Genomic DNA, 71,226 nt, shown 5'->3' with positions numbered 1-71,226 from the left:
ATGGAGGGCTCGCATGGAGGCTTTGCTAGGGTAGGACGTGCAAGAAGACAGCCCAACTATGGTACATCTAGCCACGTATTTGATTGCTCTAGATGAGCAATATAACCGATAGGCCTCGGAGCTGAGGAAGTGCCTCCACTGAGCTGAGGAAGCGGAGATCTTCTCCAGGATGCTCGAAGCGCAACTTGCTGAGGCGCACGCCAATGTGGCAGCCGCAGGAAGTCATGAGACTACCATGGCAGAAGCCCTGAAGGAGGCTAAAGATCAGCACACCCAGCACCTGGAGGATGCTTATCTGGTCATAAGGGCCAAGCGTAGACGCTTGACACAGAAAGGCAGGAACCCTTGGTCTTGGAGGGAATCCATGTCCACCCACCAAAAAGGAGGATCAGTGTTGTAGTACCACCAGCACCTCCACCCTCAGAGGTATCAAAAGTAGAGTCCTTGCTTCCCCTCATTTAGCCACCACCATGAGAGGAGGCAGATCCTTAGCCAGTGCAGAAGAACCAACCGAGCCTGGGAATGAAGCTGTTTGGTCCAACGAAGTAGATGAGTTGTCCTAGGGAACATGTACCCGTAGTTAGTAGTGCTTTTCATCGCCGTTGTCTAGTATTGTAATCTTTCCATTGTATTTCATTCGTAGATGTTAAGAATCATCGGGTCGTAGGAGGCAAACGATGTGTCGAGACTGGGAGAGTGAGTGCCTGTAGGTTGTACTCGTATAAGGGCATTTGGGACGTGCTTTTTTCTTTATCCGTTGTGTTTGTCATGTCGATTTACCCTTAGACCTCGTTAGACTTACTTAGGGTTCTCGAGGCAAAAATCAAGCGGGTTACAAGAAAAGCAACCATTTAGATGCAAGCAGGCCAGCTATGATTGGATGACATAGAACATTGTATCAACTAATTATGGGTGTCCCAACAGAACACTTGGATTTCCTTAAAAATTAAATCTCTTGTGGGATTTGATTTCCTAGCCCCTTGCCATGAAAGGAACCCTTGTTGTCTGAATCTTCCCCTGCAATCCACCCCTGGTTCCATGGTCAGTGACCCCACTACTTTCATTGCGTGTAAGTTGGTAAAGTTGCCTGGTTAAATGCTTATGGTGCCACGACAAAACTGAGGGCCCCTGTGGAACAGCTACCACATGGCGAGGCTGCTCAACACGCGCTGGTATAGTGGTGGTTAACCAGGCATCTTTGCCAAGTTACAACACCGTATCGCTCTCATAACAAAATATTCTCCTTTGAAAAATATCCTTGTGTTCTAACAGAAAATCCACAACGGGTTAATAAAGTAGTGCTTTTTTGAAGTAACCGAGTTAATACGGTTTCTGAAGAAAGAGAAGACCAACAAGGAAAAGTTAGTATTCAAGTAGTCTAGAGTGATTGAAATGCTTAAATTGACGCCATGTCCTAATCCTAATGTCTGGTTTGACCGCGCTACGCACGCATCGACACCTGCAGACGCTGTTGATACCGGGACCCACTTGCTTTTAGCTCTCGTTTGGCTATGCCGCACTCGCCTTGTTCACTCGCACAATTCATTTTCTCTCCTTTTCCCGCACCTTGTCGGCTCTCGACTCTCGACCTCGCCCCCGTTCTTTTTGGGCATGGCTGCTCGTACACCTCCTCGTCGAGCGAACCCCTCTCCCCTCCTTTTTCCTCCCTGCACTCAAGCTCACGCAGGGAGTGCACCATGGCCTACGCTCTCCCCACCTCGTGACCCACCAGTGTTTCCCTTCTAGGCCGCCTGCACTTCTCGGTTGCTTGGGTGCACCCGAGTTAGCTACATTTACTCCACACCCATGCAACCAGCAAAGTGAATAGCAGACCGCGTGGAAATTAAAGCCACGTGCATCGCCAGTGGCCACTCACCTGCGCTCCTTTTCCCGCACACTGGTGCTGTCCTCTCAGCATCACGCCGCTGTCTCTTCTGCATCGCCACCCACATCACGTCGCACCACCGCCCCACGACAACGCTCATGATGTCACCTCCATTGGCCCGATGCTGCCGCTGCTGTCCCCTACAAACCTGATTTCCTCCGACCCTGATGTTGCTCAGTGTCAATGATAATGCCAAGCACCCACCCTCTAAACCCGCCATCAATCGCCTATGAAAAGCCCCCCCGGCTTCCCGTTCACAACAATACACTCCACGCTCAACACCAATCACCTGCATAAGCCCCCTATTCAAATGCCAACCTATTTCAACATTTTTAGAAAAAAAGCCTAAGATAAGTGCTGCAAGCTGGAGACTATCGAAGAAAACATCAAGCAGGAGCCAGAGTACATTGTTAGAAGCAAGAAGCTGACAGTCTCAAGATGTGCTTAGATGAAGATGAGCTCACCATGACCATCTTTGGTATCCTAATTCCTACTATGGTGGCATCAATCATATTGCTGTGTGAGTACAAATGCCGATGCATGTTCCTCGAAGAGGGAGCTATTCTTCATGCACTGATAGCAAGGAGGCCAATCACTAGATGGACCCACCTACTCTCGCCTATGTTGCACGTGTGAATTTTTTTAACCGAAGGCACATGAAGCTTAGCATGCATGGTGTAAAAGAAGTACTATTTTACCTCCAACAAAATATTTAAGAGGCACTATTAGGTAGCTACGGTGCACATGTTCATGGTAAATCTGAATGGCAAGAACACATACAATTTTTAAAAAGTCTAGGGAACACTCGTGCATGCAGGAAAGTTTACCACATTGTTTTGAGCCACCTGTAAATTTTTAACCACGTGTGATGTAAATCCCTGCTAACCGGTAAATTTTCTATAGGCAAAGAGGCCCTTGCTATGGTCTCACCTGGGGTTGCTGCTACGGTGCACATATTCATGGTAAATCTGTAGGCAGTTAAAGAGGTCCTTGCTATGGTCTCAGCTGGGGTTGCTTCCTTTCATATAAAAATTTGGTGGCAGTAAGTTCCTCTATGTAAAAGGAGAAGACATTACATGTCCTGTAAATTCTTACCGTCCATAGCAAATTTTCTGTATGTAAAGGGGAGCCTACATTTATAGCTTAGGGAGGGACCCATGTATGCATAAATATTTAAATGTAAAAGAATAAGACACAATGAAGTAAAGACCCGTGGTAACTTCCTGCATGCAGATGATAGCTCATGCAGCACAAACCAACATAAATGCCAGCAGTGTCACCAGTACATTCGCACACACAAACAGATAGCTCATGCATGCATGCAAAGCAAGCAAGGCCCCAGCAGCATGCACACACGTGTACTCGCATGCGTGCCGACCACCATGCTAATTAGGCACCGGCCATGCATGTCGAGAATCCACCGTCCCCTGCTACGCACCACCGTCTATTTGCGTGTCGCGTACAATCATCAGGGAAGCCCTACTTCATTGAATACGTCCACCTGCTTCATGTATCCACTGCCGAATGCACGGAGGAAGGCCAGATGCGATGCGCTTCATCTGAGTCATAGAATTTCTATCTAACGCACCAACTAAATAGAACGTACGTGGACACGCTAGGAGGTCGCCTATCTGGCATGCCTTCATATCTCGAATTGAACTCAGAACTGTGAAGTACAGTCAAATCAGCAAGGAGACATAGTTAATATCAATAATCACGTTACACAGACCAACTGCTTCTCCTTAACCTATTATAGTCTACAGAGTGTCCACGATGATCTCCCGCAATGCGCGCCTTTACGCTCCACGTCGTGCCGCGCAACGAGCGGATATGAGAGCAGCTGTGCCACCATGGCGCGCCGCGTCGGCTCCTTGTGCACCAACTAAATGGAACATACATGGAGACCCTGGGAGGCCGCCTAGATGGCATGCCTTCGTATCTCTAAATATATATATGTGTGGGGAAGATGCAGAAGCTGCATGCATCGAGTCCACCGTCAAAACCTAAACAATGCCACTCTGGTAGCCTGCAACTTCTTAGATTTACATCAAGCACAGCATCTTTGAGTTCTAGGCACGAGCCGTATATAGCTCATAGACTCACAGTGAACAACAATGAGATACTATAGTATCTGACCCAAAAAAATTGTAATAATTTAAGCAGAATTATCTGAACCATGAGGATGCCAGTGACCTCTGTTCAGACATGGCTCCCTTTGCTTTGCTCTGTTGTCCATCTATACCACACCCTAATACCCACGTCTTTTTGTACCCTTTTTTCGGTAAAACTATACCATACTCGAGTGTTTCTCGAGCGGTGAGCACTCGATTTTCTATGGGTACGATCTAGAACCGATCCAACACGGACAGCCGCCTGCGCATGTGCACGACGCGTGCTTCGGAGTCCCATGCGCGTTGCCCCAAGGTGCATGGTCTGGTCCGCCTCTGCACCGACCAGTTGCAGGTGCATGCATGGCGTGCTGTGGTGTGGTAGACCAGACCAGGGTCACCCGTTGCCATCAATCACCTTGCCCGTTGCATGAACCTATGCATGCATAACTATTCGTAGCGGATTACAACTAGTTGGATCATACTTTACTATTTCTGTTTGGGGTGTAAATTTTGTATTCAATTGGTTTAAATTAATTATTCATAAATGTGAATGGTAAGAATTACTTGGATAGTTATCTAATCATTTTTTGGCCTTTTTTATTTTTTTGTATGTTTTAATTGGTTTCCCTTTAAAATTTTCCAATTTAGCTTCCATACAAATAATCTAGCTATTTTCTTTGTTTGTTTAGTATTTTTATATTATTTGGATAATTATTTTAATCCATTTAATCTAGATGCAATGATGATGAGAATCGAGTGTTGGATGGATTAAAAACACTTGATTTTTTATTCCCCTGCCAATCGGTGTTTTATGTGCCACCAGCACTCGGGTGTCACGCGCACCTGATCACCCGAGCGGTGGGTAGACATTCCATTTTTTTCCTTAAGCAGTTAAGATTAGTTTATCTATGGATCCTTTTCCATGGCACTAGGCACTACTATTGTAGCATCATGAAGAAGCAAAAGCAGCAAGGCTTAAACAATAAGCACCTTGCAAAGCTACAGGACACTGCTAGCTAGCTAGCCTCCAAGGACAATCGAATGCACACTTGGTGGTGGATGGCTGAGCCGAGGAACACGCCGCGGCGGTGGCGTGGATCCTCACGATGCTGCGGACATGGGCATGGATTTCCTCTTGGCAGTCTTGCCGGCGAGGACATTGCCGCCGCCCCTGACATCGACCTTGTAGTACTGCACGAACCAGTCAACGAAATGGCGGAGGCCAACCTCGAGCGAGGTGGTGGGGCGGTAGCCAAAGTCGCGCGCGGCGTGGCTGACATTGGCGTGCATGAACGACACGTCGCCATTGGTCGGCATCGTGATGACATGCTTGTGCGCCTTCTTGCCGAGGAACTTCTCGAGGATGGCGACCATGCGGGTGACGGCCACCGGTGTGGTGTTGCTGAGGTTGTACACGTGGAGCAACGTGGGCCCATGCTTCTTGCCGGACTTGGAGGCCGTGCTCCTAGAGGACCAAAACCATATTAAATGTTGATTCTTAAGACCAGAGGATACAGTAACAACCCCCCAAGAAAACCATCTAGGGACCAAAACCATCTAGTGCAAAGTTGTGTTGTTGGATAATCCCTAGTCTGATCAGTATTTGAGGTTGTGCTGGGGATGGCCATGAATTCATATACTATATTGGTGAACCAATAAAAAGACTAAGCAGTCACAGTGAAGCCAGGTTGTTAAATTTTTTGGTTCCCAGTGCATTATCATGTTCGTCGAGAGCACTAACAGCAGCAGCATCAATCAGTGTGTTTATATTATATAAGCTACAGGGCCCTCTTACCAGGTGCCTAAATTCTTTCCATCTGGTAGTAATCATCCTGATTTAGGCCATATCTCTAAATGTAGGTATGACACAGCCTGTGTTTATGTAGCACAAGGTAACGACCCACAGGAATGGCACAAAAGTAGAGAGTTTGATTATTAATCCATGGCATAGTGTGAAATATGCACATGTTACATGTAGAATACAACAACAACAACAAAGCCTTTAAGTCCCAAATAAGTTGGTGTAGGCTAGAGTTGGAACCCAGCAGAAGCAATCAAGGGTCAAGCACGTGAATAGCTGTTTTCCAAGCACTCATATCTAAGACCAAGTCTTTGGGTATATTCCATAGGCTTTGTTGTTGTTACATGTAGAATATTTGCTAAAATTAACAGATATTGTAGAGTTTCATGTAAGGAGGGGCAGATCATGTAAGAACAGCATAAAAATTGAAAATAATATTTAGAAAGCATGCAACACGCATGCGTAGCTGTACCATTATTATAGCATGGCAACAATGAACACATTGGCATCAGTGTCCCACCTGGAGACCACAACAGAAAAAATCGAATTCAATCAAATCAGGCTTTGTACCATAAAAATCACTGACCATGCAAAAAAACAAAGAATTAGATGAATCCCACACCAAAACAGTCCCATGGATACCAAACCAGAACTATTAAGTAAGCCAATCCGGAATATAAGGATCCACACACTAAGGTGAAGTGCATCACATATATATCCAATTTAAATTTTGAGAGAAAATATACAGACACAAAAAAATCAGCAGACATCAGCACATGTAGCACCAACCCTTAAGATGTATATTCACAGACTTAATTCTGTAAGGAAATATACAATCACTGCAAACCAGCAAACCACATGAGCCTATGGCAACGATCCTCACCACGGATCTATGGTGGGCCAAACATATATGTTTTGTTGCATGTAATGCTTCGCAGCCAGATTAGGACTACAAAGAAGCACGCATTGTTAGCCTCATCTAGCATATGCAGTAGAGATAAAATCTGTAGACCTAATCTAGAATTCTCTGGCTAGCAGAAAGCAGCAAACCAAATATACAGGGATCTCTGGTGTGAAGGAAACACAAAAAAATAGAGCCTGTAGACATAACAGCCCTATCCATAGGCAGAAGTAGAAAACTATCATCCTTTGCAAGAATCCAAGTTACCAGCAGACAGCGAAACATACGGATTATCTTTTCTCTCGTAGCATAGAGAATCCATCTTCATTACAAGCTATGGAGCAAAAAATATTTCCATCACTGGAACTGACTATCAGGGGAAAAACAGTAGTTTGGATAGGCAGGAAGTACTCAAATCTGCAAGGGTTCTAAAGTATAAAGCAGTGTGTGGGAATGAAATTTATAAAATAAATGCATGCATCACACTGTATGTAGTTGTGTCCCAAATTAGCATGGGGAAACAATTCAGTAAGACTGGAGTGACTTAAATCCTTGAATACACAGGAACTGTGCTTCACTGCATTAACAGGAAGGAAGTCCTAGAGATACAATAGACAATAAACTCTCAAAGGTATAGACATGGTACTGAAAGAGAACACAACAATAAGCTGAACCTACAATCCACTACAATGAATCCACCACAATAAGAAAACAGAGAGAATATAGTGAATAAGAGTAGCCTCAGGGACGAACGAAATGGCATCATTTGATCTATTGTAGGTAGGCACAATGGCATGCATCGAGAAATAGCATCCTTTGCCAGTGGAGTAATTAACCATGTAAGGTTCAGTTGGATTACTAAAAGATGATCATCATTTTAGGACATCTTAACTCAAACCCCGCAAGTCTAGGTCCACCTCATGTTCCTAAAAATCAAGTGTCCACCATTCTATTTTCCATAAGTTTTTACGGGGAAGAGGTGAATCGCACGGAACCATAGAAAACACAGCACCACCTTATGAATCCATGTTTGGATAGAGGATGAGGGAGAGAATGTACCAATGTAGCACAGTAGGATCAACAGTGGGCGCACCGGCGTGGGCAGCAAGCGCAGAGGAGGAGGTGACATCGAAGCTGACAATAGCACATACAAGAATAAAAAAATAAGTATCAGTTGTGGAGGCTGTCGGGATCACAACTTGAATAGGCATTTAATCGAACACTTAAACTACAGGCAGCAAAAAGCTAGCATACAAAGCAACAAACCATAGCACATGTTTCTTACCCAAAGGTGAGGAAGGCAGATGGACTTGTCCCCCGAAATCAACAAGAATCCCTAGCAAAGCAATCTTGCTTATCCTCTGTGTCCCCTTTCTAAAACCAACACAATTTGGCATTCCAATTCTGTACGTTTGCTGGAGAGGGGATGGGCTGCAACGCCTAATGAGGAGCAAGAGAAGAGGAGGATGTGGGAACTCACCTAGGCTTCAGAGCCAAGGAGCATCAGCACCGGCGTAGCTGCCGTTGCGAGTATAGCATGGAAGAGAGATGAAACCATAAGTTGAGGAAGCCCAAGTACTGTGCAAATCCTAGGCATGTCCATTTACGAAACCACGGGCAACGACACAGGTAAGGCACAAGCCGGATGAAGAAAGGAGAAGGAAGGAAAACACAGGACGTAGGCCCACGGACGTGAATCCAGGTCGGGCGTACTGCCGGCGATGGCCCTACCACGTGGGTGGCGCACGCCTGCCCAGGTGTGGCGCAGGGGCCAACCGTGCTGGGAGCCGTCACTCCAGGGGCCACCCACGGCGGTGCGCCGCCCACGCAGGGGCCTGACGTGGCCGACTCGCCTGTCGCCGCTCTGGAGCCACCAACGTCGGGGCAGGAGAAGAAGAGGACGCCTACCGCCGCTCCGGGGGCATAGCGATGCGCACAGCGGAGGGAGGGGAGGCGGCTGCGCCCACCGCCAGGGCCTGGCCACGTCGGTGCACCAGAGGCCGACCGATGCGGCCGTAGATCTGGAGAGAGGGAGAGGGAGAGGGAGAGGAAGAGAAAGAGGCACCGCCCGTGTGGAGAGAGAGAGGCAAAGAGAGAGGAGGTCGAGAGCAGAGAGAGAGGGACGAAGGAGGCAGAGGGGGAAAACTCACCCACGGTACACGCAAAGGAAGCAAGGCCTAGCAGCATGCACGCACGCGTACTCACATGCGTGTCGATCACCATGCTAATTAGGCACTGGTCATGCATGCCGAGAATCCAGCGTCCCCTGCTATGCACCACCGTCCATTTACGTGTCTCGTACAATCATCCACTTGCTTCATGTGTCCACTGCCGAATGCATGAAGGAAGGCTGGTTGTGACGCGCTTCATCTGAGTCGTGGAATTTTGATCTAACGCACCAACTAAAAATAACGTATGTGAACACCTGAGAGGCCACCGATTTGGTGTGCCTTCATATCTTTAAAGGTATGGTAGAGTCCTTTTTCTGAGTTTTGTTCTCTAGCTAGGCTTTTGACACCCATCCTGTAGTTCGGTAGTTCAGTTTCAGGTCTGTTAATCGAAGTACTAAAAATCATATAACTCCAAGTATGATTGGACATACCTATAATTATATCTTTTTTTTCTTTTTCTATCGTCTAATAAAAACTACAACAAAACTTTTACCGTCCTTTCTTTTTAAAAAAGTACGATTGGATGAACATGATTACCGTAGCAGTATACTACTCCTATGGTTTTAGTAGTATAGCGTAGCAGTATACTTCCCCCATCGCATTCAGAGAAGGTATATATTAATATTAGAGAATATTGTGTTCTTGCCCCTACTTTGATGTCCAATTATGATTTTACCCTCGTTTTTGTCATCGTTGTGATTTTACCCCTGCTTTATAACTACTAAGGCTCAGTTTACCCTTACTTTTAACTCTGTTAGTTGTATCTAGAATAAAAAAATAAAAAAACAACAAAACCCTTCACAGTAAGACCAAAGGACAACAATACCCCTTATCCACTCATACCCTCCCAAATCCCCCATCCTCTACCGTATCCTTTCTATCTCTCTCATCCTCCTCACGTCAATCCTCTGAAACCCTAGCAGCGGCGTGGGCGTGGGGTGCGGCTAGGCGGCTCCTTGCGCCGCGCGACTAGGGCACGAGCGTGGCCCCGAGCGGCCAGGCCCCGTTCGTCGGGCGGCCAGGGCATGGGCGGCGTGAGCGTGGGGGTGTGGCTGGGTGGCTCCTTGCGCCACGCGACGAGGGCACGGGCGTGGCCCTGGTGGCTCAGAGGCAGTGCCATTGCGGCCTTGCCCTGGCGCGCCACAACCCCTGACCCTAGATGGTCATACGGCAAGACCTCGCGGGCGGCGCCGCCGCTCCTAGCCCGGCCGCCCGGCGCCCCGCCCACGCGTCCCGCCCGGCGGGCTGCCTCAACCTGGATCCGCCCCTGCTGCCTGCTGGTGAAGTGGTGAGCAGCTCTGCCCTCTGCAGCTTGTTCCATGTTTTCCTCAAATCCCTAACCCTAACTTTTCTCTGTATGTGATCTAATTTGTTAGCTAGTTGTTGCTAGATTTTTTCTTCATTTAGTTCAATTGATGTAGCTTGTAGATATATGCAGTAAGAATTAGAATGTATTGGCCGATTACTTAATACTTATTATGCGATATTGCAATTTGGTTGTAGGATATTTGTGAACTATGAAGAGGGATAGATGCATTGCTTTTATGTTCCAGAAGCATGCTGCAAATAAATGGTTATCTACCGAATTGTAGGACAAATTTTGTGGTACATTACCAAATTGTTAATTGGTTTTTACCGATTGGGATGTGAAAATTTTGAGCCGGAATACCCTATACAAAAATCCTAGATTTACATTGGGTTCATTTTCCTTGGTCTGATGCTAAATTGTTAAATCCTTATGGTGTATTATCGTAGGTCTGATGCTAGATTTATAGGTCTGATGCTCGATTTCTAGGTCCTGACCTCTAAGTGCCTGATTTTTTCTTAGGTAACCCGTCAAGTGTCGCCTCTGCATCAGTAACAAATGCAGCACCACAGCCTGTTATCAACTCAGGTGACCTTTATGTTGTTGTCATTACCTCTGTGTTGTTGTCCTGGACTACATCTTACATCCCAAAACATGCCGTGTATCCATCTGTAGGTAGAATGAGTTTCTGTCTGTAGAGCGATTTAGCTAACTGTGTATTCGGTGATGTGATTTGTAGGCCAAATTACATGATATGAGCCTTGGTGCTAGAGTTCTATCATTTTTCAATTTGCCTGATGGGAGACCAAAATCATGGCGATAGGGTAGAACCTTGCCTACTCAAGTTGTTGACATGCATAGCTTTGATCTACTGCAGCTAGTTAATTTTATAGCTGGGCACTACATGTGGCCTGGAACAGAAGGAACAGAAGGGGCTGGAACAGAAGGAAGAGGAAGAGGAGGGAGGTTGGCTGCATTGTTAGGAATAGATGCATGATTGTGATGTATGACACTGAACATGTAATATCTCACTATTAGCTACCGTTTTTGTTGGACTCATATGTTGGATGAGGCTTGGTGCTGTATGGATACTTTTGCTACACTTTTATTTGATGTGATATTATATATCTATATTTGCATGCTGTGTGGAATCATATGTAACAAGTTGTGCAATGGTGCTACCAAATTTAAAAAAAACAAAGGTAAAATAGATAAGTATAGACAATTTCGTATGGACAAACTTGTCCTTACTGAGTCCATTTGATACCATTACCTGTTGTTCATAGAATAGGGGTAAACTTAAGGTTCGTTTTCAAAAAACAAGAGTAAAATCACAATGATGATAAAAGCAGAGTTAAAATCACAACTAGATGTCAAAGTAGGAGTAAAAACGCAATAGTCCCTTAATATTATTACAGACAGAGCGCGTACTATGCTTCGCCGTGCATGTACAAGGCTCCAAGCCAGATATATATAAACATGATTACAGTACCATTTAGCATGATTGGTTTGAGCGTGTTTTCTAGCTTACCATTTGAGAATCGAACGTTTGTACCCTTTGCTGGCACGTTCGTTTGAACTTATTGACCGACTTATCAGCTAGAATCTATATTATTTTTTTCTCATAATAAATCAGCTTCAGCCGGCTTTAATACCAGCCGGGTCATTAGTGTTAAACAAACTAGGAATATAGAACACATCGCTCTGGAGCTTAGCAATGAGCTTAGTGTTAAACAAAGGCCGCTGTTTTAGCTTTTTGGAGCTCGGGAAAGCGGAGGGAGGGAGGGAGTACTTGCCTTTTTGAACGGTTTCTCCTCCAGCAGACCCGTGAACGTCACAAGGCGAACCCACCCGGGCCGGCGCCATTTCGGCACCAACAGGTTGCACAGCAGTAATTGGTACTTTTCTCCTTGTCTATCAGTTCAAATTGAATGCCAAAGCTGCCTCGTAGTACTGGCGAACAGTACTTTCCTTAGAGCAAATTGCAGAGACTTGTAGTACTCGTCGTAGTAGTAGTAATTGAAAGGTCCTGGGCCCGCCAGCCTGCAGTTAAAGAGCTGCATATATATTCAGTCAGAAGACAAGCTGGCAGGCCCATGGAGGGCCCTGAGTGTAAGCAAGCGCCGAGGCCGGTGAATTGGATCGGGGCCGGCCCGTGAACGCGATTCCGATGCTACTAGGAAGGACCAGCATCCAGCAGTGTTGGGTCAGGGCGACGTCAGGAATGCAGCAGGGCCCGGCCAGGAAGTTTTGTCTGGACGCCATGCATCCAGGCATCATCTGGTCCAGCCTCGGCCTCTCTTCCCTGGGCGTTTTTTTCCCCTTCTTTTGCAATTGTTTTTTGTGCGATCTGTCATCCCATCGCTGGCTCAGCAAATCAGCCGGTTGCGGTTGGTTCTCGGAAAAACATGAGCTAGCTCCATGTGTGTCGACCCTCCAGGCCCGGCATACTTGCAGGCCCGTGTTGCTCGATCGGGACCAAGGCGTCGCGAGCATGTCCACCTGTCTTTCTTCTTGTACATCATGTAGCAGCGACATTCATTCAGCTATCACGTGGACTGCCGGTCCTAATCTGAATCCGGATCAATTCTTCAAAAAAAAGAAAAGAAAATCTGAATCCGGATCTCTCCTCTCTCCAGATTTATGTACAAAGTTTCATTTCATTTCAATGTGCTATGGATGCACTGCCGGTCCTAATCTGAATCCGGATCTCTCCTCTGTCCAAATTTATGTACAAAGTTTCATTTCAATGTGCTATGGATGGACGCTTTTGCATGATACACGCTGACACCTTTTGAGCATCTTATTACTCCCTCGCTTCCAATCAAAATGCAATATTCTTAGTTACCAAAGAGTCAAAAGAAAATTTAAGTTTAACTAAATTTATGTAAATATTGGTATTATTTTTAAACAAGTAAGTATCACTAGATTAATTATGAAATATATTTTTATAGCAAAACCTATTTTACGATATAAATATTGGTATTATTTTCTATAAATATAGTCAAACTTAAAAAAAGTTTAATTTATCCAAAATTTAGAATTGTATTTTTTTTCTACAGAGTATGGAGCAAAGACAACAAAAATGCCATAAGCTTTTCTCTTTTTATACAAAGATAATCATTTTTTTATAGATTTATAGAATTAGCATCGGAGCAAGAACATGCTCCGCTCCGAATTTTACAAGTGCCCAAACGAGAGATTTGGGCATCATTTTGGCCATCCAGTTTCATTTCAATCTACTAGCTGTGGTCAGCGCGTGCCGGGACGCTTTCATGCCGAATCGGCGATCAGTCGACAATAATCAGGACGTAGGTTGGACCATACTGCCTCCGACGCAACGCAACCCCCGCTGCCCCCGGCACGCCACACCACCCGGGAAGCTTCGCTGTTCGGTTGGTGTGGTACACGTCATCCGTCAGCAGCCACGAATGCTGGTGCACACGCCATCCTGTCTCGGTTTTGGAATATGTTAGAGTAGGAAACAACATGCATGGTGCTCATTCCTGCATTTGGCATGGGATCAAATAATCAAGTTCCATGATAGTTTCAATCCACCCGATCTGACCAGTTTACAGCAAATATAATATAGCTCAATCAACCAAAAAAATAATCCTCGCTAAACTAATCTGATTCTATGTACGGCGGCCTAATAACCCTCTCCACCTCCTCCACGTACGGATGGGATCCGCGCTCAGCGGGAGGAGCCGACGGCGAGGTGGCTGTGCGCGTCGAGCGGCACGAACGCGAGCGCGAGGAGCACGGCCAGCAGGCCCACGGGCACCAGCAGCAGCAGGAACGGCGGCGGCGACAGCGGCGGCAGCACGAGCGGGAGGAACGCCAGCGACACGGCCACGAACAGGAACGCCAGCACCAGCTCCGCCGTGAAGTAGCCCGGCGGCGTGGGCGGCACCGGCACCGCCTGCTGGCCGCGGCTCGTCACCGTTCCCTGCGGCCGGCCGCGGTGCTGCTTTTGATGCTCGACGGCACCGTGCATTCCGCCCCGGCGGTGAGGATCGCTTCTCCTCCTCGCCGGCCTCCGGTGGTCCATGGCGAACGGATGATGAGGCTGTACCGCGGCTGGTGCTTGTTGCGACGGGATCAAGAACCAGAGTTGATGAGCCTCAGAGCTGCCGGCCACAAAGCTCATTCAGAATTTCAGACGGCCAGTTGATCTCTCCGATCAGCAGCAGAAGGGAAGCCAATAGATTAGCTAGTCCAAGAATAAGAAGGGAAGGCTGCCAAAGAACATGAGCTCAGGTAATATACAAGTCGGGCGGGCTGCTTGGTTGCTAAGCGGGCGCAGACGCAGCCGCAGCAGGTTCGTTGAACGACGCGGAGCCGTGGCAGGGCATGTGCTTTGACCGGAGCTGTACCCGCGGAACCTCGTATTCCATGAACCGTCAGACGCCAGTGGGTCGTCGTGGCCGTACGGCGGGTTGTGTGAGAGGACAGGGAGATCGGCTTGGGGATCACGAGGGGTTGCCCGAGAGATCCTGGACCCCGGCCGGCCTTTTCGGCCGGGTGCCGGTGCGGGTGCGCTGTATGTGGGCGGCGGTGCAGACGTGACGTGCAGCGCTCAGCAGGGGTATGAATACGAATGAACTGCATGCATTTCAGGAACGGTGGTGGCAGGAGTGGTCGGTCGTCGGCGTGATGGTTGCGTTTGCGTTGCGGTCTTTCGGCGGCGTGGTCGTTGGTCGCCTTTTGGCTTGCTCAACCTCACCGACCTCGCGTGCCGCGAGCCGGCCGACAGTTTCGGCGTCGGGCGGCTGCCTGCAGGTTCAGTGTTCCATTCCACTGTTTGGAGAGTTCGTTCGACCCCCCTGCATGAGGACAACAATACAACATAGTACGGAGTACTGCCTGCCTGCCGTCCGTCGCAGTATGTACTCCGAATTTTTTTTATTTTTCACCCTTTTTTAAAAAAATATTCCAAATAGACCCTTGAGGTTTAATTTTCGTTTATGGACCCTGACCTCGGCGCCATGCCTTTTGGCGCTGAGGTCTCGGCGAGGCGTCGGATGTGGCGGTGACCTGGCGTCGACGTAGACAAGGCCTCGGCGCCGTAGATCTTGGCGCCGAGCTGTTACCCTATAGATCTTAGCGTTTAAAATAAAACGAGTACAATTATTTCGAGGAACATACAACAACGCAATTGCGGTTCAGCTAGTTAGGACCTGCGCGACTTAGCTCAAAGGCCTAGGTTCGGACCCAGCGCTGAATCTTTTTTTGCTACATTTTTATAAGCAATAGAACAAGAAAAATTATTTCGAGAAACATGCTATATCTCAGTTGTAGTCTGGTTGGTTAGGATGCTTGGCTCTAACATGAGACCTAGGTTCAAATCCAATAGGCAAATTTTGTTTGCTGCATTTATTAATCATTTTTTTGCTTACTTAGTTATTAGTAGTGTCCTGAGTTCCACCAAACCTTGTTATTATTAACATTACATAACACTATTCACTAATTTATAATTTGTTTTGGATGAAGGATACATCTCAAGCTGCATTTATTTATATATTATCTAAATCCAAATCCTCCTTATATTATCATAATCATGGATATATTTATTTATTAGTTTATATACCTCGGTAGTAGTGTTTTTCTTATGAGGGGGAGATCCTCCTTTGTTCCTCACCAAACTTAGTTGAATAGTCCAAATGATGATAATATAGAGCTCTTAGTTAATACATTAAGCCCATTCTTCTTGTTAATTCTATTTCATGTAAATTAGGGAGGTATGCAAATTAAAGAGCTCAACACTGAAATAGGGAGGCAAAGAAAATTACACTTACTTAATGTAAAATAAATTCTTTTATTTATTTACTCCTGGTCTCGGAAGCCTTTAACTTATATATGATGACAAAAGCCATATGCATATAAGTAAAAGGACGGTCAAGCAACAAGATATATATAAACACGTCACGCAACTCAACTTGATCGAGGTACGTAATGTTTCAAAATCAAATAAAAAGCAAATTAAATATACAATGTACAGTGGAACAATGGAACAAAATATACCGTGTGCGATGAAACCCAGAACGTTAATAATAAAGGAATACTATTTCTTGTTGTAATGGCTAATAAAAATAAAAATTTAACAAAAAATATTTGCTGCTTGGGTTCGAGCCCAGGTCTGTGGCCCGAGATCTATGCGTCCAAACCAACTGGACCACAATAGAATCATTGCATGTTTCTTAAAATAATTTTTCTTGTTCTATTGCTTATAAAAATATAGCAAAAAAAGATTCAGCGCTGGGGTTCGAACCCAGGCCTTTGAGCTAAGTCGCGTGTGTCCTAACTAACTGAACCGCAATGGCGTTGTTGCATGTTCCTTGGAACAATTGTACTTGTTTTATTTCAAACGTCAAGATCTATAGGGTAACAGCTCGGCGCCAAGATCTACGCCACCGAGCTCGGCGCCAAGATCTATGGCGCCGATGCCTTGTCCACGTCGGCGCTAGGTCACTGCCACGTTTGACGCCTCACCAAGACCTCAGCGCCATTGACCATAGCGCTGATATGTGTTTCCTCGGCGGGGCGCTGAGGTCAAGGTCCATAAACGAAAATCTAAACACCAGGGGTCTATTTATGAATATTTTTTAAAAGAAAGTCTGAAAAATAAAAAATTCAGGTATGTATGTACCCGTCTGGATCATGTCCCTTTTCTACTTATGGATGCTGATAATCATGCATGCACGATGCATCCAAGTGGTGGAGCTAGAACAAATTTAAGGGGTACGTTTGCCTTATGGGTGCGTAGATTTTTATTGTGAGGTTACGAATATAGAGAAAATTTAGACACCGTCACTGTTTTTTCAAAATTTTATGGGTACGGGCGCACCCACAGCTCACAATATAGATCCGCCCCAGGTGCATCCGAGACTGGTTTGCCGATGCTGATAACCTGAGCGGTGGAGGGATTAGATTTGATTTTTAGGACCCTGTCTCTCCCAAAATAATATCAATTTCTATGCGCCAAACTATCTTATATTTTAGGTGTCTAAATTTTAAGTTGATTTCAGGCAACACTCTTGTACTATCAACTAGTACAAGTAAATTGTTACTTTTGTTATTTGTTGTTTGTCTTTGTGTCACAACACATTAAATTTTTGTCCTTATCTTCCTATACAAATAATTGTAAATTGTTAATTGTCTTTGTGCCAACACAAATCAGATTTTGTCGGATTTTTAGTTTTGTCTAACAGTTTTTTTATTCTCGGTACAAAAAAAGTGTAGATTGCGCCTACAGAAATTGTAGTGAACGGAATTTACAATTTTAATATAAAATATATACAATAACCTATGGCAGAACCGCCTAATCTAATGCCCTCCCAAGAGTACTTGTCTTCTATTAAACACTAAGTACCCAAGAGAGTGCACTAAATGGTGCTGCTCCGTCGAGCACACCCCAAGGGAGAACTTGAAAATCCACATTTTTTCATTAGGATCATAAATAAAAGAATAAAGCTTACAACATTCTTAAGTCATTTCTTACATCACTTTGTTACAGTAACATATTATTACCTCAACTGATTACAACAGCGGAATATAACAATGTTATCAGAGTTACAGATGCAGCAAAGATTAATTTAATGATATGGTGGAGCATTAACATAGTAGACATTTCTATACAAGAGATGCTAACAGATTTTATATCTTTTCTTATAAAAACCTTTAGTGAGGATTATAAATAAACACTATAGTCGTAGTGTGAAAGGAATCCTTTCTGAGCCCACCAGGAGGTTTCCACATACAAGAGTCAGCTCTAAGTATCCTCCGACCACCTGCAACAGGAGGAATAAAAATCTGAATACTCGATTATACTCAGCAAGACTTACCCGATAGGAGGATAATAAAATACTCCAAGAACATGCAAGGCTTATTTGGCTTGTGGGTTATTGCATCTGCGGAAGCAATACTAAACATGCGTCCTTATATGCAATTTTATTAGCAGTCATCATTAGTTCATTAACTAACCTTTCCATAAGCACCTATGCTACTTTTAAGCAGGTGGTAAACAATCAGAACTATTTTATCACCTTTCAAGTTTTAGTTCTTACTATGGTGTTAGACAATAGCCAAGTCGTACCGTCTCACAGAAACGACGATTCACGAATCAATGTATCCTAGCTGGGTTCCCCAAAACACATGCTCCGTTTATACCCCAGGCACAAACAAGACCAACATATTTCACTCCTATCATAGGGTCCAGGTCCCCGTCTAAACTTGGACTCCAAGGCCCCACACTTGAGACCCGATCTCAATATGGTGCTTAGACCTCCACCTTTCCCTGCCTCCAATCAGTCGGTCCGAAAAGAACCAGAACCCACGACAAGAGCGTAACGAGCCTTTCCGCTCCCATAAGCAAGTATATGCTCAAGATATTAAGTCTGTGACCTGACTACCATCCATAGCAACAGACGGTCCTCAATCGACACAGGCGGAACAAATGCAATCCGAGCTATGGATGGTAGTCAGGTTAACCAAGTCTAGATCCAAAGTACCATTCCACCCGGTCTACAATTATCATCCTGATATATATATATTCCATGTGATAGTAATATGATAATAACAACAATAATATATTTTCTATCTCTCGTGAGTGACAGGTAATCACTCGACTTCTATCGAATCCTATAGCATAGCAATCTACACGATCCTGACATACTAGTAGGACTCATAGGATAAGGATATATATATATATATATATATATATATATATATATATGCAAGTGGTTTTTATTCAACTCCTTAAAACTTAATGCACAAGCATAAGATAAAAGTGTAGAATAATAGGGGTTATGTACCGGAGCTTGCCTAGGTAGGATATAACCAAAAGTTAGCATTCCATCATAGTGACACGATCATCAAGGCACTATCTTTTCTGCTACTTCGGTCGTCACCATGATCCATTGTTGTTCCTATTATGATATATGTGAATGCAACGTAGAGACGTAAATAATCAACGGCAACCGAACTCTTAGAAATACGATTACGCCTCATAAGCTAATGAGATAGCTCTAATAACTAACGTGCTAGGCTACGTATCCATGTTGTCGAATAAGGCATTGTTTCCCAACAAGTGTTTTAGTTCTAAACTCTCAAGGTGATTCGGCATTTTATTGATTAAATATATATTTTTGAACTAGAGCTCATTTAGTTACCTTAGCAAACTAATTATCATGGAGCTAAAAAATTACAGTGAGCACCTAATAATGTTAGGAATTTACTATGAAATTTTCAGAGCCAACACTATCACCAATTTATCACAACAATTCCTATAAATTTATGTCTTACAATATGAAGCATCTCAAATTAATTATATAATTCCTAAAAATATTATGAAACTATGTGAACAAAATATACTAGCAGATAGATCATGATTTTAGGAACCTAACAAAATTGATTTCACCATTTTCGGTTAACTACACAATTTTATATTGAATTTACAAGCTTACCTTAGAAGCTAAATTAGAAAATACTTAGAAAAGAAAAAGGACCCATGGTAACTATTTGGCTCAGCAGCCCGGCGGCCCAGCGCGGGGCGTGGCCCACGCGCGAGATGGCTGAAAGCTCTAGTTTGGTTTTGGTGAATTGATGAAACCCTAAGTGCTAACCTAGTTTATCAGGTGATCATGAGATAGGTAGCACATTTCAAGTGGTGAAGCAAATAAAGATCATGACATGGTGATGGTGATTCCATGGTGATGATCAAGTGCTTGGACTTAAAAAGAAGAAAGAGAAAAACAAAAGGCTCAAGGCAAAGGTATAAGTTGTAGGAGTCATTTTGTTTCGGTGATCAAGACACTTAGCGAGTATGACCACATTTAGGATCGATAGTCGTACTATTAAAGAGGGGTGAAACTCGTATCAAAATGCGGTTATCAAAGTGCCACTAGATGTTTTAACTCATTGCATATGCATTTAGGATCTAGTAGAGTGCTAACACCCTTGAAAACATTTGTGAAAATATGCTAACACATGTGCACAAGGCGATACACTTGGTGGTTAGCATATTTGAGCAAGGGTTAAGAACTTCATCGGCAGAGTGTCCGCTCGTAGAGTGCGGACAGTCCAACGGTGCCACCGGTGCTCTATACAGAAAAGACAGTGGTCACTATAAGTGACCGGACGCTGGTCTCGGTTGGACCAGAGCGTCCGGTCAGTGGAAGCGTGAAGACGCTGGCATCGGTCTTCGACCGGACGCTGGGTCACTTAGTGACCGGACGTTGATAGGGTGCGTCCGGTCCTGCTGACATGGCAGTGCATAGAGCAGATGCTGAGTGATCGGACGCTAGGTGAGTCTGGTCGGGCATGACCGGACACGTCCGGTCGTGTTTTTTCGCTTCTGGATGCTTACTGGAAATGAACGGACGCTGAGGTCCTCCGTTCGATCACTTTGAAGCAGCGCGTCCGGTCACAACTTAAATGTACTGATGACCGTTGAGATCGGGCGATCAGCGTTTGAAGCAGGGGAAACGTGGCACACATCGCGCGACCGGACGTTGGGGTCCAGCATCCGGTCAATCTGACCTACGCGTCCGGTCATCTCATTTTTAGTGGACTGAGGAGCCAACGACTCTATTTCGTGGGGGCTTCTATTTAAGCACCATGGCCGGCTCAAGCTCACTCTCTTAGTCATTTGTATTAACATAACAACCTTGTAAGCTTAGCCAAAGCCCTCCCACTCATCTCCATCATTGATCCATCATCATTGTGAGATTGGGAGAGAATCCGAGTGCATTGCTTGAGTGATTGCATTTAGTGGCACTTGGTATTCGTGTTTCGCTGCGGGATTCACTTGTTACTCATGGTGGTTGCCGCCACCTAGAAGGCTTAGAGCAGTGAGGATCATTGAGCGAAGGTTGGTGATTGTCTCCGGCTCCAATCATGGTGATTGTGAGGGCTCTTGTGCCTTTCCTAGCAGAGCGCCGAAAGGTAACTCTAGTGGATTGCTCATGTCATTGAGTTACCTCACTTGTGGGTAGGTTCTTGCGGTGTCCAATTGTGTGAACGAGGTTCGTGCAACACCTCTCAGCTATCGAACCACTAAGTGTTGATCGACACAATGGGCACTAGCGTGCCGGCAAGCACGTGAACCTCAGGAGAAACATTTGTTGTCTCTTGCCCTTTGGATTCTCCTGGTGATTGATTTAGTAATCATCTTGTGATTGGTTCACTCCTCTACACGATGGTATAATCACCCTACTCACTCATTTATATTCTTGTAAACTAGTTGTAGCAAGCTCTTTAGTGTAGCTAGATTTGAGAGCTTGCTTTGTAGTTTAAGTTCATCTAGTGGAACACTTTTAGTGTAGCAAGTGTAAGAGCTCTTAGTGAGTAGTGACATAGCAAATTGTGTGCTTAGTGATCATAGCAACTAGAATTATTGGATAGGTGGCTTACAACCCTTGTAGAGCTAGAGTAAATTTGTATTTCGCTATTTGTTATACTAATCAATTTGCTCTAGTTGGTTTGTAGATTTTTAAATAGGCTATTCACCCCCCCTCTAGCAATATTAGGACCTTTCAACGGCCCACGGTAGGGAGCCCGCGCTGGCACTTTAGCGAATGAGCCCTTGGACTTTCTTCGAACCACGACTAGGTACTAATACTATTTCTTCCTTTCTCTGACAAATTCACTTAACCCCTTGGATTTTTCTAAATTTTCCCACGCGCACCCCCGCCACCCCGTGCACGGCGGCGTGGCGAGCGGCGACACTAGGCATCCACACCGACCACCAGAGACCTATGCGGACCCATTTAGCGGGTCAGTCGCCATCTTTGGCTAAACACGCAAGGATGGGTGGCGGTTAGGGACTCAAAGACGCACTGGCACGAGCTGCAGCGGCGAGCGGCTATCCACGGCATCGGTGCGTCTGTCCCGATGACCTACGACACCATCGGAGCAAAGGGGTTAGAGAATAATCACCAGTAGCTCACTGGGATTCGAGCTGCGGTGGCGACTGAGGAGGAGGGGTGCCGGGATGGCCTGGCCACGTGTGACCGATCCACGCAGCGGCATTCCGAGCGTGGCACCGATGCGTCACTGCACCGATGGTGAGCTTCCTGGCCAAAATCGTGCGAGCACCAGAGGGCGTGAGTCAAGGCGAGTTCAGAGCCATAAATAATTAAACTATTACCACTCCAATCCTACCTCTCTCCCCTGTCCAAGGGCACGGTGGTGAACATGGCCCACAATGAACTAATCACCGAATCGTCGCCACGTAGGACTCTACCGTGGCCAGATATAGTTGAGGCGGCTAGCTAGCTCTCCCTGCTACTTACTGACATGAGGAGATGGGCTGAGAAACCATGGGCTCGGCGAATTTGAATGAAAGGCGGGGCGCGGTGCCTAGGCTGAGACCACGTCGTGGGGAAAAGCATGTGGATGAGCTCGAGCGGTAGGGCGTGTTACAGCGGGACTCCGGTCGAAGATGGCAGAGCGAGCTTGTGCACATAGGTGATGAGACCGTGGAGGGCTTGGCGCGACGCACTTGAATTGGAGCGGCTGGACCCGAGCAGGTCGCACCGGCGTCGGCTAGCGAGGCAGGACAGGGAAACGTCTCATCACCATGGTGACCGGTGTAACACCCCGGTGTTATGCCTGCATTTAGGCACTGCAAATCATACATATCACGCATGATCAAGCATCCTAATCATACATGCCTAATCATGTAAATAACAATTGAAACACTGCTTCGAAACATTTGAAACATGTTGTGAAACCTGAATGTTGCATACCTTTGTTAGAATTGTTTTGCCCTGATTTTGCTTGCTAGGTTAGTAAAACATGTTTGGCTACTATTGTAAATCATCTAGGATTATTTAGTTCAATTTTTGGAGCAAGGTTTGTATTCAAATTAATTCAAGATTTTGCTTCCAAAGTAATTTCCCAAAAATTAGGGTTTTGAGTTAAACATGGACTTTGATTTTATAATTCAAAATTTAGAGAGAATTTGGCTTTGGTCATAAAAGCAAAGTTGTAGAGAATTAAATTCTAATCAACTTTCATTTTTGGTACATTTTCAAAAGATGTCATTTTCTTGCTCAAAATGATATTTGAAAGCTGGCATTTAAAAATTTCTTGAAAATATAAATGAAAAAGGGGTTTTCTCAATCGCGGGCCGCCGCCTCGCTTCCGGCCCACGACCGAAGCTGGCCCAGCCAGCCTCACGCCGCGCCGCGCGCCTCGCCTTGGCCCAGCCCAGCGCTGCGCCTGGCCTGCCTCCGCGCTCGCCTGCTCGCTGACGCGCCGCGCCGCGCCCGACCGCGGCAGAGCTCGCCCGCCGCGTGGCGGCCATGCGCCGTCGACGTCGCCGCGCGTCGCAGCCGGCCTGCGCCCGCGCCCACGCGCCCGCCTACTTCTACTAGAGCCAGTGCGCTCGCTTGCTCACTCCCGCGCTGCCTCTCCTCTCCGCCAGCGTCGAGCGCCCTCACTCTTCCCCTCGCCGCGCCACCGCACCCGCCGGCAAAATCCGCTGCGGCTCCTCCACCTCGGCCAGCGTTCGTGCGCTCGTAGCTCCGCCTCGCTCTCCATCAAGTCGTGCTCGCACCTGTGCCGCCTGCTGAGCCTAGGTAGCGCCACCTCGAGCCCCGCCACCGTCGGCCATGGCGCCGCCGTGCTCGGCCGCCATGGAAGGCACCTTCCTGCTCTTCTCCACCCCGCCTAGCTACCCTACCGCCTGCGCCAGCTTCTCGCGCATCGCGTGCTCCCGCTAGCTCGGCCTGTCTCGGCCGAAAATGGCCGCCGGCCTCGTGGCCGAGCCGCGCCGCCGCGACGTCGCAGCGCCGGCGTGGCATCCGCCTCGGCCGAGCCAGGCCGAAAGGCCATGGGCCGACGCCCTACCGGGCCGCCTCCCCCTTTCCCCTCCGCTCGGGCCACGCAGGCCAAAAGTGGCCGTGGGCCAGCTGATTCCAGCGGGCTAGCCCAGTACCAGTAGGATAAATTGTTTTCAATTTATTCTTTATTATTTGAAAATAGAAATGGTTTGAAAAATATTTGGATACTCAAAGTTGCTCCAAATCTGTTGAAATAAATTTGTGTAGGTTCCTTATCATCAGATCTACTTGGAAAAATTATTGCATGTCATTTTTAGATACTTTGCTGTAGAATTTTATTTAATCATGTATATTGCTGATAACTTGAAAAATATGTAGAAAAATCTATAGGCTTCAGAAAAATATGATTTCTAAGTTTGTTAATCTTCTTATGTAATGTACTTCCTAGGAAAAATATGTTTCATGCATGTGCTGTGGAAAAATTTTGAGGTGTAGTTCAAGTACCTTTAATGGCTGATTTTTGTTATTTTAGCTAGAGAGCAAACTTTGTATAAAACATGCATGTGATAATTTTTGTACAGTCATTGTATGCTATGAAGAACCAAGGAAAAATACTAACTCTGTTGTTTGACACTTTTCACAGTACAAAGTATTTTTATGTTCAAAATCATGCCATAGCTTGTTATTTTTGTGTAGGCTAATCCACTCATTCAAATACCATGAAAATCTGATAGTAGACTACTTAGGGTAGTAATGTGCTATGGTAATTTTCTAAGATTTTTCTAAGCAAGAAAAATAGAGGTTGCTATTCAAACCTATTATTAATTAGGGTTTAATTAAGTGTTGCTTTTTGTGGGATTAAGAAATTAGTAAAGCTTTGGTGTATCTTTGAAGCATTTAATAAGATGTGTTGACTTAACATATTAGTAGTAGAAGAGAATGCAGTAGATGACATGTGCATGTAGTATATTTTCTTGGATGATGTTGACTACCTTGCATTTAAACATATCCATTGTATTCATCTCATCCGATGCACCGATTGCATAAGCACTTACGCACATTGCATCATATAGGATCGCAAACCGAGAACCTAGTCATCATACCCGAGGAGCCCGAGGAGCAGTTCGAGGTGCAGCCGTAGGAAGTGCCCGAAGCCGACGAGGAGGACGTTGAGGAACTTCCGGAGTGCCCCGATCACCGTCCGAGCTCCTTCGAGAGAGGCAAGCCCCGGAGCATTTTCTCCCGGTTTGCAATTATTAATTCAATGCTTTACTTTAATTGATGCATTACGTTCAGGAGTTGTTTACAATCGTTGCTGCATTATACCTTGTCTACCTTTGTTATACTATATCCTTGTTACCCGGATATCCGCAGTCGAGTCATTGCTTAGCTGGCTTAGACCGGTAGAAGTCGGGTGATTTCCTGTCACCTGCGAGCTATAGGTGGTTACCTGGATCTGCTTGGATGACTATGAAGTCATGGTATAACTAAGTGTTAAATGAAGTTGAGACCGGACGGAGACTTGCAGAGTTTTAGACTGTAGTGTTTCCGTCTGTGTCGATTAAGGACCGACCGTTGTTGGGCCTCGAGTCATGTTGAACGCATGCCTTACATTTAGCTGGCCGGATAAAGTACCTTCCGACCATGAAGCTGGGAGATTATTCGGGCCGAGTAGATTGCCCGCAGCGCACTGTGCCGGAGCAGGTGTGGTAGGACACGGGGGCGAGATGATAAGACCAAAGTGCAGTCGGTCGGCCCCCGGGTACATGTGGTTCCTAGCAAACTCGAGATTCCTGGATAGTTGACTCGGTGATCAATATCTCACTTTTGCGGGTGAGCGAGGTTTGTGTAAGGAATAAATCACCAACTGGTTAGGAATCGATTCGAATCGCCATCGCTCCTGGACAGTGAGCACTTGACTTGAGTGACTTCATCGTAGTAAATGTTTATGGAACACTTGGACAGTTATAATGAATATGACAGTATGGAAGTTGTTTAATGATAATTGGTTATCATTATCTGCTTAATCATGTGTTTGCTCTAGTATAGGTGCAAATCTAGTCGACAGGTTAATAACAATTAACTTGACAATAATGCTTTTAAAAAGGGTCTTGAAATGCTAAAAATGCTTCTTTTTGCAAATGAGTCAGCTACCCTACTATAAAGCCCTTCATAATCCTTGGTGTCACTTATTTTTAGTTATGTCGGGTAAGTCTAGTTGAGTACCTTCTCGTACTCAGGGTTTTATTCCCACTTGTTGCAGATGGGTAGATGTATTACGGCTACTGTATCAACTGCCTTTATCCTGCGATGGGTGATGCTTAGGACCATGGGCATGGTCATTCCTTACGTCTCATCTGATGCTTTTGTTGGAGATGATCATTCGCTGGCACTATATTTGAACTCCGCGTGAGTGTGTGTGGTTTGAACAAATGGCTTCCGCTACTTTTATTCGAACTGGTTTTGTAATAACTATGTTGAAACTTTGATGTATCTGAGATTGCGAACTTTTATGTAATATATGATGGTGACCGCTAAACTGATTACGATCTTGGCTGGAATGGAAGTTGGTTTGAAATCCTTCGTGGTTTCATGGACTACTGGGTTATACGGGCTTAAGTTTACTAAATCGTCTGCTCTGGCGGATGATTTTCTCACTTAATTTCGTATAATTGGTCGGTTCTGTTACAGCTGACATCAGAGCATGGTTTAGTGTGTGTACTGTTCATAAGTGTATTTAAAACAAAAAGGCATTTGGAAAACATGATTTTCAAACTATAAAGTGTGCCAGTGATCATATCCTTTATGCCCAGTTAAGGACTCTAGGTGGCTTAATTAAGTACTGACTTGGGGTTCTTGCATCATATTTCTCTTTCGTCGCTCATACGGCGTGCTGTTGTATGAGTGCCACTTGTTTGAGTGGTGATGTATGGATCATTTGCCTCTACGCCTCGGTAAGTGTGAGTTGTGAGAGCATGATCGGATACACCGCCGATCTAGGGTGAATGCTTATATGATGCTGGAGTAATTACATGTTCTATGCATGTTTTGCAAAGGCATCTCATGTATGGGTCTTCCATCTGTTGAGGCGATGCCGTCAATAGGATGATGGTTCGGGTAGTTACTACTGTTATACACGTATCTGGGGATTCGTGTAGAGCGTGTAGATAAAAATTTACTGCTTTTATGCATTCATTGGGAATTGGGCTGAAATGAATCTTCTACAGGTACATAACAATGCTATCATGTAGAACGTATTAGCTACGTATTTGAGAGATCGTTTGTATGCCACCGAATTCGTCGTTAGAAATTATTTATTTCATAAGTTTGTGAGAACGTACGGCACGTACATACATCATATTACTTGTGCATTTCATACATGTCATGCATTCCTCCCCTTATAAATTGATTATCTCCTTTTGATAAAAGTTGTATCACCTAAAATATGTTTCCCCGAGGTAATAAAAGAACTTTTGCTATAGATGGCCCGCACGAAGCAGACCGCCCATAAGTCCACCGGAGGAAGAGCACCTCGACGTCCGTTGGCCCTGAGGGAGCACCGCACCACGGACACCTTCTTGAGCGAGTTTGGTATGCCGACTTTGCTTTGGAGAGTGCTCCATGATGTGGGATACCCAGAGGGTCAAGAGCCGGTGTACTCTTGGAATGAGAGCCAGTTAGCAGAGGATGGACTCACAGTGGTGGAGATCACGGTTCCTGCTCTCGGTGATGCTCCAGATTAGGATGGTTGGCACTTGGAGTTTGAAGGTCGCACTCTCGCTGAGGGTGCAGAGGGAGCAGCCTTCCATGTCATCAGGGACATTATGAGCAGATTTCCTAGTGAGCTTGCAGCAGCTCTAGCTGGCACTTTTCCTAGGGATGATCCTCATGATGCCATTTGGGTTCAGCCTTAGGGAAGCGCATTGGTCAGAGGTCTAGCTGAGGGACAGGCTAGCGACAACCATTCAATGAGTGCTATGTTCGCCGCCATCAGAGCGTATGAGGGTCTCGAGAGTACCTACTGGACTTTGACTGGCTTGCGTGGTCAGGATAAGCTCAAGGGGAGAAAGCAGAAGAAGAGATAGGCATGTGCTATAGCTAGCTTGCAGGAGCAGTTGACTGATATGAACTTACAGCGAGATCAGGCGGTTGAGAGAGGTGATAGAGCTATGCAGCGGGTGCATACATTGACTCAAGCCAACAACAATGCAGACCGCATGATTGGACAGTTGGTTCAGGAAAGGAATGAAGCCTGGGACGAGAGGGACCTTCTGCTGCAGAGGGTCGATGAGCTAGAGGAATACAACGGCAACCTGCACGAGGAGTTTCACACGCTCTACAATGGGGTTGGCCCATATGCTCCACCGAACGCCGCTGGCATGGATATCGACGACGACAACGAGGACGAGCCTGTAGTTTCACCTAGGGGTGATGGTGACGTCTCCGATCCCGACGATGGCCCCGAGGAGTAGGCTAGTTGCCTTGCGCTAGTATCTAGGCCCTGTCGCGATGACCTTTCTTTTGTTGGCATGTAACCTATTGTATGTTGCTTCGAACGTATGAGACTTGGCATGTGGTTGGAACTTGATTTTCGAATGCGATATCTGAACGCATAAAAGTCCAGTGTATGTATGCTGGCAAATTGGTTGTATGGACGTGATGTTTGCCGTTGAAGTAATTTGATTAAGTGATGTTGTTTTAATTGGGATGCGATTGTTGTGCCTCTGTTTTATTGTATGAATTTATTCTCTCCAGTAAATTTAGTACGGCATAATTTTTCCTTCACTCGCAATTATTATAGCTTCACTCAATCATTACTTGTTGCTGAAATATGCAGATGACAAACACTCGCCGAACCATGTATGAGGCCGCTAAGACCGGTGCTAACGGTGCGGGGACCAGTGGTGGTGGTGGTGGAAACCACGGCAACAACAATGAACCTCCCCATGAACCGCATTTGCCACCTCCTCCCCCGTTTACCCCCGAGATGTTCCTCGCACAGCCGCTCGGGAGTCAGCGCAACGTGGAACAATCCCAGAAGAACATGGAGGATTTTCTGCGTACCATCGCCAACAACGTTCAACGCGGTAACAATCAGGGCGGTGGCATGGGTGTGAACCAATATAGCAGCTTTAAAGATTTTATGGACACTAGGCCGCCAGTATTCAAGGAAGCAACAGAGCCACTCGATGCTGAGGAATGGATCAACACGATGGAAGATAAATTCCGTGTGTTGAGGATGACTGAGGTGTTGAAAATGGAGTATGCTGCACTTCAGTTGCAAGGACCAGCGGGAATGTGGTGGAAGCATCATCGCACCACTTTCCCTCCAAATGCTCAGATTTCGTGGAGAGAGTTTGCTGAGGCCTTCCGTGGAGTCTATATTCCACCTGGGCTGACCGAGATGAAATTGGGAGAGTTTCTGGCATTGAACCAGGGCACCAAGACTGTGACGCAATATTTGCATGCCTTCAACAACTTGTGTCGCTATGCTCCTGACATGGTTGACACAGATGCTAAAAGGATAGCCAGTTTTAAGAGGGGACTCAATCCAAAAATGATGAAGCATGTTGGTACCAACAACCACGTCAGATTCAATGACTTCATCAGCGACTGTCTGAAGCAAGAGAAGAATAACAACGCCAGCACTGCAGCCAAGACACGCAAGAGAGCCCTTGAAGGTGGTCCGTCCCAAGCTAGAGCACCTATGGGAGGTCATCCTCCATATCGCCCATCGGCACTTGGCTCTAGGTTCAGGCCACCTCAGCAAAGAAGTCAGAATTTCCATGGACCCCAGAAGCCTTACAAGATGGCAGTACAGCCCAACAAAGCAGCCGCAACTACGGTACAAGGCAGTTCCAAGGGAGCTGTGGGATCTGCCGGGACAGTGAGGGGACCCTGCTATAACTGTGATTAGCCCGGCCATTTCTCGAGGTTTTGTCCGTATCCGCCCAAGAAGAAGCAGCAAACTTATAATGCTAGGGTGCATAGTACAACTGTGAATGAAATTCCTGAGGGAGAGCCCATCACTACTGGTAAGTTTCCTGTCAACGAAAACCCTGCAGTTGTTCTATTTGATTCTGGATCATCGCATTCTTTTATGAGTCAAGCATTTGCATAGAAACATGAACAACTATGCATAGAATTGGGTTATGGTTACCGTATAAGTTTAGCAGGGGCTGATGTTTTGACCAACCGGATGGTTCGAGGGGCAACCCTTGAATTAGGTAGCAGGAAGTTCGAAGTGAACTTGATAGTTATGCCTGGATTAGTTTTGGATGTCATTATAGGGATGAATTGGATGAAGGATTGGGGAGCAGTCATAGATACTGGAAGTCGAGTACTTATCCTTAAGGATCCCCTAGGTGAGGGTACTTTCCAAGTACCATTGCCTCGAAGAACAGACCTTATAAGTGTTACATGTGCTACGACAGTCATTCCTATTCATCAGATTCCGGTAGTGTGTGAATTTCCAGATGTATTCCCGAATGAGCTACCTGGTCTTCCGTCGGATAGGGAGATTGAGTTTGGAATTGAGTTAGTCCCCGGAATAGCTCTGATTTCAAGGAGACCCTATCAGATGCCTCCAGATGAACTAGCTGAGCTAAAGAAGCAATTAGAAGAATTATCAAAAAAGGAGTTTATACGGCCAAGCAAGTCTGAATGGGGATGTACCGCCTTGTTTGTGAAGAAGAAGAAAGAGGGCACATTGAGAATGTGCGTAGATTACAGGCCACTCAACGCTGTAACCATAAAGAATAAGTATCCCTTGCCTCATATTGATGTTTTGTTTGACCAATTATCCAAGGCCAAGGTGTTTTCAAAAATAGATTTGAGATCCGGTTATCATCAGATCAAGATTAGGCCACAGGATATACCGAAAACTGCATTTTCCACCAGATACGGGTTGTATGAGTATCTTGTCATGTCCTTTGGCTTGACAAATGCTCCTGCATACTTTATGTTTTTGATGAATACAGTTTTCATGCCATAATTGGATAAGTTTGTGGTAGTGTTCATCGATGACATTCTGGTATACTCCGAGAACGAGAAAGATCATGAAGAGCATCTAAGAACTGTCTTGACCAGACTTAGGGATCATCAACTGTATGCTAAGTTTAGCAAATGCGAATTCTAGTTGAGGAAAGTTCCTTTCCTTGGTCACATTCTGTCAGAAAATGGAGTTTCAGTCGATCCAAGTAAGGTGCAAGAAGTGATGAATTGGAAAGCACCGACCACAGTTCCTGAGATTAGAAGTTTCCTAGGACTAGCCGGTTATTACCGTCGCTTTATACTAGATTTCTCGAAAATTGCCAAACCGATGACAAGTCTCCTACAGAAGGATCACAAGTTTGTGTGGGCAGAGGAGTGTGAAGCAGCTTTCCACACTTTGCGGAAACTGTTGACCACTGCTCCTATTCTAGCACAACCAGATATCGAGAAACCATTTGATGTGTTTTGCGACGCATCGAAAACTGGATTAGGCTGTGTTCTTATGCAAGAAAGGAGAGTCATTGCTTATGCATCACGTCAATTGAGGAAGCACGAGGTCAACTATCCAACACATGATCTTGAACTTGCTGCAGTTGTGCACGCCCTAAAAATTTGGAGACATTATCTACTTGGTAATGTGTGCAATATTTTCACAGATCACAAGAGTCTTAAGTACATCTTTACCCAACCAGAGCTGAACATGAGACAGCGTAGATGGTTGGAATTGATCAAGGATTACAACTTGAATGTGCAATATCATCCTGGAAAGGCCAATGTAGTGGCAGATGCTTTGAGCAGAAAGTCACATTACTTGAATGTGCAGCCATTACTTGAAGATGGGTTCGATCTAATGCATCCTACTGTGTTACATAGTATTTAGATTAGTTGCTCTTTGGAGAGTAAGATAATAGAAGGCCAGAAAACTGACAAGGGAATATTCCACATCAAAGAGAAAATCAAAGAAAAGTCGTCTCAGCACTTTAAAATGGATGAACAGGGCGTGTTGTGGTTTGACGACCGTCTTGTGGTTCCTAAGGATCAAGAGCTTAGGAATAAACTCATGGATGAAGCCCACCTTTCTAAGCTATCTATCCATCCCGGAAGTAGTAAGATGTATCAAGAACTAAGATCTCGTTATTGGTGGACCAAAATGAAGAAAGAAATTACAGCATATGTTGCCAGATGTGACATATGTTGTCGAGTGAAAGCTATTCATATGAAACCTGCCGGTATGTTGCAACCCTTATCAGTCCCTAGTTGGAAGTGGGACGATATCAGTATGGATTTTATCATGGGTTTGCCCACTACTCAAAAAGGACATGATTCGATTTGGGTAATTGTGGACTGTCTTACCAAGACCGCTCATTTCCTACCTGTCAAGACAACTTATCGACCACCTCAATATGCCGAGAAGTATATCGTAGAAATTGTGAGGTTACATGGTATACCAAAGACCATAGTATCTGATAGAGGCTCACAGTTCATGGCTCACTTTTGGGAACATTTACACAAAGGCTTAGGAACTAGTTTGATTCGCAGTACCGCTTATCATCCTCAGACAGATGGTCAGACTGAACGAGTGAATGCTATTTTGGAGGATATGTTAAGAGCCTGTGTATTGTCTTCTAAGGGATCATGGGAGTCATGGTTACCGTTAGCTGAGTTTTCTTATAATAATAATTATCAAGAAAGCATCAAGATGACCCCATTCGAAGCTTTATATGGCAGAAAATGTAGAACACCATTGAATTGGGTCGAGCCTGGTGATAGAAGGTATTATGGCATTGACTTTGTAGAAGAAGCCGAGAAAAAAGTTCATATTATTCAGCAGAATATGAAAGCAGCCCAATCACGTCAGAAAAGCTATGCAGACAGAAGAAGGAGACCCCTTGTGTTTGAAGTTGGTGACTATGTTTATCTGAAAGTCACGCCAATAAAGAAGAAAAGGTTCGGAGTTCGAAGAAAGCTTGCCGCGAGATTCATAGGACCATACAAGATTCTGGAACGAAGAGGTCCGGTAGCCTACAAGTTAGAGTTACCTGAGACAATGAGTACCGTTTTCCTAGTTTTCCATGTATCATATCTCAAGAAATGTTTGCGTGTTCTGGAGGAAAGAATAGAACCTCGAGGTATCCAACTCAAATCAGATTTAGTGTATCGTGAGCAACCAGTCCGGGTGTTAGACACTAAGGAACGTGCTACTCGAAATAGCGTGGTGAAAACATACAAGATACAGTGGGATCATCATGATGAGGGAGATGCAACTTGGGAAACAGGAGAGTATCTACAAAAAGCTTATGAAGATTTTTATAACAAATGGTTCGTAACCCAAATCTTGGGACGAGATTTTTATAAGGGGGAGGGCTGTAACACCCCGGTGTTATGCCTGCATTTAGGCACTACAAATCATACATATCACGCATGATCAAGCATCCTAATCATACATGCCTAATCATGTAAATAACAATTGAAACACTGCTTCGAAACATTTGAAACATGTTGTGAAACCTGAATGTTGCATACCTTTGTTAGAATTGTTTTGCCCCGATTTTGCTTGCTAGGTTAGTAAAACATGTTTGGCTACTATTGTAAATCATCTAGGATTATTTAGTTCAATTTTTGGAGCAAGGTTTGTATTCAAATTAATTCAAGATTTTGCTTCCAAAGTAATTTCCCAAAAATTAGGGTTTTGAGTTAAACATGGACTTTGATTTTATAATTCAAAATCTAGAGAGAATTTGGCTTTGGTCATAAAAGCAAAGTTGTAGAGAATTAAATTCTAATCAACTTTCATTTTTGGTACATTTTCAAAAGATGTCATTTTCTTGCTCAAATGATATTTGAAAGCTGGCATTTAAAAATTTCTTGAAAATATAAATGAAAAAGGGTTTTTCTCAATCGCGGGCCGCCGCCTCGCTTCCGGCCCACGACCGAAGCCGGCCCAGCTAGCCTCGCGCCGCGCCGCGCGCCTCGCCTTGGCCTAGCCCAGCGCCGCGCCTGGCCTGCCTCCGCGCTCGCCTGCTCGCTGACGCGCCGCGCCGCGCCCGACCGCGGCAGAGCTCGCCCGCCGCGTGGCGGCCATGCGCCGTCGACGTCGCCGCGCGTCGCAGCCGGCCTGCGCCCGCGCCCACGCGCCCGCCTACTTCTACTAGAGCCAGTGCGCTCGCTTGCTCACTCCCGCGCTGCCTCTCCTCTCCGCCAGCGTCGAGCGCCCTCACTCTTCCCCTCGCCGCGCCACCGCACCCGCCGGCAAAATCCGCTGCGGCTCCTCCACCTCGGCCAGCGTTCGTGCGCTCGTAGCTCCGCCTCGCTCTCCATCAAGTCGTGCTCGCACCTGTGCCGCCTGCTGAGCCTAGGTAGCGCCACCTCGAGCCCCGCCACCGTCGGCCATGGCGCCGCCGTGCTCGGCCGCCATGGAAGGCACCTTCCTGCTCTTCTCCACCCCGCCTAGCTACCCTACCGCCTGCGCCAGCTTCTCGCGCATCGCGTGCTCCCGCTAGCTCGGCCTGTCTCGGCCGAAAATGGCCGCCGGCCTCGTGGCCGAGCCGCGCCGCCGCGACGTCGCAGCGCCGGCGTGGCATCCGCCTCGGCCGAGCCAGGCCGAAAGGCCATGGGCCGACGCCCTACCGGGCCGCCTCCCCCTTTCCCCTCCGCTCGGGCCACGCAGGCCAAAAGTGGCCGTGGGCCAGCTGATTCCAGCGGGCTAGCCCAGTACCAGTAGGATAAATTGTTTTCAATTTATTCTTTATTATTTGAAAATAGAAATGGTTTGAAAAATATTTGGATACTCAAAGTTGCTCCAAATCTGTTGAAATAAATTTGTGTAGGTTCCTTATCATCAGATCTACTTGGAAAAATTATTGCATGTCATTTTTTAGATACTTTGTTGTAGAATTTTATTTAATCATGTATATTGCTGATAACTTGAAAAATATGTAGAAAAATCTATAGGCTTCAGAAAAATATGATTTCTAAGTTTGTTAATCTTCTTATGTAATGTACTTCCTAGGAAAAATATGTTTCATGCATGTGCTGTGGAAAAATTTTGAGGTGTAGTTCAAGTACCTTTAATGGCTGATTTTTGTTATTTTAGCTAGAGAGCAAACTTTGTATAAAACATGCATGTGATAATTTTTGTACAGTCATTGTATGCTATGAAGAACCTAGGAAAAATACTAACTCTGTGGTTTGACACTTTTCACAGTACAAAGTATTTTTATGTTCAAAATCATGCCATAGCTTGTTATTTTTGTGTAGGCTAATCCACTCATTCAAATACCATGAAAATCTGATAGTAGACTACTTAGGGTAGTAATGTGCTATGGTAATTTTCTAAGATTTTTTTAAGCAAGAAAAATAGAGGTTGCTATTCAAACCTATTATTAATTAGGGTTTAATTAAGTGTTGCTTTTTGTGGGATTAAGAAATTAGTAAAGCTTTGGTGTATCTTTGAAGCATTTAATAAGATGTGTTGACTTAACATATTAGTAGTAGAAGAGAATGCAGTAGATGACATGTGCTTGTAGTATATTTTCTTGGATGATGTTGACTACCTTGCATTTAAACATATCTATTGTATTCATCTCATCCGATGCACCGATTGCATAAGCACTTACGCACATTGCATCATACAGGATTGCAAACCGAGAACCTAGTTGTCATACCCGAGGAGCCTGAGGAGCAGTTCAAGGTGCAGCCGCAGGAAGTGCCCGAAGCCGACGAGGAGGACGTTGAGGAACTTCCGGAGTGCCCCGATCACCGTCCGAGCTCCTTTGAGAGAGGCAAGCCCTGGAGCATTTTCTCCCGGTTTGCAATTATTAATTCAATGCTTTACTTTAATTGATGCATTACGTTCAGGAGTTGTTTGCAACCGTTGCTGCATTATACCTTGTCTACCTTTGTTATACTATATCCTTGTTACCCGGGTATTCGCAGTCGAGTCAATGCTTAGCTGGCTTAGACCGGTAGAAGTCGGGTGATTTTCTGTCACCTGCGAGCTATAGGTGGTTACCTGGATCTGCTTGGATGACTATGAAGTCATGGTATAACTAAGTGTTAAATAAAGTTGAGACCGGACGGAGACTTGCAGAGTTTTGGACTGTAGTGTTTCCGTCTGTGTCGATTAAGTACCGACCGTTGTTGGGCCTCGAGTCATGTTGAACACATGCCTTACATTTAGCTGGTCGGATAAAGTACCTTCCGATCGCGAAGCTGGGAGATTATTCGGGCCAAGTAGATTGCCCGCAGCGCACTGTGCTGGAGCAGGTGTGGTAGGACACAGGGGCGAGATGATAAGACCAAAGTGCAGTCGGTCGGCCCCCGGGTACATGTGGTTCCTAGCAAACTCGAGATTCCTGGATAGTTGACTCGGTGATCAATATCTCACTTTAGCGGGTGAGCAAGGTTTGTGTAAGGAATAAATCACCAGCTGGTTAGGAATCGATTCAAATCGCCATCGCTCCTAGACAGTGAGCACTTGACTTGAGTGACTTCATCGTAGTAAATGTTTATGGAACACTTGGACAATTATAATGAATATGACAGTATGGAAGTTGTTTAATGATCATTGGTTATCATTATCTGCTTAATCATGTGTTTGCTCTAGTATAGGTGCAAATCTAGTCGACAGGTTAATAACAATTAACTTGACAATAATGCTTTTAAAAAGGGTCTTGAAATGCTAAAAATGCTTCTTTTTGCAAATGAGTCAGCTACCCTACTATAAAGCCCTTCATAATCCTTGGTGTCACTTATTTTCGGTTATGTCGGGTAAGTCTAGTTGAGTACCTTCTCGTACTCAGGGTTTTATTCTCACTTGTTGCAGATGGGCAGATGTATTACGGCTACTGTATCAACTGCCTTTATCCTGTGATGGGTGATGCTTAGGACCATGGGCATGGTCATTCCTTACGTCTCGTCTGATGCTTTTGTTGGAGATGATCATTCGCTGGCACTATATTTGAACTCCGCGTGAGTGTGTGTGTGGTTTGAACAAATGGCTTCCGCTACTTTTATTCGAACTGGTTTTGTAATAACTATGTTGAAACTCTGATGTATCTGAGATTGGGAACTTTTATGTAATATGTGATGGTGACCGCTAAACTGATTACGATCTTGGCTGGAATGGAAGTTGGTTTGAAATCCTTCGTGGTTTCACGGACTACCGGGTTATACGGGCTTAAGTTTGCTAAATCGTCTGCTCTGGCGGATGATTTTCTCACTTAATTTCGTATAATTGGTCGGTTCTGTTACAACCGGGGTCATCCACCTAGACGCGGTGGCAGCGCCACATGCTAGAGGCTCAACGTGGTAGGTAGGACGAAGGGTGGGGCGAGCGCCATGTCATCAAGGTGGCAACCGCCGCAGCTCCACCACGATCCCACGCATGGCTCGGTGGCGGACGTTGGTGCGCACAGACCGTGGTAGTCAGACCAGTCCACCGCTAGCCGGGTCGGGCCACACAAGGCCTGGGCGCAGTGTGGCAGTGGCCTAGCGCGCGCGCCAGCGGCTGCGGCTTGGTTGCGACGTGACCCCGACGCCAACCGCGTTGTGCCCACGTGCACGCGTTTTAAAGCGTAGCAAAAGTCTAAACGGCTGCCATAGGTGACGTGCACGCGTTTTAAAGCGTTGCAAAAGTTACTAACGATCACAGTTGAGGTTCAACTAACTCCCCTGTTGTAAAGTCCACATTGCTAACAACCTAGCAACGCCATCGCCATGACCAGAGAGCAGCCAAGGAAGAAGATAGATGGATGCCAATATGAGCTCGTTGTGTTGAACGCCAGTTCGCGAATAGAGCACCCACAACACGACTTCACACGTTTTAACGATGTTTGAGCAATTTTAAAGGAGGGCAACGCAACGTACAACACACCCACGACCACACCATACCCAAGTACTCACTTAGAAGCAAACAACAATACTAAAACATGCGGCTACTCTTTAAATATTTTCGTTAGAAATTAAATATCAAAATAATATTGTCTTACTACTTTTCCCATGCTTAGAAAAGTTAATGTTTAGTTCGAACTAACAGCCATTAACACTTTTGTTATAATTTTTAAAAGGCCTAAACCTTATTAATTTTAACCAATAAGCATTTCACACAATATTCCATACTTCATACTAACCCATAGGAGTAAAACATTTAAGCACTCTTTAATTATTTTGCTCAATATAATTCGCCAAAAATGACACTTTAACTAAAATTTTGACTTCTTGCTGATTCAACGAAAAGTTCTATTTAAATTTTGGATTCGATTTTTGAGCTCCCAAAACACTAGTTAACAATATTTATTTTTCAAAAGTTAAAGTTGCATTTCCATCTAGTAAACTTGTACTTCAATTTTTATTTAAGTACTAAATACATGTTATGTTTTATTTTTATTTATAGAAATTGTTTTTTATGCCGAACAATTAAAACTACTTTTCCTATTTTTCTTGTTAGGATTTTCATTAGCACTTTTACGCACCAAGTAAGTTAACTTGGATATTTATTTTAGTCCATAAAAGTGAGTCACATAGGATTCGCTTAGCTATTTCACATGCGTTATAAATTTTTAAAACCCGAAAACTTGTTAGGCTAATCCCTCTCGGACCTAAATCTCGATGCTAAGTAAGCTCGTAACACTAGGGGTGTTACATAACCGTCGCCTAAAAGGAAAATAAAATTCATGCACCTGAATTTTAGCAAATCCCTATATATTTTATCGACACTATAGAAAAATATACTAGTTTAGCCAACATGTCCTACGTCTATAAATGGATATTCACGTTCTTGAGCACCCAGAGCTCAAGTTTCCAGCAGAGGTTCCAACTAGAGGTGAGAGAGTTTGATAAAGTAGAAGTAGTTAAATTGTGTGACAAAGGGTGTTTCTAGTGCGTGAAAGATGAGTCCTTGTCTCGCCTTATACAGCGAGGAAACGTAGTGTTACATTACATATGAATGAATATATGATCACGGCCCTAAGGAATGGTGTGAGTTGTTGCCTTGACGTGTTTCATGGAGAGAAGCCCAATACCCACACCATGTAGGACGTTACGTGGCGTGGAAGTCTTCCTCAGTGAGGCCTAATGATGCAAGGAGAGAGTAGCTACAATGGTGGCCCATGCCGAGTTAGTGGAAAGTATCACCATAATGTTACCATATAGTGGCGCTACAGTTCTCAGAGGACATTGTTGCAATCACCTATCCCCCGAGGTTCGCTACAAGTGCAGGAATACCACGTCAAATGTGGGGAATCGTTTATATTATTACTGATGATTTGGGTACCCATGTAACATATGCTCGTCAATAACGGACACCTAGTTGCATTTGAGATGTGTAGCATCTACGGTTCTCATCTATGCTTTATTGTCATTTTCAACTCTTATCGTATATGCATACTTCTGTATTGGTTAGACTTTGTTTGCTCATATGTTGTCATGCCAGTCCTTTTCCTTTTGCTCTCATGACGAGATTCGCTCTTTAATTTGTATATCTTTGTCTTTAGTTGGACAACCATGGAAAGGGAGGGGAGAGAGAGAGAACAAATGGGATGATAAAAGTGTTATAGCTTTAGGAGAAAATTAATTTATAGATTTAATATAAAAGACGTTCAACTTTAATAAAATATAGAAATTATTCCATATGCTTATTTGCAATGTATTAGTAATTATATTTATTGTTTTACTTATTTTATTAAACCAATGTTCCCCTAGCCATGGGCACCGTACCATAGAGAGGCTAAATCTATCCCTAATAATAAAAGACAATTTTTTTTACTTTTTATTTTCATCCGGCCTATTCTATTCTAGCCAACTACCCGGCCCACTCCCTCTGCGTCTCACGGCCGCAGGCCAAGTTTTTTGTTGTTTATAAAGCGCTGCTCCGTTGTTTTAAGGGGGAATTCCTCGTGTGCCATTAAAAAAGATCGTAATGCCCTGTGTGTTTCTGAAAAAGTTCAGCGGTCTTCAGCGCCACTGCTTCAACTTTTTTGTGCCCTCTATGCCACTGCCGTCAGTTTTGGCTATAACACCGTCAAACTACAGGTGTGAAAAGTCGAAAAATACCCTTATGTCTAAATATGTCATTAATTTTTTTGAGCATCTTAACGACTTCAAATGAAAAAACTCAAAACTAGAAAGTTGTAGATCTCGTCGAGATCTATAATTTTCATATAAAAATTATTTTCATTTAATTCCGTAAAAAAAGATATGATTTTTCAAAGATATGATTTTTCTAATATATATTAATCATATCAAATCATTTTTTGTGTGGAATTAAATAAGATAATTTTTATATGAAAATTATAGATCTCGACGAGATGTACAACTTTCTAGTTTTGAGTTTTTTCGTTTGAAGTCGTTAAGATGCTCAAAAAAATTAATGACGTTTTTAGACATAAGGGTATTTTCGACTTTTTACACTTGCAGTTTGACGGCGTTAAGCCCAAACTGACGGCAGTGGCATGGAGGGCACAAAACAATTGGAGCAGTGACGCTGAAGACCGCTGAACTTTTTTAGGAACACACAGAGCATTACGATCTTTTTTAATGGCAACTAAAAGAATTCCCCCTTGTTTTAAAGTGCTCGTCTCCTGCCTTTTCCGTCCGTACTACAAGTCTCCGGTCCCCGCAAACAGAAAACAGTATCATATTCCACCTGGACACCATGTCTTACACGGTACCCATCGAGAGATTGTTTCCTGGCCATCTGCGTTTCTGTTTCCCGAGTTCCGACGCAACCATCGTTATCAATAAACACACCACGGAGCAAATCGAAACCAGAGACCAAATCTGTGTCCAAAACAACCATGGACCAAATCGAGATTAAAAAGATCAAATTCAGGCTATTATTATAGACAAGATCAGGACCAAATCTCTATTCAAAAGCAATTCTAAATCGAAACCATAGATCAAAATTGTGTCCAAAATAACCAAGGACCAAATCGAGATTCAAAAGGACTAAATCGAGGCTATTATAGACAAGATCGAGACCAAGGGGACCGTTTGGTAGAGGTCCTCGACCCGCTCCATCAACAGCTCCGCGTGCTGCCGAACCAAACAGCCTCCTGCCGTACCACTCTATCGGTGAATTCACGCAAAACCCGTCGAGACAAGGGCGAAAAGAAGGCCAGACCCAAAAAAACGTAGCTTCGCAATGTTCCACGAGCTCCGGTGGGGCCAACACTTCGTCGCAGCCAGAATTGCCCACGAGGCGAGTCAACGCTGGCGACTGGCGGCGCAGAAGACGGAGCGAGTGATGGTGGCACGAAGGGAACTCCAAGGGAGGGGCCGGAGGTGGAGGCTCGTGTCGAGCTGGTTGGAGGCTGCACGCCCGTGCGAGGGAAGCTGCGTGTGGAGGCAGAGCAGAGGTGTGGGTGGCGGAGTTGCCGGGGACGCGATAGGGGTGGTGGAGGCAAGGCGGAGCGAGGCGTCCGAAAGGGAGCTGATAAGAAAGAGGCGTCGACATGGTAGAAGAGGAAGAGAGTCTCCAGAAGCTTCCGCATGGTGGTTTGCTGGTTGGAATAGGAGATAGGCGGCGACGGTGCATGCTGTAAGGGCAACTCCAACCAATCCCTCAAAATTTGGCCCTCTACTCTCACAAATGAGGATCCTTCATCCAGATTTCAGTCCTCATTTCTCTCCGTACTTCAATCGAACTCTCATTTCAACCTCCCTAATTTCTTTCACCTATATATTATACATAACTTCTAACTACCAAGTCCAGTATTTTATATCTAAACCGTGTTAGTATTATTGGAATGGATATTTGTTAACAATATTTTTTTATGGCTAAATATTGGAGGAATTATTTTCTCAAATAATTTGAAACTATTATTTTTTCTCTCCTCACGCCACTCTCACACCTCCCTCACAACACTCCACGCTACTATGGGTGGGGCAACGTGGGCCGGTTGGGAGCAGCGGCAAAGCTTGATTAAATAATGCCAAAGCTTGCATGGCTAGTTTAGAGCAGCGGCGGCCGCGCGTATAGGTGCGGCAGCGGCAAGATGGGGCTACACTCGGGCGCGCCGACGAGCTGGCCTCCGCGGAACGAGCACGCGTGCAGGAGATCGGAGCGTGACTGGCGCGGCCACATCCACAATGCACAGGTTCTTCTCCCCTCACTCTCTCAATGAATACATGTCACCTGTTGCCCTTGAGTGAGCGCGAACATGGATGAAGGCCACAGGTAGAAGAAGGAAGCAGGCCGCGCGCACCTGGACGGAAAAACTCAGCGGCGACGCGGAAACCAGGCCATTGGTCTCCCAGGCGGATGAGGGATCAGTTGAGAGTCCCCCACATCTAGGAGATGAGGAAAGAAAATAGGAGACCCTCATTCATCGGGGTTTGGATGAGGGATTGGTTAGAGATGAATTTTTATGTTTGAACCCTCAAAAATAAGATAAGAGTTAAGATAGGGGGCTGGTGAGTTGCCCTACCCTTTAAGTCTGTGGATGTATCACCGGAGTTAAATCCAAAATTGAAATTGAAAGGATCAGGTCAGTACTTTCTTACGTTGACTAGGGTAAAAGCCCAATGCTAAACCTGGCACAAACCTGCTTCAACTGTTTTCAGTGCGTTCCTAGAGCACTTGCTTTACCTTGACGTGAAGCACAAATAAACCGTGACCCTTTTTTGGGTTGTTAAGTATGTGCTTGGTTGGAGGGTTGGATTGGGTTGGGGTGGGTCGAATCTAGATTTAGAGGTGTTTGGTTCTAGGATGTCTGGGTTGGGTTCGACCCGCATAGGGAATATTCCCAGTAGATGCAAGTTCAGTTGGTTTCTCCAAATCGAGCGGACCGGCTCGACCCACTTCGACGCCACCGCGACTCCGTTTCTTCCCTTCTTTCTCGCTTGGACACGGGCGGGCCTGGCTGGGGCGGCAGTGGGCGGATGCGCGGTGCGGGACGGTGCTAGCCACCGAGGCGGGGAGGCGCGGCGCAAGATGTGGAGGCCAGACGCATGCAGGTTTGGCTTGGGCGCGCGGCAAGCGGACGCGGGATGCGGGGTGGGTCAACGCTGGCGCGAGATGTGGAGCCGAACGCGCGCAGGCCTGGCTTGGGTGTGCGGCAAGCGGATGCGGGGAGGTGTAGGCCACCGGAGCGGGCGAGCGCTAACTGCCGAGGCAGAGCGTTGGGGCCACACGGTGCTCTGCGCCTCTGGCTGGGCAACGATGAGAGGTGGAAGATGGGTTGAAGCTGGCTGACAGCTAGGTCCCACGTAAATAGCAAGTGACAGTGTTAAAGATGCCATCCATCCTAACCTACTCCATCCCTCGAACCAAACAAAAAAATAGAATGACTCCAACTCTCGAACCAAACACAATGCGGGTTCAACCGGACCCTTAAAACTGGGATGGATCCAACCCAACCCACATGGCCCCAGAATCAAACACATGCTAAATGATCCAACAAAATTAGTTATTATATAATGTTTGTGCACTACTTATTTCATGTTGAGTTCGCATCAACTAGCCTTACTTTTGCAAGTATTTAACATATTTAACAAGACATTGATGATTATTTCCAAAAGAATTTAGTTATATGATAAAAGAGAATAAGATGAAAACAAACACTAATTATGTTAAATGTCCTCCTGCCGCTAAATTCACAAGTTACAAAGTACAACTATGAATGTATATTGTTCCGTTCACACATTTTACTTGACTGTCTACGCACGAATACTATGAACATAGATTGTATATGCAAATAGAGATCATTGACCAACAATAAATAGTAAATAAAAAAAAGTCTTAGACCATGTTTAATTGTTTATTCCTTGAAAAATAATGTTTAATTGTTTATTGAACTTGAATATGTTAGTGTTTTTTTTCTACCATGGCAACGCACGGGCATATTTGCTAGTACAAAATAAAGAAGAGTAATAATAAAAAATGAAAAGAGAGAGAAAGAAAGAAATAAGAAAAAAATATATCAAAACAAACGGGATTAAAAAGAGCGGCCCAGCAGAAGGCCCGTGCGGGCGCGCTCCACCTGGGCTGGACAACCCTGGAGGCCCGGACTGGGCTACCGCCGTCCGCTGCATCCGTTCACTTCACCCCGCGTCCGCTCTGTCTCAGTCTCCCTCTCTGCGCCGCTGCCGCCCTACGACAGGTGCCGTGGCCTTTCTGTCTCTTCCCCGGCGACGATCACTCACTAGGTATTTCCACCCCTTCTATTCCCTTCCTGCTGTGCGGAACCTAGCCCAAACCCTACTTAAAGCTATTTGGCTATTTGATGCTCGCTTACTTCGAACTTTTTGCAAAAATCATCGGCTGGTCCGCCACTGGCTGCTGCAGCAGGAGGACACCATGAAGCTTGACGTGAACGCCCTTCGCTACCTCGCCAAGAACGACTTCCGCGTCCTCACCGCCGTCGAGATGGGCATGCGCAACGTAAGATCCCCAATACCCTGCACCTCGACCGCGCATCCGGTTACATATTAAATCTCCGGTTTCCGCGACTTAAGTTAGTTTTTTTGGACTTGTCACAGCACGAGATTGTTCCAGCAGAACTTGTCGACAGGATTGCCGGACTGAAGTAAGATTTTGTTTTTGTTCACATTCCTGCAATCTGTGGCTATGCTGAGGATAGATGCTAATTGGTTGTATATTGTCCAAATTATTTTTTGGGGACTTAATTGCAATTTTAGCATGTTGATGATTGGAGGTAGTACTGGGGTGTTTGGACTTTGCACAGTATGCAATTTCTTTGGTTCTGGTTTGCTATTCCACCTTGTGGTGCACAGAGCAGCATAAAATCTCCATCTTTCCGCTTTTCCTTTCAATAGACAAAAACGAAGATATGTTTTCTATTAGTTTTGTACAAACATCAATATACTGAAAACAATGAATCTGAAAACATGGAGGCTTCGGTGCAGCTAATGTTACTGTTAGTAATGTTTATTGTTGGTTTAACCATTTAAACAAATGTCAAATGAAGCTATTGTTTGCTGAGTGGAAAGAATTTGTACTCCGTCTCAGTGGAATATGTTCTTATGCTTTATGAATTTAGGCATTGAGGCACATACAAAGTGCTGAGTAATCTTTTGAAGAACAAGCTAGTGCATCATGATGCCACTAAATGTGAGTCATTGACAGTTAATCATGATTATAGAATTTTGGGTTGCTAGTGCAGTAGCACTTAGCTCCAAGTCTTTATTGCTTTATTGGTTCCGTTCCATACAGATGATGGATATCGGCTCACCTATCTAGGATATGACTTCCTTGCCATCAAGACTTTGGTTAATCGAGGAGTTTTTGCTTCAGTTGGCCGTCAGATCGGTGTTGGAAAGGAGTCTGGTATGTTGTGCACTTGTGTTCATAGTGTTTGTTCTTTGTTTTAGTAATGTGGCAAAGACACATGAAGTTGTTTCTAATATCTCTGTGATATGCAGATATATTTGAGGTCGCCACAGAGGATGGTACAGTACTCACCATGAAGCTTCATAGGTTGGGCAGGACATCTTTTAGGGCTGTGAAATCTAAGCGTGACTATCTAAGGCACCGAATGAGCTTTAATTGGCTGTACCTCTCACGACTTGCAGCCTTGAAGGAATTTGCCTTTATGAAGGTATTTTTTTCTCATTTTATTTCTTTTAAGTATATCTGAGCTATGTGCGGAGGGTAGCTGGAATGTAGGGTCCCTTACAGGTAAGTTAAGAGAGTTAGTGGACACAGCGGTTAGGAGACATGTAAATATCTTTTGCGTCTAAGAGACTAAATGGAAGGGGTAGAAGGCGAAGGAGGTGGACAATACCGGCTTCAAGCTCTGGTACATAGGGACAACTTCAAATAAAAATGGAGTAGGAGTTTTGATTGATAAGAGCCTCAAGGATGGTGTGGTGGAGGTGAGAAGGCAAGGGGATAGGATCATCTTAGTTAAACTTGTCATTAGTGATATGGTCTTAACGTAATTAGTACGTATGCCCCTCAAGTAGGCCATGATGAGAGTGCTAAACGGCTTTTTTGGAAAGACTTAGATCACTTGGTTAGAGCTGTCCCTAGTAGTGAGAAGCTCTTTATAGGAGGTGATCTTAATGGCCATGTAGGTACATCAAGTGCAGGTTTCGAGGCGGTTTATGGGGGTTTTGGATATGGTAGTAGGAACTAGGAGGGAGAGGAAATCTTAGAATTCGCCATAGCTTTTGATTTGATGATAGCTAACACTTTCTTTCGTAAGAGACAGTCCCATTTAGTGACCTTTAGTAGCGGCCAATACTCCAGTCAAATTGACTTTGTCCTTACAAGAAGGAGGGATAAACGAACATGCGTGGACTGTAAGGTGATACTTGGAAAATGTGTGGCCACTCAACACAAGCTGGTGGTGGCTAACTTCCGCTTTCTGGTGCAAGCTCGTGGGAACAAACAAGGTAAGGTTGCTAGAACGAAGTGGTGGAAATTAGAAGGGGAGGCATCAAGGGTCTTTAAGGAAAAGGTCATTGAAGACGACCCTTGGAATGATGAAGGCAATGCAAACAGCATGTGGGAGAAGATGGCAACATGCGTTCGGAAGGTTGGTTCAGAGGTGCTTGGAGTGACCAAAGGGAGCAGATGCGACTCGAAAGACACTTGGTGGTGGAATGAATATGTAAAAGGCTATTAAGGAAAAGGAGTGCTATAAGCGCTTGTATCATGACAGGTGTGCAAACAACATAGAGAAGCAAAGATGGCAAAGAAGACTGCAAAACGAGCGGTGAGTGAGGCAAAGGGGCGGGCCTATGAGGACATTTACCGACGTTTGAGTACGAAGGAATGAGAGAAGGACATTTATAGGATGGCTAGGGCTCGCGATATGAAGACAAGGGACTTCAACCAAGTCAAGTGCATAAAGGATAAGAGAGAGCAACTTTTGGTGAAGGAGGATGAGATCAGACATAGATGACAAGAGTATTTTGATAAATTGTTCAATGGTGAGAACGAGAACACCACCGTTCAGCTGGACGACTCGTTTGATGACACTAACATGCGCTTTGTGCGGAGGATTCAAGAATCGGATGTCAGAAAAGCTTTGAAAAAGGATGAAAGGGGGCAAAGCGATGGGCCCTGATGGTATCCCAATCAAGATGTAGAGATGTCTCTGGGATATAGCTATAATATGGCTAATCAAAATATTCAACAATATCTTTCGATAGAACCAGATGCCTGAGAAGTGGATAAGAAGCATATTGGTACCAATCTACAAGAACAAGGGAGATATCCAAAGTTGTATTAATTATCGTGGAATTAAGTTAATGAACCACACTATGAAGTTATGGGAGAGAGTCATCGAGCAGCGTCTGCGAGGAACGACGCAGATATCAACAAACCAATTTGGTTTCATGCCCGGAAGGTCAACCACAGAAGCAATCTTCTTAATAAGACAGGTTATGGAGCGGTTTAGAGAGCAGAAGAAGGATCTCCACTTAGTTTTCATTGACTTAGAGAAGGCTTATGACAAGATATCAAGAAATGTTATGTGGTGATCTTTGGACAAACATAAAGTCCCATCAAAGTACGTGACCCTCATCAAGGACATGTACAACAATGTTGTGGCTAGTGTTCGAACAAACGATGGTAACACATATTACTTCCCGATTAAAATTGGACTTCATCAAGGGTCAACCTTAAGCCCGTATCTCTTTGCCTTGGTAATGGATGAGGTTACCAGGAACATACAAGGTGATATCCCTTGGTGTATGTTGTTCGCTGATGATGTAGTGTTAGTGGACGAAAGTCAGGCGGGAGTAAATAGAAAACTAGAGTTATGGCGGCAGACTCTTGAGTCTAAAGGTTTTAGATTGAGCAGAACTAAAACCGAATACATGAGATGCGACTTTGGCGGAGTTGTACAGGAGGAGGGAGATGTGAGTTTGGAAGGTCAAGTAGTGCCTAAGAAGGATACCTTTCGGTATCTGGGATCGATGCTACAGATGGATAGGAGATATTGATGCGGACGTTAGCCATAAAATCAAAATAGGGTGGATCAAATGGCGACAAGCTTCTAGCATTCTCTGTGACAAGAGGGCACCACAAAAGTTAAAAGGCAAGTTCTATAGAACGACGATTAGACCGGCTATGTTGTATGGAGTAGAATGTTGGCCTACAAAGTTTCGACATGTTCAACAACTGAGTGTTGCAGAAATGCGTATGTTGCGATGGATTTACGGTCACACAAGAATGGACCGAGTTCGGAACGATGATATACGTGATCGCCTAGAGGTAGCACCAATTGAAGAAAACCTTGTCCAACATCGGTTGAGGTGGTTTGACCATGTCCAAAGGAGACCTCCAGAGGCACCAGTGCATTGTGGAGTCCTAAGCCAAGCTAATAATACAAGGAGAGGTAGAGGAAGACCGAAATTGACATGGGGGGAGGCAATAAAAAGATATTTGAAAGCTTGGGATATACCTGGAGATCTATGTTTGAATAGGAGTACTTGGAAAGCAGCTATTGAAGTGCCTGAACCGTGACTTGGGGCTCTTGGTGGGTTTCAACTCTAGCCTATCCCAAGTTGCTTAGGACTGAAAGGCTATGTTGTTGTTGTTGTATATCTGAGCTATGTGCTCTTTTCATTTTCCTTTTTGTTTGGTTAATCCTTGACTGCTTATATCTCCAGGCTTTAGGGGACCATGGTTTCCCTGTTCCAACTGCTGTGGATTGCAACCGGCATTGTGTGATCATGTCACTTGTGCAGGGATATCCTCTGTAAGCATATATTTGTCAACTGTGGATTCATATTAGTTGAATAGTATGTTCTCTCAAGCAGATCCTGATACAAGTTGCTTTATGCTCTGTAGTGCTCAAGTGAAAGAGTTACAAAATCCAGATGATGTTTTTTGACACAATTCTTGGTCTTATCGTTCGTTTGGCAGAGCATGGATTGATACATTGTGACTTTAACGAGTTCAATATCATGGCATCTCTTCTTTTTCCTTTCTTTGTTTGTGTTGATTTATAAGTTTTATATCCTTCGTATAAGTAAAACTTCTCTGGATAAGATAATATGGAACAAGACTTTTTTGTGGCAAACACATGAACTGGATACATTTGTATGAATAATTTCTAGGTGCAGCTTGCCAGCGCTTAGTTTTGTGATATAGTAATACAATTCAACTACATATGGTAATGTTTTTTATTTGTCAGTGTATAGTTAAATTCGTTGATGCCAATGTCTTGCAGATTGACGATGATGAAAAAATTACAGTTATTGACTTTCCACAGATGGTATCTGTTTCTCATCGTAATGCCTAAATGTATGTAGCTTACTCAGATAACTAATGTGACAGTGTCATGTATGTTTTTTAAGAAAAATGATTTTGGTTTTGCAGTTTTTTTGACCGGAGACATTGAATGTATCTACAAGTTCTTTAACAAAAGGTTTATAATATATGCAAAAAAGCTTCAAATCAGCCTAATTCGGTAGAATCCTTTTTCTTATTGAGATTTCCTTTCTTCCTGTTAGGTTCAATCTGACGTCAGAGAAAAATGAAGAACAAGCTGGATCTGAAAGCGTTGATGAAGGGAACAGCAGACCTTCCTTTCTGTCTGTGAAAAAGGCTGTTGGTTCCTTGGACAAGGAACTAGCTGCCAGTGGATTTACCAGGAAAGAGCAAGTGGAGATGGAGAAGGTAGGTAATGTTTCTGCAAACTTGTTATTCTTTTTTTTTGGTGACTTTGCAAACTTGTTATTCATGCATACATTTATAGATTGTTTTCTGGCTAAGCTCTCTGATACTGTTTTTTTTTTTGGTGAACTTTCTTACAGTACATTGAGGAAGATGCTGAAGGGCATGATTCCAGGTCAGATGACGACGACGACGACGAGGAGGAGGTCGGTGATGCTGTGCCTTTGGTTTCCTTGAAGATAGACCACGTACGTCTGCCTAGCAAGTTAATTTGAATATGTGCAGACTGTACCGGTAGTCAGGCTAGTCTCTGGTCTAGTTAGAAGACACTGTTATTGAAGTATATTTTGGCTGTGTCTCTCAGGATGGTTCTGATGAGCCTGATTGTAATCTTGCCTCAAGGGATTCAGATGTGCCTGGAACTTTCTCTGAAGAGGTTAGTCATCTATCCATCAGAGTGAATAAGCAAACTTTTAATTGCATTTTTCTTACATTTTTTCACTGCACAGCATGGAACAAGTTGTAGCAGTGGGGCCAGATTGGAAACTCCCTCAGGTGGCAATGGAGATGCTATGAAACCGCTTGAATCTGGGGGCAAGGTGCTTTCCCAGGAAGATGACGATAACAATGACGACTCATCAGAAGATGCTGATGAAGAAGAAGATGCTGAGCTCACGAAACAATTGAACAAGCAAAGGAAAAAGGCAATAGCAGCTGTCCATGGGCGGAGAAGGCCAGTGTCATCCAGGAATGCCTACAAGGACAAGGGTAAGGGCACCATAAACTCCGAGATCCAGAGGCAGGAGTACAAGTGGTGATGGTTGAATGTCTGCAGTGCCTCTTTGCGGCAATGCTTGAAATAGATGAAGTTGTAGGTGTGTTAGGATTTTGTATTGCTTGTAGGACCGAAGGACCCCCGTACTAGAATCAACTCCGGCTTTTTTTTGTTATGTCGTATACCTTTTGTACACGGTTCTGATGAGATCCTCTCAGTGATGCTTATGGCTACCAACTGAATATCTGAGAATACATGTTTGGGAGCTGCCTAGTCAGCACAACCCGGCTTCCCTGTGTGGTGCTCCATCCCATATTATAAGATGTTTTAACTTTTCTTGATACATTAATTTTACATGTGTCGGGTGCATAGCAAAAGTTATGTCAAAACTTTTTATAATTTGGAATGGGGGGAGTAGTATTTACTTGCTCAGCAGCGTCTGTTTGCTTTTTCATGTTTTCTTCTTCTTCCTTTCACAATGCAATGCAGCCCTGGTAGCGCTCAGGAGTCAGGCCTCAGGGATGTAGTTTCTCCCTTTCTGGCCTTGCGCGCCTGGAGCGCGCGAGGCGTCTCCGATCTGGCCTAAACGAGCACAACACTACAGAATGCTTCCCACTCCATAACACGCCTCAAGCTCAAAGTCAATACAAAAAAAGCATACAAATCATCATACGGAGTATCACACTGCACCATCTGGCTAAATAGCCATACAGCATATGGCTCGCGTACAGAAATACTGCATCTTCTGACGCTCTGCCGGGTGTTTGCTACAGGCTCCTGTTCTGCAGCTCGGCGGCACTGGCTTCACTCCCGTTAGCACCGGCACTGCCTTCTTCAAGAGCGACAGCTCGTCTCATCAGTTCGAGCCTCGCAGATGGATGTGCCGATACCGATTCGGCCGCGCCAATGCTGCCATTGCCATTGTTCTTGAGCGCTTTCCTCTTCTTGGCCTTCTGCGCCCAGCCCACGAGGCTCTGCTGCACGTGCTCATCGAAGATCTCCTTCTTGAAGAAGGTCCCCATCTTTGCAAACAAGAATGATAGTTCAGACCATGTTTCGAATAGCCACAATCCCCAAACGATAGTCAATCACTCATGGAAAGTATAATGGCACGCACCTGCGTGACAATGGCGTACAGAGGCAGGGTGCTGTAGCTGCAGAGGAGCTGGATGATAGCCCTGCAAGGCTAACATCATGAGTCTGAGACACATTGATGGCTCTTGGACTGTTCGAAATGGGATGAGTAGCGAGACAGAAGGTCTGCAAATTACCCCACAACGAGCCTCGGCACAATGAAGGGGACGTGGTCCATGATGCAGGAGTTGAAACCGTAGGTAGTCTGTCAAAGAGAGAGAAAAGAAGTCGCAGTAAGACTTCAATCTTAGTTCCTCAGTAGTTTGTGGAGTTTGGTTGCACTTACAAGAATCCAGAAGAAGAATGCAATCTCAAATGCGTTCTGGAAGAGGATGAAGTGGATCAGGTACAAGACAATTTTTGGTCGTCCAAACCAGAAGTGGTCATCTGACGGATTCACGACCAAGTCGCCCTCTATTGCGGAGTGCTTCTCGGCGACCTCTTGAGCCAACTGAGTTATGACATGCTCTAGCTTGGTGCCAACGGCCAACAGAAGCTGCAAGAAGCAAATAAAGAAGTGCCAGTAAGTTCACAGTCTCGTGTCAAGGGCGAAATTCAGAAGTGATCTGAAATTCCTCAAAAATGGACTTTGCAATCTTCCAATTGGCCCAACGGGCAATTGGGCCCTTGGATCCGCGCCCTGATCGGAGGCGTCCAACCGCTCCATGGTTGGTGGGCCCCCATCGCACAGCGCCATAAAAAAGGAAGGTGGGGGCCGGGGCACAAGGCACGAGGTTCACCTGAGCCGCCAGACGCCCCACCTACATCCTAATCCTAGCCGATCTAGAGAGGGGGCATTGTCAGCGACGGGAAGCTCCACCACCAGCCACCGCCGCCTCTGCACCGCCGCCACCACGACAGCGCCTTCACCGCCGGGCTTCAACGCGCCACCGTCAAGCAACCCCATGGCTAGTTCGTCTTCTACGAAGGTGGCCGATGGTTTGCACCTCCGCAACCCCTCTCTCTCACTCACACACTCTATCTGTTAATCCCGTACTAGTACATGTTCTAGGACTCGCTATTTATCCCAAATGTAAGTACATATGCTAGATCTATGGCTAGTTGATCCTTTAACATTCTATCAGCTAGTTCCCAAGAAACTCATTTAGTTATAAAGAAACACTTACAAGAAGGGGAATGAAAGAGATCCAAAAGTATGTATGCCAACCTGTAGATTTGCAAGAGATATATAAATATATAATCATCAACACGGATGTACTGAAGAGTACTGGTTTACAGCAAATACTAGTAACCTACAGTAAAGAAGCAGTGCTAAAGCAGCTCTGTACAGAATTAGAGGCTTCAATGATTCTTTAAGTGAGATTAAACTCACCATTGATGTTCAGCAACAAGAATACCACAACGAATATCCACAAGTACCAGCTACGAGAGGTAAGAAAAGGCAAGACAGAAAAGCAAGATGGTTAGGTTCACCAATTGTGCTCAACAACTATTGGTACATGAACTGGTAAATGTATGAATTTGCTGATTGGACTACCTTATGCCAACCACCTTCTTAAAGTCAGCCTCCAAAGCTCGCATCATGTATCTGTGGAAATCAAATTTTGGGTTTGCCCTACAATGTGTCTGCAAAGGAAAATTGTCACCTGTTATGATTGAGAAAGGAACAAAAAGTAAGTTTTTTGTTGTGTTATCCTTACTGTGATGAAGCCAAGTCGCATTGTAGTGTAGTCTGATTTAGTGACCGACCCATAAAACTGCTTAACAAAAGAATGCTGAAAGTAAAAGCTTAATGAGTTAGCTAAACTGATACTTGATAATTAGGTACTTAGTAAAAATGAATTAATGATGCAGTTGTAAAAATTTACTCGTCAATCATTCAAATGCATTTTCGGTTTGGAACTATTTCTTAAAACATTGTTAGTAAGTTATCCAATAATCCAATTGATAAGTGGAACTGTGTAAGAGACACAAGTTGGTCAGAAAAGCTGGGTAGCCTAGTCTGTCTAGCCCGAACTAGATTGTATGATGAAAAGGATAGTGCAAGCTTCAGAAATTAATTCAGCTGTAGTTCGGACAGAAGATACACTGGGATCCATTTCTTACCAGCCAGCTCAACATTGTGGAATCTCTGCCAATACCCTTGAAATGTTCCCTGATAAATTCAGATTGATGCACATAGGTCACCTTCCTAGGCCCTGTAGTTCCATAGAATTATACCAAAAAGGGAGCCTTAATGTTTATTCATTAATTAACATGAGCATTAGCTTGTTTATAAAAGGGCAATTGCTACTTGCTACCACCAGACCACAAGTACTCCTATATCAGGATCCAACCCAACCCACATGGCCCCAGAATCAAACACATGCTAAATGATCCAACAAAATTAGTTATTATATAATGTTTGTGCACTACTTATTTCATGTTGAGTTCGCATCAACTAGCCTTACTTTTGCAAGTATTTAACATATTTAACAAGACATTGATGATTATTTCCAAAAGAATTTAGTTATATGATAAAAGAGAATAAGATGAAAACAAACACTAATTATGTTAAATGTCCTCCTGCCGCTAAATTCACAAGTTACAAAGTACAACTATGAATGTATATTGTTCCGTTCACACATTTTACTTGACTGTCTACGCACGAATACTATGAACATAGATTGTATATGCAAATAGAGATCATTGACCAACAATAAATAGTAAATAAAAAAAAGTCTTAGACCATGTTTAATTGTTTATTCCTTGAAAAATAATGTTTAATTGTTTATTGAACTTGAATATGTTAGTGTTTTTTTTCTACCATGGCAACGCACGGGCATATTTGCTAGTACAAAATAAGAAGAGTAATAATAAAAAATGAAAAGAGAGAGAAAGAAAGAAATAAGAAAAAAATATATCAAAACAAACGGGATTAAAAAGAGCGGCCCAGCAGAAGGCCCGTGCGGGCGCGCTCCACCTGGGCTGGACACCCTGGAGGCCCGGACTGGGCTACCGCCGTCCGCTGCATCCGTTCACTTCACCCCGCGTCCGCTCTGTCTCAGTCTCCCTCTCTGCGCCGCTGCCGCCCTACGACAGGTGCCGTGGCCTTTCTGTCTCTTCCCCGGCGACGATCACTCACTAGGTATTTCCACCCCTTCTATTCCCTTCCTGCTGTGCGGAACCTAGCCCAAACCCTACTTAAAGCTATTTGGCTATTTGATGCTCGCTTACTTCGAACTTTTTGCAAAAATCATCGGCTGGTCCGCCACTGGCTGCTGCAGCAGGAGGACACCATGAAGCTTGACGTGAACGCCCTTCGCTACCTCGCCAAGAACGACTTCCGCGTCCTCACCGCCGTCGAGATGGGCATGCGCAACGTAAGATCCCCAATACCCTGCACCTCGACCGCGCATCCGGTTACATATTAAATCTCCGGTTTCCGCGACTTAAGTTAGTTTTTTTGGACTTGTCACAGCACGAGATTGTTCCAGCAGAACTTGTCGACAGGATTGCCGGACTGAAGTAAGATTTTGTTTTTGTTCACATTCCTGCAATCTGTGGCTATGCTGAGGATAGATGCTAATTGGTTGTATATTGTCCAAATTATTTTTTGGGGACTTAATTGCAATTTTAGCATGTTGATGATTGGAGGTAGTACTGGGGTGTTTGGACTTTGCACAGTATGCAATTTCTTTGGTTCTGGTTTGCTATTCCACCTTGTGGTGCACAGAGCAGCATAAAATCTCCATCTTTCCGCTTTTCCTTTCAATAGACAAAAACGAAGATATGTTTTCTATTAGTTTTGTACAAACATCAATATACTGAAAACAATGAATCTGAAAACATGGAGGCTTCGGTGCAGCTAATGTTACTGTTAGTAATGTTTATTGTTGGTTTAACCATTTAAACAAATGTCAAATGAAGCTATTGTTTGCTGAGTGGAAAGAATTTGTACTCCGTCTCAGTGGAATATGTTCTTATGCTTTATGAATTTAGGCATTGAGGCACATACAAAGTGCTGAGTAATCTTTTGAAGAACAAGCTAGTGCATCATGATGCCACTAAATGTGAGTCATTGACAGTTAATCATGATTATAGAATTTTGGGTTGCTAGTGCAGTAGCACTTAGCTCCAAGTCTTTATTGCTTTATTGGTTCCGTTCCATACAGATGATGGATATCGGCTCACCTATCTAGGATATGACTTCCTTGCCATCAAGACTTTGGTTAATCGAGGAGTTTTTGCTTCAGTTGGCCGTCAGATCGGTGTTGGAAAGGAGTCTGGTATGTTGTGCACTTGTGTTCATAGTGTTTGTTCTTTGTTTTAGTAATGTGGCAAAGACACATGAAGTTGTTTCTAATATCTCTGTGATATGCAGATATATTTGAGGTCGCCACAGAGGATGGTACAGTACTCACCATGAAGCTTCATAGGTTGGGCAGGACATCTTTTAGGGCTGTGAAATCTAAGCGTGACTATCTAAGGCACCGAATGAGCTTTAATTGGCTGTACCTCTCACGACTTGCAGCCTTGAAGGAATTTGCCTTTATGAAGGTATTTTTTTCTCATTTTATTTCTTTTAAGTATATCTGAGCTATGTGCGGAGGGTAGCTGGAATGTAGGGTCCCTTACAGGTAAGTTAAGAGAGTTAGTGGACACAGCGGTTAGGAGACATGTAAATATCTTTTGCGTCTAAGAGACTAAATGGAAGGGGTAGAAGGCGAAGGAGGTGGACAATACCGGCTTCAAGCTCTGGTACATAGGGACAACTTCAAATAAAAATGGAGTAGGAGTTTTGATTGATAAGAGCCTCAAGGATGGTGTGGTGGAGGTGAGAAGGCAAGGGGATAGGATCATCTTAGTTAAACTTGTCATTAGTGATATGGTCTTAACGTAATTAGTACGTATGCCCCTCAAGTAGGCCATGATGAGAGTGCTAAACGGCTTTTTTGGAAAGACTTAGATCACTTGGTTAGAGCTGTCCCTAGTAGTGAGAAGCTCTTTATAGGAGGTGATCTTAATGGCCATGTAGGTACATCAAGTGCAGGTTTCGAGGCGGTTTATGGGGGTTTTGGATATGGTAGTAGGAACTAGGAGGGAGAGGAAATCTTAGAATTCGCCATAGCTTTTGATTTGATGATAGCTAACACTTTCTTTCGTAAGAGACAGTCCCATTTAGTGACCTTTAGTAGCGGCCAATACTCCAGTCAAATTGACTTTGTCCTTACAAGAAGGAGGGATAAACGAACATGCGTGGACTGTAAGGTGATACTTGGAAAATGTGTGGCCACTCAACACAAGCTGGTGGTGGCTAACTTCCGCTTTCTGGTGCAAGCTCGTGGGAACAAACAAGGTAAGGTTGCTAGAACGAAGTGGTGGAAATTAGAAGGGGAGGCATCAAGGGTCTTTAAGGAAAAGGTCATTGAAGACGACCCTTGGAATGATGAAGGCAATGCAAACAGCATGTGGGAGAAGATGGCAACATGCGTTCGGAAGGTTGGTTCAGAGGTGCTTGGAGTGACCAAAGGGAGCAGATGCGACTCGAAAGACACTTGGTGGTGGAATGAATATGTAAAAGGCTATTAAGGAAAAGGAGTGCTATAAGCGCTTGTATCATGACAGGTGTGCAAACAACATAGAGAAGCAAAGATGGCAAAGAAGACTGCAAAACGAGCGGTGAGTGAGGCAAAGGGGCGGGCCTATGAGGACATTTACCGACGTTTGAGTACGAAGGAATGAGAGAAGGACATTTATAGGATGGCTAGGGCTCGCGATATGAAGACAAGGGACTTCAACCAAGTCAAGTGCATAAAGGATAAGAGAGAGCAACTTTTGGTGAAGGAGGATGAGATCAGACATAGATGACAAGAGTATTTTGATAAATTGTTCAATGGTGAGAACGAGAACACCACCGTTCAGCTGGACGACTCGTTTGATGACACTAACATGCGCTTTGTGCGGAGGATTCAAGAATCGGATGTCAGAAAAGCTTTGAAAAAGGATGAAAGGGGGCAAAGCGATGGGCCCTGATGGTATCCCAATCAAGATGTAGAGATGTCTCTGGGATATAGCTATAATATGGCTAATCAAAATATTCAACAATATCTTTCGATAGAACCAGATGCCTGAGAAGTGGATAAGAAGCATATTGGTACCAATCTACAAGAACAAGGGAGATATCCAAAGTTGTATTAATTATCGTGGAATTAAGTTAATGAACCACACTATGAAGTTATGGGAGAGAGTCATCGAGCAGCGTCTGCGAGGAACGACGCAGATATCAACAAACCAATTTGGTTTCATGCCCGGAAGGTCAACCACAGAAGCAATCTTCTTAATAAGACAGGTTATGGAGCGGTTTAGAGAGCAGAAGAAGGATCTCCACTTAGTTTTCATTGACTTAGAGAAGGCTTATGACAAGATATCAAGAAATGTTATGTGGTGATCTTTGGACAAACATAAAGTCCCATCAAAGTACGTGACCCTCATCAAGGACATGTACAACAATGTTGTGGCTAGTGTTCGAACAAACGATGGTAACACATATTACTTCCCGATTAAAATTGGACTTCATCAAGGGTCAACCTTAAGCCCGTATCTCTTTGCCTTGGTAATGGATGAGGTTACCAGGAACATACAAGGTGATATCCCTTGGTGTATGTTGTTCGCTGATGATGTAGTGTTAGTGGACGAAAGTCAGGCGGGAGTAAATAGAAAACTAGAGTTATGGCGGCAGACTCTTGAGTCTAAAGGTTTTAGATTGAGCAGAACTAAAACCGAATACATGAGATGCGACTTTGGCGGAGTTGTACAGGAGGAGGGAGATGTGAGTTTGGAAGGTCAAGTAGTGCCTAAGAAGGATACCTTTCGGTATCTGGGATCGATGCTACAGATGGATAGAGATATTGATGCGGACGTTAGCCATAAAATCAAAATAGGGTGGATCAAATGGCGACAAGCTTCTGGCATTCTCTGTGACAAGAGGGTACCACAAAAGCTAAAAGGCAAGTTCTATAGAACGACGATTAGACCGGCTATGTTGTATGGAGTAGAATGTTGGCCTACAAAGTTTCGACATGTTCAACAACTGAGTGTTGCAGAAATGCGTATGTTGCGATGGATTTACGGTCACACAAGAATGGACCGAGTTCGGAACGATGATATACGTGATCGCCTAGAGGTAGCACCAATTGAAGAAAACCTTGTCCAACATCGGTTGAGGTGGTTTGACCATGTCCAAAGGAGACCTCCAGAGGCACCAGTGCATTGTGGAGTCCTAAGCCAAGCTAATAATACAAGGAGAGGTAGAGGAAGACCGAAATTGACATGGGGGGAGGCAATAAAAAGATATTTGAAAGCTTGGGATATACCTGGAGATCTATGTTTGAATAGGAGTACTTGGAAAGCAGCTATTGAAGTGCCTGAACCGTGACTTGGGGCTCTTGGTGGGTTTCAACTCTAGCCTATCCCAAGTTGCTTGGGACTGAAAGGCTATGTTGTTGTTGTTGTATATCTGAGCTATGTGCTCTTTTCATTTTCCTTTTTGTTTGGTTAATCCTTGACTGCTTATATCTCCAGGCTTTAGGGGACCATGGTTTCCCTGTTCCAACTGCTGTGGATTGCAACCGGCATTGTGTGATCATGTCACTTGTGCAGGGATATCCTCTGTAAGCATATATTTGTCAACTGTGGATTCATATTAGTTGAATAGTATGTTCTCTCAAGCAGATCCTGATACAAGTTGCTTTATGCTCTGTAGTGCTCAAGTGAAAGAGTTACAAAATCCAGATGATGTTTTTTGACACAATTCTTGGTCTTATCGTTCGTTTGGCAGAGCATGGATTGATACATTGTGACTTTAACGAGTTCAATATCATGGCATCTCTTCTTTTTCCTTTCTTTGTTTGTGTTGATTTATAAGTTTTATATCCTTCGTATAAGTAAAACTTCTCTGGATAAGATAATATGGAACAAGACTTTTTTGTGGCAAACACATGAACTGGATACATTTGTATGAATAATTTCTAGGTGCAGCTTGCCAGCGCTTAGTTTTGTGATATAGTAATACAATTCAACTACATATGGTAATGTTTTTTATTTGTCAGTGTATAGTTAAATTCGTTGATGCCAATGTCTTGCAGATTGACGATGATGAAAAAATTACGGTTATTGACTTTCCACAGATGGTATCTGTTTCTCATCGTAATGCCTAAATGTATGTAGCTTACTCAGATAACTAATGTGACAGTGTCATGTATGTTTTTTAAGAAAAATGATTTTGGTTTTGCAGTTTTTTTGACCGAGACATTGAATGTATCTACAAGTTCTTTAACAAAAGGTTTATAATATATGCAAAAAAGCTTCAAATCAGCCTAATTCGGTAGAATCCTTTTTCTTATTGAGATTTCCTTTCTTCCTGTTAGGTTCAATCTGACGTCAGAGAAAAATGAAGAACAAGCTGGATCTGAAAGCGATGATGAAGGGAACAGCAGACCTTCCTTTCTGTCTGTGAAAAAGGCTGTTGGTTCCTTGGACAAGGAACTAGCTGCCAGTGGATTTACCAGGAAAGAGCAAGTGGAGATGGAGAAGGTAGGTCAGATGTTTCTGCAAACTTGTTATTCTTTTTTTTTTTTTTGGTGACTTTGCAAACTTGTTATTCATGCATACATTTATAGATTGTTTTCTGGCTAAGCTCTCTGATACTTTTTTTTTTTGGGTTTGGACATGTGCAACGGAGACCTCCAGATGCACCGGTGCGTAGTGGAATCCTAAGTCAGGATAGTAACGTGAAGAGAGGCAGAGGAAGACCGAAGTTGACTTGGGTAGAGGCAATAAAAGGAGACTTGAAAGGATGGAATATACCTAAAGACTTAGCCTTAGATAGGAGTGCTTGGAAGACAGCTATTCACGTGCCTGAACCTTGATTGTTTCTGTTGGGTTTCAACTCTAGCCTACCCCAACTTGTTTGGGACTTAAAGGCTTTGTTGTTGTTGTTGTTGTTGTTGTTGTTTCTTACAGTACATTGAGGAAGATGCTGAAGGGCATGATTCCAGGTCAGATGATGACGACGACGAGGAGGAGGTCGGTGATGCTGTGCCTTTGGTTTCCTTGAAGATAGACCACGTACGTCTGCCTAGCAAGTTAATTTGAATATGTGCAGACTGTACCGGTAGTCAGGCTAGTCTCTGGTCTAGTTAGAAGACACTGTTATTGAAGTATATTTTGGCTGTGTCTCTCAGGATGGTTCTGATGAGCCTGATTGTAATCTTGCCTCAAGGGATTCAGATGTGCCTGGAACTTTCTCTGAAGAGGTTAGTCATCTATCCATCAGAGTGAATAAGCAAACTTTTAATTGCATTTTTCTTACATTTTTTCACTGCACAGCATGGAACAAGTTGTAGCAGTGGGACCAGATTGGAAACTCCCTCAGGTGGCAGTGGAGATGCTATGAAACCGCTTGAATCTGGGGCAAGGTGCTTTCCCAGGAAGATGACGATAACGATGACGACTCATCAGAAGATGCTGATGAAGAAGAAGTGAGCTCACGAAACAATTGAACAAGCAAAGGAAAAAGGCAATAGCAGCTGTCCATGGGCGGAGAAGGCCAGTGTCATCCAGGAATGCCTACAAGGACAAGGGTAAGGACAAGGCTCTGAACGTCCTCATAATTTACAGATATAGTTTTTTAAGGAGAAAAAACAACATCGAAGGATTGCCCCAGCATTAGGGCGAGAAGTGGCAGAACCACATACAACAACACAGCACTACCACCACCGAGACACATGAACTCTACGACGATGCCTCCAAGGAGGTGAACAACGCCGCAACGTAGTCATCGTCACCCAAGAAGCTTGGCAGGGCTTTCGCCCGAGTCATGTGCCAGTGCTGAGCGGGTCGAACCAGGAGACTGCAGTAAGAGCTGAGGTTCTTCAATGACGCCTTCAGGAAGGAGATCTCGTCACTGGCTCAGATCCATCTGAGCTAGGCTTTCGCCTAGAGCCTTTCAAGTGATCCCGTTGACTCGCCCAAAAGGCGGTGAGATGCACGCCGGCATGGACGCGGAGGGAGGGGTGAGGCCGGTTGCCGCCACACCTCACGGAGCCAAAGCCGGACTCGCCCGCGACAATGGGAGGCACGCACCGGCTGCGTCCACATCTGGACGGAGGAGGGGGGCCGGGGTGCTTGCCAGCCGCCACCACACCTCGCAGAGCCGTTATCGGACTCGCCCGCGAAAGTGGGAGGCGCGCACTGGCAAGCGATCACGCCAAGATCCTCTCAGTGATGCTTATGGCTACCAACTGAATATCTGAGAATACATGTTTGGGAGCTGCCTAGTCAGCACAACCCGGCTTCCCTGTGTGGTACTCCATCCCATATTATAAGATGTTTTAACTTTTCTTGATACATTAATTTTACATGTGTTCGGGTGCATAGCAAAAGTTATGTCAAAACTTTTTATAATTTGGAATGGGGGGAGTAGTATTTACTTGCTCAGCAGCGTCTGTTTGCTTTTTCATGTTTTTTCTTCTTCCTTTCACAATGCAATGCAGCCCTGGTAGCGCTCAGGAGTCAGGCCTCAGGGATGTAGTTTCTCCCTTTCTGGCCTTGCGCGCCTGGAGCGCGCGAGGCGTCTCCGATCTGGCCTAAACGAGCACAACACTACAGAATGCTTCCCACTCCATAACACGCCTCAAGCTCAAAGTCAATACAAAAAAAACATACAAATCATCATACGGAGTATCACACTGCACCATCTGGCTAAATAGCCATACAGCATATGGCTCGCGTACAGAAATACTGCATCTTCTGACGCTCTGCCGGGTGTTTGCTACAGGCTCCTGTTCTGCAGCTCGGCGGCACTGGCTTCACTCCCGTTAGCACCGGCACTGCCTTCTTCAAGAGCGACAGCTCGTCTCATCAGTTCGAGCCTCGCAGATGGATGTGCCGATACCGATTCGGCCGCGCCAATGCTGCCATTGCCATTGTTCTTGAGCGCTTTCCTCTTCTTGGCCTTCTGCGCCCAGCCCACGAGGCTCTGCTGCACGTGCTCATCGAAGATCTCCTTCTTGAAGAAGGTCCCCATCTTTGCAAACAAGAATGATAGTTCAGACCATGTTTCGAATAGCCACAATCCCCAAACGATAGTCAATCACTCATGGAAAGTATAATGGCACGCACCTGCGTGACAATGGCGTACAGAGGCAGGGTGCTGTAGCTGCAGAGGAGCTGGATGATAGCCCTGCAAGGCTAACATCATGAGTCTGAGACACATTGATGGCTCTTGGACTGTTCGAAATGGGATGAGTAGCGAGACAGAAGGTCTGCAAATTACCCCACAACGAGCCTCGGCACAATGAAGGGGACGTGGTCCATGATGCAGGAGTTGAAACCGTAGGTAGTCTGTCAAAGAGAGAGAAAAGAAGTCGCAGTAAGACTTCAATCTTAGTTCCTCAGTAGTTTGTGGAGTTTGGTTGCACTTACAAGAATCCAGAAGAAGAATGCAATCTCAAATGCGTTCTGGAAGAGGATGAAGTGGATCAGGTACAAGACAATTTTTGGTCGTCCAAACCAGAAGTGGTCATCTGACGGATTCACGACCAAGTCGCCCTCTATTGCGGAGTGCTTCTCGGCGACCTCTTGAGCCAACTGAGTTATGACATGCTCTAGCTTGGTGCCAACGGCCAACAGAAGCTGCAAGAAGCAAATAAAGAAGTGCCAGTAAGTTCACAGTCTCGTGTCAAGGGCGAAATTCAGAAGTGATCTGAAATTCCTCAAAAATGGACTTTGCAATCTTCCAATTGGCCCAACGGGCAATTGGGCCCTTGGATCCGCGCCCTGATCGGAGGCGTCCAACCGCTCCATGGTTGGTGGGCCCCCATCGCACAGCGCCATAAAAAAGGAAGGTGGGGGCCGGGGCACAAGGCACGAGGTTCACCTGAGCCGCCAGACGCCCCACCTACATCCTAATCCTAGCCGATCTAGAGAGGGGGCATTGTCAGCGACGGGAAGCTCCACCACCAGCCACCGCCGCCTCTGCACCGCCGCCACCACGACAGCGCCTTCACCGCCGGGCTTCAACGCGCCACCGTCAAGCAACCCCATGGCTAGTTCGTCTTCTACGAAGGTGGCCGATGGTTTGCACCTCCGCAACCCCTCTCTCTCACTCACACACTCTATCTGTTAATCCCGTACTAGTACATGTTCTAGGACTCGCTATTTATCCCAAATGTAAGTACATATGCTAGATCTATGGCTAGTTGATCCTTTAACATTCTATCAGCTAGTTCCCAAGAAACTCATTTAGTTATAAAGAAACACTTACAAGAAGGGGAATGAAAGAGATCCAAAAGTATGTATGCCAACCTGTAGATTTGCAAGAGATATATAAATATATAATCATCAACACGGATGTACTGAAGAGTACTGGTTTACAGCAAATACTAGTAACCTACAGTAAAGAAGCAGTGCTAAAGCAGCTCTGTACAGAATTAGAGGCTTCAATGATTCTTTAAGTGAGATTAAACTCACCATTGATGTTCAGCAACAAGAATACCACAACGAATATCCACAAGTACCAGCTACGAGAGGTAAGAAAAGGCAAGACAGAAAAGCAAGATGGTTAGGTTCACCAATTGTGCTCAACAACTATTGGTACATGAACTGGTAAATGTATGAATTTGCTGATTGGACTACCTTATGCCAACCACCTTCTTAAAGTCAGCCTCCAAAGCTCGCATCATGTATCTGTGGAAATCAAATTTTGGGTTTGCCCTACAATGTGTCTGCAAAGGAAAATTGTCACCTGTTATGATTGAGAAAGGAACAAAAAGTAAGTTTTTTGTTGTGTTATCCTTACTGTGATGAAGCCAAGTCGCATTGTAGTGTAGTCTGATTTAGTGACCGACCCATAAAACTGCTTAACAAAAGAATGCTGAAAGTAAAAGCTTAATGAGTTAGCTAAACTGATACTTGATAATTAGGTACTTAGTAAAAATGAATTAATGATGCAGTTGTAAAAATTTACTCGTCAATCATTCAAATGCATTTTCGGTTTGGAACTATTTCTTAAAACATTGTTAGTAAGTTATCCAATAATCCAATTGATAAGTGGAACTGTGTAAGAGACACAAGTTGGTCAGAAAAGCTGGGTAGCCTAGTCTGTCTAGCCCGAACTAGATTGTATGATGAAAAGGATAGTGCAAGCTTCAGAAATTAATTCAGCTGTAGTTCGGACAGAAGATACACTGGGATCCATTTCTTACCAGCCAGCTCAACATTGTGGAATCTCTGCCAATACCCTTGAAATGTTCCCTGATAAATTCAGATTGATGCACATAGGTCACCTTCCTAGGCCCTGTAGTTCCATAGAATTATACCAAAAAGGGAGCCTTAATGTTTATTCATTAATTAACATGAGCATTAGCTTGTTTATAAAAGGGCAATTGCTACTTGCTACCACCAGACCACAAGTACTCCTATATCATTTGAACAAAACATGAGCAGCAAACAAGACACTACTACCATTTTCTGTAGCACCCTTCTGAATTTCACCCTCCCAGTGTTTCCATTGACGAATCTGAGTAACAAGATGGAACTAATTAAAGTTAAAATTATATGAAACTAAGATTAATCTACGCACGAATGAATGAAATGTCATCGATACTTTACCCTTGCGCCTCCTAAAAGCATAGTCAAAACACAGAAAATCACGTGTGCAATGGCCAGAATGAAAATGAAGATATGCAACTGATGTAGTGCTTCAACTGACAACAAAGGAACTTCTCCCTGTGGACAAATATGCTGGAGTTAGAACTAAAATCATGGTTGCCTTGAAACCTTAACTCTCTTGCTCCATAATGTCACACATTTTCAGATTTTGAAAGAAAAGTCTCAATCTTGTAGTTGTAGAGACAAGTATTTGTGTTCCCTATACTATCAACATCCATCCAGCAAGGCAAACACAACTAATATCACAACGGAATACAGGACAGCCAATACCAGTAGCTAGGACATGAAATAAGTTGCTATTTTTCGAATGGTAACCTGTAAGAACATGCTACTACTTGCACTAATCGGCCGTCCTTTTTGGCTACTTTAGGCTAAAAACAGTACTGCGGAGTAGTAATTCTCATTGGATACTACTAGTAGCAAATAGAACTGCACCTGGGGAATTGGGGAAACCCACAACGTGTTCACCTTGTCTAAAATGGCAATTGGGAAAATAAAGAAAGACCCCCCATGTGCTATGTCAAGTTCCCGACTAGCGACATACTACATCAAGCACGAGGCATACATACATATTACAATATTAATGATTGGAAGCATAGTCTGTTATAATGATAACAAGCATCAGATAGACCAACAAGTGCAGGTGTAATTCGTCCACCGACCTTCTTTTGGCAATGCTGGGCCATGGGCCCGCCCTCGGCAAGCAGACGCCGGCGGTTGAGGCCTAAGATTCCGGCAGCAAGTCCATGCGCCTCCGTGGGGCTCAGCTCGGCCTGCTCCTTGGCGTTACGGCATGGGAGCATGTAGATGCTCCACTCCTGTGGAATGCACGTCCTCTGCATCACTCCTTGGAACACCGTCAGCAGCAGGGAGACGAACCCCAGAAGCATCAGCTCTGCAAAATTGAAAATAGCATCGGATATATATTATTGAGGAACGTCGAAGAACTCTACTAAGTCACTGAAGATGAACAAAGCTCCCCCTTTTCTGACAGTGGTAGGAGCGCATAAACCTCAGCTTCTGCAGAACATCACCTGAAAATGGCTGAACGACAGAGAACGAAAACAGATCGATACCTTCTTTGACCTTGAGGAGAGCCTCGAAGAGCGCCTTCTGGTTCTTCGCCTTGAACGTCTGCCAGCCAGCCATCGCAGTGGACAGAGACAGACACCACCAAGGTGCGGCATTAAATTCAGAAGGGAGACGAGGAGCGAGGCGTTTCGATGCTCAGGAACATAAGGAAGCATCAAAATCGGTTACCTTGCCGAGGTAATGCAGGCACCTCTCGGCGGCGAGGGAGATGACCACGATGAGGGAGCAGACCGCCGCCACGATCCACGTCGGCGTGAACTCCAGCGCCGTCGACTCCGATTCCCCGCCGCCATCCGCCATTCCCCTCCTCTCGCCCGGTCGCCCCGGCACCTCACCACGGGCACGGTGTCCTGCCTGCAGGTGCGCAGAGCGGCGCGACACGGCTCCGCGCAGCAGTGGTGTGGAGTGGAGTGGTTCGCCTGGAACCCCGGGAGGCAGTGAGGTTTGGTTTGGTTTGCTCTGCTCTGAGCGCGGCGCGTTTTCTTGTCGCTGGCCCAATGTACGACGGTTCGAAATAACGCGGAACGCTTTAATGTTGCACTAACTAGGCCGGGCAGAGGCTGGCCTGGCGCGCGCGCGGTACCGTCACGGCGGCTGCGGAAGCACGGCGGGCGTCCGTCCGCTGGCACGGGCACCGGCAGTGTCAGCGGCGGATGGATGGAACGGAGGCCGCCCAACAGCTCGACGCTAGTAGCACGGGCCCGAGTCGTTGTGAAAGATGACCACGGCTCCTGTTTTTGGTGGCGCCATGGCGTGTCCCGTTGCTGTTTTCCATGGCTACTCCCTGCTCACGCACAGGCGACAAGACCCAACGGGGGCGTCGGTGAAGTGAAGAGCTGGCGATTTTTTTTAATTTTAACCTTTTTTCGAAACTAATTTTAAATCTAACACGTCTGATATTTTTTTTTTTAAAACTAACATTTTTGGCCGCGCCTATTGCCCCGGCGCGGTCAAATATCTGTGCCGCGCCATGCATGGTGGCGCGGCACAGGGCTAACGTGGCGGAGACCAGGAGCGATGACCGCTGACGGGGCAGGGCCTGCCACGCCACCCATCTTGGTGTGGCAGTGCCGCGCCAGGGGTCATGACGCGGCTGGGCCAAATAAAACCCCGCAGCCAGTCATTCCAGCCTGAGCAGCAAGCCTGCCCGCCGCGCCCGCCGCCAACCCGAATTCGGTCCCTCAAGAAATATTTTGCGGGTTTATCCTTTCCTATCAATTTTTGGATTAAGACAGCACTAGACCGCATTACATTGGCCTCTTTGAAATTCATATTTAGACCTTCCATCTCACTTTGTAATTCTCTCAAATCTCTTTCTAATTTCTGGAAATCCGACTCATTACATTTTGAACTTAATTTGTGTTTACTCTTAAAGTCCTTCAATATCTGGTAAACACGGGTATTATTACCATCCTGGACGGTTTAATCGGAACGCGTCGCGCCGATGGTGGGAATTGTTGTAAGTATTGTTTGACGTAAAATGAATAGGTGAATTTGTTTCTATATTTTGTTAAAATTTTCAAGTCCATAGAGAAATTGATAAGGCAATTGATATTTTTCCTTCTTTCATAATACGGTCAAACACCATGTTAACTAATCGATTCCGAAAAATTGGATTGGATTGAAACAAATATTTTTTGAAAGCCGTTTTTTGAACTAGTTGCTACTTAATCTCGCAAGCAGTGATGTCGCGACGCATTGAAACGAATATGAAGCAAATAACATAAGTTGACAAGCTGCCACATAAGTTTAACTTAAGTTCGATATAACATAACCAAATAAGCCTGCAAGTTTCGGACCCTAATAATGGTTCGACCTAACAAACTAAGACCCAGGAGTGTAAGGATTCCTTGGACGCCTATGTCTCTTCGGATTTGTTGGCAACACATTGGGAGTGTAGCCAACGTCGGTGCGGTCGCGTCGCCGGTGCGTATGGCTCGTACCCTGCAAGTATGTGATATGCACGATTACTTAGAATTCTTTGTGATCGTTAGTTCATGTAGCCTACGTATTTAAAGAAACTACCTTTGTTAGTACCTGTGATGCTCCTTGGGTGCCAAGCGGGGCACCACCTAGCTGAGACATGCCGATCTCGTCCTGCGGCCAATCTTCCCACTCGTCGTCGTCGTCGTCGTCCTCGATTGCAGGGTCCTTCCCAGCGCTATAATGTGGTGGTGTACACACTGCGGAAGTGACACCAGTCACCGGCTGAGAAGAGCCGGCTGGCATCCTCAAAGAGGCTGAAGACGTACCACCCGACTACGCTGGGAGTGGCGGTTCCTCATAAGGAGTGTCCATGCACCATGTAGCTCAACTTTTGAGATAGCTTCCTGCAGCTCTTCTTTACCTTCTGCATAAATAGACGTTAAAGTTAGCGCATTTCACAAACGTAAGTACACTAAAGAAACAATTTTGGAACAGACTAGTTTATGTTTACCTCCACAAAAGCCTCGAGAACGCCTGGCCCCTGCCCTCTAGACTCGTGAAGCCGGTACGCTGCTTCGTTGGACAGTCTCGACAATTGTGTCGCCTGGGTTTAGAAACGCGGTTGAATATTTTTAGTATACATAATTAATATAAAATGGATAACAAATTGTACCATTCAAGTATCTTACCACATATCTTTGTAGCAGGGCTCTCTGTAGCTGTGTGTCATCTCTAGTGGCAACGTCGTACACATCTTCGATCATATCTTCCTCCGAGTCCTCGTCAATCGCCTCCTCAGTGTACGGTCGAAGGTGTGCTGGTCGTGTGGAGGACCCGCATGGACCGGCTGTCGTTCCCTGGTCTCCCACAAGTGGATGTACGCGCTGTGTCACGCGCCAATCCTTGGTCTTGTACCTCTTCCTGCGGTCAAACCTGCAACAAAACGATGTTAGTTCTTCCACACACACCTCTGGATTGTAGCTCTGTTATTAATAAGTAACGCACCCGTGCAATACTTGGTTGGTGGAGTAAAGCGGTGGTGGACAGCCTGTCATTCTTCCAAACTGTCTACAGACCCTGACGGGGTAGTGAATCTCGATCACGTGGAAGAAAATAAGAGGGACGTTGCGGCGATACTCCTATGACTCGTCCCTAGTGACAGGACTGAGATAGTTCTGGAACTCCGGAGCATCCCAAGGACACCAATGCACCTGAACATTTCGTAATTGAGTTAGGTTGTGATATAGTGTAGATCGAACAAGACACATGTATGATAGTAAAAAGAGCGTAACCTGGTGCTGTGTCAGGACGTCAAGACCGTCCGTGTACTTCCTGTACTTGCGCCTCGCATTCTCTCTAACTAACTCTGATTCCGTCCAGATAAACAGAGCTATAGGGAGTGTATCCTGCCCGTTCCATTGCTGCATTGAACACGATAATGAATTAGCCATTAATAAACTCATCATATGTAACCATATCGAAGAATATAATAAACCCAAGTACTTACCGGTAAACCCATATTAAGGGGCCTCCCAACGGGTCATCGTTCCCAACACCAAACCTGGAGTAGGTACGAGCAACCCCCAAGGTTCGCATACCCTAAGGTGCGACGGCAGGCAACGCATAGCTGTCGATACGTCCATGCCAGGACAGCGCTGCCCCAGCTGTACGCCGCTATGTTCTCCCACGGCTGGCGTAGTATGTCAAGGAAGATCCAGCTGATGGTGTTGCCCGAGGCGTCTGGAAAGAGGAAAGCACCAAGAAAGTGCCAGAGCCACACTCGAGCGAACCTGTCGATCTGAGCCTCCTCAGCCTGTGGGTCCAAGTAATCAAAGCGCTCCGTGATCCAGGACGACGAAACACCAGAAGTTTTCCTGAAATTTACCAAAGAAAATGAGACCCGATGGCTGCAGGAAAGCGATGCAAATATTAAATAGGCTTGAATTTCTCACTTATTTTTCTTGGAAGCCTCGTCGTCCGGTGGAACAAAGCCAGTAAACTAAGCCATCAGCTCCCTCCAGTGATCGTTGTTATCTATCCCTGTCACTGGAAGTCCCCCCAACCGAAGGCCTAAAATAGCCTTCACGTCCTGCAACGTCAAGGTCATCTCGCCACAAGGTAGGTGGAACGTGTGGGTCTCAGTCCTCCACCTGTTATAAGAATAGAACGACTGTTAGTTGCCTCAAATTTGTTACAAGAAAGTTTACGTACAAAGAATGCACTCGCACCTGTCTACAGCTGCGGTAAGTAGTGCTGGGTCAAGGGGCGGAAGACCGTGGTTGACAACACGGACAAGCTCGAGGAAGCCGGCACGCCGTATGTACGGCGCGTAACGCTCGTCCCACTGGTGCACCCTGGTGTGCGTGCGGGGCCTCAAAGGAGGCAAGGCCACCTCTGCGTCGTTGTCACTCAAGATGTGTGCTCGGTGCTGGTCGTCGTACTCCACCTCAAGAACGGGGTACAACGGGTGCTGCGTGGGATGGGCCATCCTGTTACAAATTGATAAACAAAGCGTTAGAGTACTCAAATTAACAAAATTCAAATTAACATTATATAGCATTGTAAAGTAAAATATTCACTCTAACCCAAAATAAATCGGCACAAGGATAGGATAAACAAGCGCGCAAAAGAGGTAAAGCCCGATGGTCATGTGCTAGGGACGTGGATAGAGGCTAGAGATCGTAGTACGACAAAGCCAACCAAGAAGCGAGGGAGCCAGTTACGCTCAGCGTTACGGCCATGACGGGATGAACCTACGATCGAAACGTTCGAATGGAATATGATCCCTCGACCGGCTCGCTACAATCCCTAACTAAATAACTAACTATAAACTAAATAATAACCGGATCTACCAGTGACAACCGCATCGCTACAATCCCTAACTAAATCAATAACTACAAACTAAATAACAAATACCTAATCAATCCCTAAACCCAAAATCCTAACCTAAAAACTAAAAACTACATACGTATATCACAAACTAATTATGCTAAAACAATAATAATCATAATAACATTAAACCGAGAGGGAGGTACCTTAGGAGCGGGGGCCTCGACGCGCCGAGGTTCATGGCGCGAC

At 45.0% G+C, this 71,226-nt stretch overlaps 4 protein-coding genes and 2 pseudogenes across 5 annotated transcripts; 2 read left to right on the top strand and 4 right to left on the bottom strand.

The window, feature by feature from the left end:
• Positions 1 to 5,097: 5,097 nt before the first annotated feature.
• Positions 5,098 to 10,190, bottom strand: LOC136461224 (UDP-glucuronate 4-epimerase 6-like). Its single transcript, XM_066460608.1, has 2 exons — positions 10,039 to 10,190; positions 5,098 to 5,461 (listed from the first exon to the last, which is right to left on the bottom strand). Exons 1-2 carry the CDS (start codon positions 10,188 to 10,190, stop codon positions 5,098 to 5,100), a joined length of 516 nt encoding a protein of 171 aa, XP_066316705.1.
• Positions 10,191 to 13,397: 3,207 nt separating this feature from the next.
• Positions 13,398 to 14,726, bottom strand: LOC136459603 (uncharacterized). Its single transcript, XM_066459441.1, has one exon. The coding sequence runs from the start codon at positions 14,323 to 14,325 to the stop codon at positions 13,870 to 13,872; it is 456 nt and encodes a 151-aa protein (XP_066315538.1). The 5' UTR covers positions 14,326 to 14,726; the 3' UTR covers positions 13,398 to 13,869.
• A 29,476-nt stretch (positions 14,727 to 44,202) lies between these two features.
• Positions 44,203 to 50,401, top strand: LOC136456969 (serine/threonine-protein kinase rio2-like; annotated as a pseudogene).
• An 809-nt stretch (positions 50,402 to 51,210) lies between these two features.
• Positions 51,211 to 53,728, bottom strand: LOC136456967 (MLO-like protein 1). Of its 2 annotated transcripts, none has more exons than XM_066456986.1 (8): positions 53,524 to 53,728; positions 53,118 to 53,192; positions 52,955 to 53,043; positions 52,790 to 52,839; positions 52,584 to 52,624; positions 51,743 to 51,952; positions 51,594 to 51,661; positions 51,211 to 51,500 (listed from the first exon to the last, which is right to left on the bottom strand). In XM_066456986.1, the coding sequence occupies exons 1-8, from the start codon at positions 53,536 to 53,538 to the stop codon at positions 51,407 to 51,409; spliced, it is 642 nt and encodes a 213-aa protein (XP_066313083.1). In that variant the 5' UTR covers positions 53,539 to 53,728; the 3' UTR covers positions 51,211 to 51,406. The 2 variants fall into 2 exon arrangements, 1 of the variants encoding a protein (XP_066313083.1); XR_010759621.1 differs by having other exon boundaries at positions 51,265 to 51,344; positions 51,440 to 51,661.
• Positions 53,729 to 54,645: 917 nt separating this feature from the next.
• LOC136456966 (serine/threonine-protein kinase rio2-like) lies at positions 54,646 to 61,172 on the top strand (annotated as a pseudogene).
• A 1,246-nt stretch (positions 61,173 to 62,418) lies between these two features.
• On the bottom strand, positions 62,419 to 66,742 carry LOC136456965 (MLO-like protein 1). Its single transcript, XM_066456985.1, has 13 exons — positions 66,391 to 66,742; positions 66,207 to 66,264; positions 65,793 to 66,025; positions 65,071 to 65,187; positions 64,924 to 64,978; positions 64,665 to 64,756; positions 64,259 to 64,333; positions 64,096 to 64,184; positions 63,931 to 63,980; positions 63,725 to 63,765; positions 62,884 to 63,093; positions 62,735 to 62,802; positions 62,419 to 62,641 (listed from the first exon to the last, which is right to left on the bottom strand). The coding sequence occupies exons 1-13, from the start codon at positions 66,520 to 66,522 to the stop codon at positions 62,548 to 62,550; spliced, it is 1,314 nt and encodes a 437-aa protein (XP_066313082.1). The 5' UTR covers positions 66,523 to 66,742; the 3' UTR covers positions 62,419 to 62,547.
• Positions 66,743 to 71,226: the final 4,484 nt, after the last annotated feature.

This window comes from Miscanthus floridulus, chromosome 6, assembly GCF_019320115.1.
Source record: "Miscanthus floridulus cultivar M001 chromosome 6, ASM1932011v1, whole genome shotgun sequence".
Lineage (NCBI taxonomy): Eukaryota > Viridiplantae > Streptophyta > Magnoliopsida > Poales > Poaceae > Miscanthus > Miscanthus floridulus.
This window is presented reverse-complemented; position numbering and strand designations above follow the sequence as displayed.

Coding starts and splice junctions, on each gene's coding strand:
- LOC136456965 (XM_066456985.1), bottom strand. CDS start 66,522: ATGGCGGATGGCGGCGGGGAATCGGAGTCGACGGCGCTGGAGTTCACG. Junction 64,979..65,070: donor TGCTTTTAGGAGGCGCAAGG/GTAAAGTATCGA, acceptor CTTGTTACTCAG/ATTCGTCAATGGAAACACTG. Junction 63,094..63,724: donor TCTCTTTCATTCCCCTTCTT/GTAAGTGTTTCT, acceptor TGCTTCTTGCAG/CTTCTGTTGGCCGTTGGCAC.
- LOC136459603 (XM_066459441.1), bottom strand. CDS start 14,325: ATGAGCTTTGTGGCCGGCAGCTCTGAGGCTCATCAACTCTGGTTCTTG.
- LOC136456967 (XM_066456986.1), bottom strand. Junction 52,840..52,954: donor AAGAAGGTGGTTGGCATAAG/GTAGTCCAATCA, acceptor TACCTCTCGTAG/CTGGTACTTGTGGATATTCG. Junction 52,625..52,789: donor CTTGTTGCTGAACATCAATG/GTGAGTTTAATC, acceptor GCAAATCTACAG/GTTGGCATACATACTTTTGG.
- LOC136461224 (XM_066460608.1), bottom strand. CDS start 10,190: ATGGAACAAGCTGCAGAGGGCAGAGCTGCTCACCACTTCACCAGCAGG. Junction 5,462..10,038: donor GCCGCCCGCGAGGTCTTGCC/GTATGACCATCT, acceptor TTGGTCCTCTAG/GAGCACGGCCTCCAAGTCCG.